Source organism: Vidua chalybeata, chromosome 3 (genome assembly GCF_026979565.1).
Source record: "Vidua chalybeata isolate OUT-0048 chromosome 3, bVidCha1 merged haplotype, whole genome shotgun sequence".
NCBI classification, from domain to species: Eukaryota; Metazoa; Chordata; class Aves; order Passeriformes; family Viduidae; genus Vidua; species Vidua chalybeata.
The window spans coordinates 108,589,635-108,656,808 of record NC_071532.1 but is presented as its reverse complement, the minus strand read 5'-3'; the positions used below and the strand labels follow the sequence as shown (position 1 = coordinate 108,656,808).

At 41.5% G+C, this 67,174-nt stretch overlaps 2 protein-coding genes across 2 annotated transcripts; both read left to right on the top strand.

Moving 5' to 3' along the window:
* Positions 1-8,009: 8,009 nt before the first annotated feature.
* LOC128785240 (zinc finger protein 845-like) lies at positions 8,010-23,719 on the top strand. Its single transcript, XM_053937542.1, has 4 exons — positions 8,010-8,068; positions 16,336-16,514; positions 16,741-17,343; positions 17,997-23,719. Exons 1-4 carry the CDS (start codon positions 8,010-8,012, stop codon positions 20,645-20,647), a joined length of 3,492 nt encoding a protein of 1,163 aa, XP_053793517.1. The 3' UTR covers positions 20,648-23,719.
* A 1,292-nt stretch (positions 23,720-25,011) lies between these two features.
* Positions 25,012-55,579, top strand: CDC5L (cell division cycle 5 like). The gene is made up of 16 exons (XM_053937232.1): positions 25,012-25,530; positions 28,517-28,620; positions 29,450-29,611; positions 30,430-30,557; positions 31,380-31,479; positions 31,563-31,781; positions 32,916-33,060; positions 33,184-33,372; positions 34,729-34,877; positions 36,500-36,662; positions 37,744-37,908; positions 39,583-39,663; positions 39,993-40,238; positions 43,001-43,198; positions 53,800-54,012; positions 55,114-55,579. Exons 1-16 carry the CDS (start codon positions 25,486-25,488, stop codon positions 55,216-55,218), a joined length of 2,412 nt encoding a protein of 803 aa, XP_053793207.1. The 5' UTR covers positions 25,012-25,485; the 3' UTR covers positions 55,219-55,579.
* The last annotated feature ends 11,595 nt before the right edge of the window (positions 55,580-67,174 follow it).

Genomic DNA, 67,174 nt, shown 5'->3' with positions numbered 1-67,174 from the left:
TGCAGTACACTGATGTAGATTTCAAGAATTGAAAATAGGAGGAGATTTACAGAGAATTATTGATGAATATGTATTAGCATACAGTATATCAGTTTTGTTTGGATTCCTTTGTCTTTTGTATGTGAGGTAGGGTGAGAAGCCCTCCCTGTACCCTGGTCAGTTTCACTCATGCTTTATCCGAACCACTGCCAAATTTCATTTGTATGTGCTTGATTATATCTGATTGTATTATTTTATATAAAATTACTGCTCAATTAAAATTTCTACTAAATTCAATTTTATTGTTTATTAAATTAGACATGTAGAACTTAATTCATAACGCTACCAAGTGAGAATGTCCTGCAACTTTATTTTTACCTTCCACAGGGAAAAACATAAAGAGTATTCTGAATCTGTAGGAACAAGAGAATTGGTCTGAATTATCAGTTTGCCACTATGTAGTGGTTCATTTTGAGAGATAAAATGTCTCAATGTGTGGAGCTGTTTGGGACATGAATACTGGGTTGTGTTTGGTACTATATATTAAAATCACTGATATTTCCTGATATGTGGGGAGGGCTATGAATCTGGGTCCCTATCAGAAATGTCAATCAAAAATAGTCATGTATCATTTAGAGGAGGACATGACTTTGTTATTCCTGTTTATCTGTGGCTGCTGTGTCCAAATCTTCTCTTTGCAAAGACTCTGAGATCTCAAGTGAGAAGAGTGTGTGCAAACAGTCTGTGGGGACAGGCCCTTTTGAGTGCCCTCTCCTTGCTGCAAAACACATCAGCCATGATGCACAGGTCAAGCTTTTTGATTAAAAACTGCCACCTTTTCCAAACTCCTTGGAGAAGACGACTTCACTGTATTCTCCAGGAATTCCTACAACTTCCTTCCTTTTAAATATTCGTTTATTTCTGCTGTTTTACTTTTGAAGCTCATCTTTGAGCTGAGACCTCTAGCTGAGCTTCTCCAGCTTTCACCCCTATTTATGAAAATCAGAACCAGCATTTAAGTGGAATTCTCAGTCTCCTCATGGAATTGTATGTTTTCAACAACTAAATCTTGTTTAAGCTGGTATTTGCAACCTCAAGCATAGTAATTTTTAAATTGTTTTCTTCTGGCTGCCTGCACTGATTTGCATGTTACTGCCAGAGGGATTATTTACAAAGTCTAAATTCAGTCTAGGGACACTAAACTCCCTAACTTCCCTTGGCAGGGACTGAAGAATCCACTTTGATTGATACGTTTTGCTCTTTCACTACAACCAGTTTAATACATAATACTTGTGTGTTGGTAAACCCAGTCCAAGTGAGTAACTTGGGTCACAACAACCCCTTCAGTGCTGCAGACTGGGGAAAGAGTGTCTGGAAAGCTGTAAAAGGACTTGGGCGTGCTGGGGACAGCAGCTGAACATGAGCCAGGTGTGCCCAGGTGGGCAAGAAGGCCAAAGGCAGCTGGGCTGTACCAGCCATGGTGTGGCAGCAGGACCAGGGCAGTGACTGTCCCCTGTGCTGGGCACTGCTGAGGCCACACCTCAAGTGTTGTGTTCAGTTTTAGTCCCCTCAGGATAAAAAAGACATCGAGGGGCTGGAGTGTGTCCAGGGAAGAGCAGCAGAGTGGGGGGAAAGGTGGTAGAGTTGAAGCCAGAAGCTCACATTTATTAAACAAAGTCATTATTTGTTGTAACCATGATATTCATGCTGCACTGGTGAAAAAAATATCAGGTATGCAGTGAGGAAAGTCACACAGGGAGTAAAGACATCTCTGACATGAAAAACCAGCTCTTTCCAACTGGGCAATAGGCTGCCCTCTCAGGGACAACTTTTTTTTTTTCCCCAGCATTCTCAAATTTGCAATGAAATGTTCTAATTTGAATAAACAAGGCAAAGGAGAAAAAGACCAGGAGGTGGGAAAGGAGAGATTGGAGGTTAATTCACCATTCAAATATGAAGCATACTACAGCTGTTTCAGGGGTGTGAGAAGACAGACACTAATACACTAAGAGAGGAAAGGAAATGGCATCATAGGTGCTGAAATAAAATGAAAGCTACTATTCTGTCAAAAAAAGAGAAGAATAAAATATTTTGTCCATGGTATGGAATTTGACATTGCCAACATGCTCATATTTAATATGATGACCATTTTCCCAGACCTCAGTTTAACAGTAGTATGAACAGCAATAACTCTTATTTTCAAGGGCTCAAAGACAAAACCATGCTCTGTTATGCTGGATATTGCACAAATAATCACACAGGGACACTTTCTTACAGGTTTTTTTTCAACCATTTATTGACATGTAGATTTTGGTAGCAAACTTCACTGACTTTTCCTTTGCATTTTGGTCCTGCACTCCATTTTTTGATGATTCCTTTGTGTCATTCAAACAATGGGGAAAAAAATCCAATTTGTAGAATGGAGCACACTCTACCCTCTAAAAAGCCAGATTCAACAGATTGGATCATTTAAGACTCTCCAGTTTTGTTTTACTGTAAAATGATGGCAACAAGGACTTGATTGTCTGTGATCCTAAGATCAGAAGTGTTCTGGAAGCAACAAAACAGCAAATAGGACTGGGAGACAAGGGATCACAGTGTGTAGGGCTGGGACCAAACCTGCCCAGATTCTTCAAGCAGCTTCTTCCTGGGAGCAGCAAGGGCAGCTCTGCAGGAGTCTGCCCTGCTTCAGGACTAGGCCTAGCTCTGCTCCTTTGTATCTTTTTCATTTGATCTAGTGCTGATTTGGGATCACCCCTTCCTCTTTTGAATAATAAAACTCAATCCTCTCCTTTTTGCTAGGAAATCCAGAACCATGCTGAGAGGGACCATCCCTCTAGCAGCACAGGTGAAACTGGTCCTTCTCTTTGTTCCTTAACTTTGATAGTAGGACTAGGATCTGGCAGAACAGGGGCAAGACAAAGCTGTGGTGGCATGTTTGGGATGCAGGGTCATATGGGACAGCAAACACTGCAGGGCCCTCCTGGACACTGGCATGAGGAGAGTGAAATCCTCCCAGTGCTTCCTCTAAAAGAGTTGACTGGTTGCAACTGGTGGTGTTGTTCCTTGCTTCGCTGAAGAGGGGAAAGGGGATTTGTTTTGAGGGAATGTTTTTACATTTATTTAAAGGTAGTCAGAGAGAAGGTTACCAGAGTGGAAGACAAGATCAGGTTGTATAAATACAACCTTTGGGGACAGAGCTGATTTTATACTGATAATCTTTACCCATATGGTGTAACCCAGTTGTGTTGACGCCATGGGCTCTCTGAACACTGTTGGGGTGCACTCACCTCTGTTCCCTTTTCCAGTTTCTCCACCAAGGCTGGCATAGAACAGCCCAGGGATGTGATCCCAGAGCAGGCATGGCTGTGTATCCCACACAGAGAGTGGGGCAGAGTTCAAGGGTGCAACCCTATGGCACTAGAGATGAACTCGATGGCACTGCCCTGGCTCTGATGCTGCCTACTGTGTGACACTCCTCAAATCACTTCCTTCCTCTTGCTTCCTCTGACTGACCTGCTGAAATTGTACATTTTCCAAGGACTGACTGATCTCCAGCTATTTCCGCCCAGTGTCTGGTAACCAAAGCAATGCCGTTGCTGGTTTGTGCCTCTCAGCACCATTGTGACACAACAATAGCTTAAAAAGGCCAATTTTCTTTCATATTGGAATTACTCTTTCAAATTTCTAAATAGACCCATGCTGGGAATTCAAAAATGCCAGGATTACAACTTATTATTTAGAGAAAAGAAAAATAGCTGAGACTGAACCCTGTAAAAATATAGAGGTAGATAAGAGTGGAAATTCAAGGAGATGCTTCTCTTGGACGGAAAAGAGCAGGTTTCCTTGTTCAATCTGGTACACAAAGTTTCATGGAGAAAGAAAAAAGATTGGGAAACAAGGGCACTACAGAGGCTTGGTGATAACAAATCTGTTATTAGGTAGAATGGGGAAGACAAAACTTCTGCTCTGCAATAAACTGTGGTGGCATCAGCAGCTCTTTGACAATGACCCTCTGCACTGAGCAGAGCTGCCTGAGTGACAACTATCACAGCAAACGACTGCTAAGGCAACTTCCCTGGATTTTAACTTCCAGTGAAAGACATTGCTTGGCATTTAAGGGTCCCCAGCAGCAGGGAGAGTACCAGAAGGCTCATGTCAAGACTCTGTCATTTTCTTCATCAAATCATGTTCAGGTCTCTTTTCCAGCTTTCAGGTTATAATCATATGAGTGAGAGAAGTCACAGCTATTCTGTCTTGACTTCCTTTCTGAGGTCTTTTGACCCTTTAAGCCAAGTAGAGGTTAATTCCCCCTGTACAAAACTGCCAGCTCAACATGGCTGTAAATATGGCACAGAGTAGGACTGTGAGTGAAAGAAGAAAAACTACTTTCACAAAATTATTATTTCTTTGTCACTATCATTTTAATTGCTTGAGTTTTCAAGGTTAACTGAACTGCAGCAACATGTTGCTTTCAGAAAGCATTTTCCACACCTTGTAACGTGCTTTAGGTTTTACTTCTTTGCACTTCACTCCTTTGCAGTGGTGTGACATGCCCTTTGCAAGGATATAGAGATCATTAAACTTGCAAAAAATTAATCCCACAAGTGTTACTGACTTGCAGCCAGGTCCTCTGCTCATTGCTCTTGATACCTGACAGGAAACAAAAGTGGGAGTAAGTTACATGTTTAGTGGATATTCCCTGCATTCACACAGAAAAACTTCCAGTTCTTTCCCCCATGTTTACACAGTGCTCAGTTTTTTTTTGATAATATTGGGTTATCCCTCTGCTTGCCTTCCCAGGGCTGCTGTACAGTGAAAAACTCATAAGACAAGGAAGGGCCTCAGAAAAGCATGACTGCAGCCTCCTTCATCTCAGGTAGGTATGACATCAATTCCTTTGCTGCTCATGTTATGTTCTGTACATCAGAAAAGTATTGTCTTGTTTCTAAGAGGCTGGTTCAGATTATTCTCTAATAGACTGTGCTCAAAAACAGCAGCAACAACTGTTAATACTTCCTGCACTCAATTACACTGAAAGAACGGAGATGAATGTACCCTCAGAAAAAAAAGGCTTGTGGTGAGGGCCCTGGGGCATTCTGGGTTCAGATCCTTGCCTTGCCACAGTCTTCCTGTCACTGCTTTTTGACCAGGGATTAAATCTTTCTGTGCTTTAATACGCCAGAAATTAACTATGGATGCAAATAAAAGTTTTCTTCTTATATCCTCTAAATCACTGTCACAAATTTATGGGAACAGAATGATTTGAGTTGGATGGAAATTTGAAGCTCATCTCATTTCAGCCCCTGCCATGGACAGGGACACCTTCCACTACCCCAGTTTGCTCCAAGCCCCATCCAACCTGGCCTTGGACACTTCCAGGGATGGGGAAGCCACAGCATCTCTGGGAAACCTGTGCTAGGGCCTCACCACTCTCACAGGGAAGAATTTCTTCCTCATATGTACCCCAAATATAAACCCTGTCAGTTTGAAGCCATTGTCCCCTGTCCTGTCACTAAATACCCTTGTAAAAAAATCACTTTCTGGCTTTCTTGGAAGCCCCCTTTAGGCACTGGAAGGGCCTCTGAGATCTCCCTGAATCCTTCTCTTCAGGTGAACATCCCCAGCTCTCCCAGCCTGGCTCCAGAGCAGAGGGGCCCCAGCCTGTGGAGCACCTTTTTGTCCTCCTATGGACCTGCTCCAACATGTCCCTGTCTTTTCTGTGTTGCTGCTCCCAGGGCTGGAGGCAGCACTCCAGGTGAAATATCACAAGAGCAAAGCAGAGAGAAAGAGAATCACCTCCATTTACCCACTGTCCAGGCTGGTTTTGATGCAGCCCAGGACACAGCTGGCTTTTTGGGCTGCAAGTGCAAGAAATGACCAGTCATTGCTGAGTCATGCCCAGCTTTTCATTGACCAGCACCCCCAAGTCCTCCTCGGCAGGGCTGCTCGCAGTCCATTCTCTGGGTTGATACCAGGGGTTTTCCTGACCCAGGTGCAGCATCTTGCACTTGAATTTCATGGGATTTGCTGCTGGGGGCTTATTGACCCCAGGATATGATCAGGACATGGGGGAAAAGGTCCCCATGGCTCACTTGGGTTTATCTGGAAGTAGAGCTGCATTTTCAATTCAGTCTGCATTGCAAGCATTGTTTGTTTGTGTGTTTGTTTGTTTGTTTGTAGACTCCATATCCTCATCAGGAGAGAAACTCTGTATTCATTCAGAAGGGGAAATTCTAGGCCATCTCTATCCATTATGGTTGTTTAGAAACACTCTGACAGCATGAATACAACAGGCACAAAAACCATGAGGTAAATAAAGAACCATAATTATGACACTTTTTTCACTCATCATTGCTGTCATATTGACTTGTGACCTTTTAATGCGTGGAGTTGACAGAGTAATACCAATTTATTTTTGCCTGTAACTGAATATATTAAAATAGTTTCCTGTCACACATGTTGAACTGGTTTTTATAACCCAAACATTTGAAACAAACATTTATTGGCTTGTAACTGATTATATTAAAATATGTCACATGTAGTTAAATAGATTTTATAGCCCTAACTTCACTAGAGTATGAATTTCAGCTAAATAAAACCATTTGAAAGTTTCAGATCTGGTTGAAACTAGTCATTCAGATTTCCCCTGGAGTCAATAATGAAAGATCATTGAAGTGAAAGACACTCTTGGTGGAGAAATACACACCTTCTCTGAATGAGATCAGTTGTTACTTGGAAGTGCCTATCGACATTAAATTTAATAGCAATAATAGCAATAATAATGATGATTATAATAATAATACCATCATTATTCACTGTGAGGGTGGTGAAGCCCTGGAACAGTTTCCCAGGAAAGCTGTGGCTGCCCTGGAAGTGTCCAAGGCCAGGTTGGAGCAGCCTGGGATATTGGAAGGTGTGTGCCCATGGTAGGGGGTGGCACAAGATGATCTTTATGGTCCCATCCAATGCAAACCATTCTGGGATTACAGAGAGCCCAGAGAGGTGTCTTAGATAAGCCACCCAATTTGAGGTGGCTAAATTTGGTTGATTTGAATCCTGCCCTGACAGACATTCTAAGAAACACAAGAAACCTGCAATAAGGGATGAACTAGAACATATGGTCTCAAATCTTGAGTTAAGGCTTTCAACTGTATTATATTCCCCTTGTTCCATTACTGCCAAAACTGAAATTCCTCAGGGGATGCAGTGGTCATGAAGCCTGCTTGCTATTTAAAACAAAACAAAGTATTTTAGCTGTCCAATTTTAATATTATTTTCCCAAAGGTTTTTAATTACTAGTTCCTTCCTGTAGAAACATGACCAGGACAATGATGTTATTAGTTTTTGGATGATCTGGGTTTGACTGTGAAAGTCACATCACACTGACCTGGACAACACAGTGAACATGAGTTTGCCCCTCTTTTGATGGAGAATATTGTAGGTACCTGTAGGGATTTTCTGTGTTCTCTGAAGCACTCTGTGGACTCTAAAAGAATATTTTTTCCCAAATGCTGAAAAGGATGTCTGGGGCAGTGGGGTGAGTAAAAGTATAAGTATTGCAAAAGCACTCACAATGCCACAAAAATAAGACAAATACTTAAACTCTTCTGTTTTCTCTCCCAAGTCTTCACTCACCCCAAAAGCTATAATATCTTTTCAAGTTACTTAATTATTAATTAATGAAGTTTCAATCTTCAGTTATACAACTCAATACTGAATTTTCTCTTTATAGTTTTCCTTCAAATAAGCAACATCTCTGCCTGCCTGGCAGAAAGGAAGAACATCCAGTTTTTACCCCAATTTTTTTTGTCTACCTTGAATTCTTATCAAAGGTGCTTTCAGCCCCCTCTTTATCAAAGATGATTTGGTTAATCCACCAGACTTGCTACTGAGATGCAGCTTCAAGGTGGTCAAAGGCTGAAAGGACAGAGATCACATGTCAGGGAGTGGGGATTAGATGGGGAGGCTGTTCTTTGTAAACCACAGACCACTGGCTGCCTTAGAGGAGATGGACAAAGGGATTAAATATGGATTTCTATGATGATGAAGACTATGGACTAGATAAACCAAAGCAGAGGAGACTCAGGTACCAAGGGAAGGAATATTCTGTTAGGAGTAGCACATGCACAGTCTTTAAGACCAAGTGAACTGCTGTATTAGTCTGTGGCTAACTTTGGTCTGCCAGCTCTGCTGTGAGAGTGCTGACTTTTGGCAAAACATTGATAATAAAACCCAGGAGGAATGACATTATCTTAAATTGTGGCACCCAGCTGCTAAATTAATGCATGCTGAAACTGGGGTTTGCAAAGCCCATTGAAGCCAGTGGAAAGATTCCCATTGACCTCAGTGAATCATTCTCAAATGGAGATGGAGCTCCAGTTCCAGTGGCTGGTCTCATCTCCATGCAGACTTGTCCTGAGAGAGATCCCATGTCAGTCATGGCATTTGCTGGGTGATAAAGCTATTGCTGATAAGGCCAAACATTCTACCCCAAAGTAAGAATGGGATGAGTTCCTCCAATCCCATCAGTCACCTGCATCTAAACTAATCCCCCTCTGGCCCTCTAGTACTCAATGGAGAGAAATCAGCATTTCATCTGCAACTCATCACTCCAAAATGGATATCTAAAATAGGTCAGATGACTCACACTCTAAATTACTGCTTCTTCCCATCAATAAAGGGAATAAAGCCTGAAGTAATTTTCTCAGATTCAAACATGTGGTTGAAAGAATATCACTCTAAGTATCTTAATTAGACTGCCTTTGAAAATGTTGTCTTTTAAGCTGATTGCTAAATCTAACAACAAAGCCAACAAAAGATCCTAATGGAGACAGGTTCAGATGAACCCAGTTGGTTTTGAGTTGTCTTGCATGAACTACAGAGCTTTGCCTCAATAGGATTTTATATTATCAACTGAAAAATATTCCAGTGACAAGACAGACTTTGATGTAGACTGTTCTGATTACATGTTCTGGATCACAAACCAAAAATGGTCTTATGCATATTATAAAGATAAAAACAATAAATGGACAATTGGCTTCAAGTTAGTGCCACTTATTAGTTCTCAGAAGGCCCTCATCCCACTGGTGAACAGAACAGGGGGAAATTCAGTACCAACTTCAAACCTAAATGGACATGGCTACAACAGTCTAGACTCCCATTATGCTTAGTGAAGAATGACTCAATATAGGCAATGGAGACATGAAATCACTTGTCTAAGTAGAGGTATCTAATTTAACACTGACTTGGACTGCACATTTTTGGCTGTAGAAAATCCCTCTCCAAATCAGGAATTTGGCCACCAAGCTCCTATGTAGTCATGACACAAAAAACCACCTAAAATTAGGTAATTGCTGATGAATCTCATCCACTAGAAACTGCCCACGTGGTTGCCCAGTAATAGCATCCTTACGTGGTTCTTATCCTGATAGGATACAGTGTGATGAGCTGGGCCATGTCCTGAGCCATTAAAACTGTTGTGTCAGGAGAGAATCATTGAATCACAGAAATGTTTAGGGTAGAAAAAACCTCTAAGATCATTAAATGCAGTCATTAACCCAGCACGGCCAAGCCTGTCACGAAACCATGTCCCCACATGCCACAGTTACATGTTTTTTAAATTCCTCCAGGGATGGTGACTTTACCACTGTCCTGGGCAGCCCATTACAATATTCTCCAGGCTGAGCCCTCTCAGCTCCCTCAGCTGCTCCTCTTCAGATCCATGCTCCAGACCCTTCCCCAGCTCTGTTGTCCTTCTTCGGACATGCACCAACACCTCATCCTAAGATTAGGAAAAAAAATAGGCTTTGAACTAGTAATTTAATTTTAAAGTGAAGTTTTTCTATATATATTTAGTGTTTAAAACAACACTTTTCTAAATGGACAGGAAAGGTTTTATACTTGTGGGTATGTTCACACTGAGAATAAAAACATACTGTGAAACTTTGACATTTGCCATGAAATGTAAATGCTGAGTTTCAGACAGCTCAAGAAAATTCAGTAAAGCCCTGAAAAGTGTTCAAAATCTTTAGCACAACCAAACCCATAAAGTGGCTCCACAAGAGGACATGTGAGTACAACTGCCAGTCTTTGTTGTGCCAGTCTGATCCCCTTCCACCAGATGTTTCTGAGATGACAGTCCAGACAAATTACCTCAAACATAACAGACCCCTTGAGTATTTGAAAAACTCTATTCAGAACCACAGCTTCTAACTTGGCACTTACCTCAAAATATTTCTGACTGTCAGCAGCTATTAAAAACAAGAATAACAATGTCCATTTCCATAATAGCTGTATTTTGAAATCTCTGAGAACTTTGTGAACTTAACAGACATATCTGAGATGTATGGATTCATAGCATCTACCAGGGAATGCAGACCTGTTTGGGCAAGATCTGGATTTCTATTTTTTAAATATTCCATAAAGAAATACAGATAAGGAATGAATACAGATAAGGAATGAGATTCCTGAAAGTAGGAATGCCTTCCACTAGATCAGGTTGCTCCAAGCCCCATCCAACCTGGCCTTGAACACTTCCAGGGATAGGGCAGCCACAGCTTCTCTGGCAACCTGTGCCAGGGCCTCACCACCCTCACCAGGACAAATATAAATATAATGCCTTTAGACTGCTCAGTCACCCCAGTAATGATCTGACTTTAATGAGAAATCCATACTGCTTGGTGAATGTCTCAATCACTTCCAATGTGCTGTGTAACTTCCACTTACGCAAGGCAAAATTACTGGAAAAAACCCAATGTCTTGCACTTGCTAAAAGTGCAAAAAATACCTAAAATATTTTAAAATGGAATAATCTAAGCTGGAAGGAAAATACAAAAATAAGCTAGGAGGGACCTGACTTGTTTAGCTGAGGAAAAGGTTGCAAACACAAAAAGCTTTGGCTTCTCCTTTTCCATAATTTTTCATCATTTTCAATCTTGTCAGCATGAATAATATTGTTGATTTTTGCAGTGATTTAGAAGCAGCTGCAGAATAAAAAACAAAGTTGAAAATCAGTTGAAAGACCATGCATCTATTTTGCTTTTAGCAGAAAGACTCCTTCCAGCTGCAGACAAGTAACCACGCTGACTATAATTCCATAAACTACATCTGATCACCATATAGTTCAGGTTTGGGGGGACTTTTTAAGAAATCATTTGAAACACACAAACAAAAAGTTACTTGCATGTTATAGCAAGCATCTTTCTAGATGGCATCATGGGTGCCAGAGGTTCTCATCTGATTTTGTACAGGCATTAAGCTTCTCTGATCATTCCTTCTGTTTATTTCTGTTCTGAGAAATTAGCCCTGGCCCATGCTAACTCCTAAACTCAAGCTGGAAATTTTGTTTGCCTGGATCCACGTCAGAGTCACCTGGCAAGTGGAAGGTGTCCCTAATCACCCATTTTGGGAGGGTAACAGGAATTCACAATAGGGCATGACCAGATCACACCAAAAGGCCTCCAACCTGCAGAAAAGCGGTGCAACACAAAATCATAGAGTCATAAATTGTTTGGGTTGAAGGGACTTGAAAGCTCATCTCGTTTCAGCCCCTGCCATGGGCAGGGACACCCTCCACTATCCCAGGTTTCTTCAAGCCCCGTCCAACCTGGCCTTGAACACTTCCAGGGATGGGGCAAGCCACAGCTTCTTTAGGCAATCTGTGCCAGGGCCTCACCACCCTCATAGAGAAGAATTTAATGCAAAAACCATGTGAAAAAACAGGTAAACAATCAATTGACATCTAGTTAAAAGTAAATAGAATGTTCTCTCTTTGAATGAGGCACGTTTGCTTTGCTCTATTAAAAAAAAAAATCATGTTTTATTAAAAAAAAAAACATGTTATCATGTTTTCAGGTTGGTCTCAAACCTTGTGCCTAAGAAGCACTTTTCCCACAAACTAACTATGCTATTTCATCTTATCTGGTGTGGATGTGTTATTTTAAGTTAATTTAAGTCCATTAGGGATACAGAAAAACTAGTAAGAGAACTTTTATTGTTATTCATATTCAGACAACTGAATTAAGCTTTCAGCCAATATTATCAGTGGAGTCTAGAGACAGATTAGCTGGTCAAATGGAGCAGGTAGCGATGCATTGTCTAAATAAAAATCTTACATGCGTCACTGAAGAAAACTTCACCCAGATGGTGAATCATTAAATTCCTGCCACTAAGCAAATGCCCTTCCCTTCATCTGTGGGTCACCCACCAACTGGCAATTTGGCAGCAATACACTTATTTTTATGATTAACCTTGTCAATCCAGAGGCACTCACTTTCTCAAAGAGCTGACCTTTTCCTACATATTATTTTTGACAAGCAATGGCTCATTACCCTCTGTTACTGTCAGTATTTTAATGTTCAGTTTTCAAATTATTATAGAAGGCAGAGGCACTAACACCTTCTATTAAGATTTCCTCACACTTTCCACAACAAGGTCTTGCTATGCTGGAACTTCCAAGCTGAAATTTCCTTTGCCACATTTGTTTCTCTCTCAAAAGACAACAAACTCCATAACTCAGTTTTGGGCTAACTTTGTTCAGATCAATGTGGCCTCATAAAAAACAATCATTTTTGATTCAGAAGTTCTCTGTCTTTCACATCAGAAAGGCACAAGAGAACTGCCCCATCCCTGGAAGTGTTCAAGGCCCAGGATGGAAAGCACTTGGAGCAACCTGATCTAGTGGAAAGTGTCCCTGTCCACGGCAGTGGAGTTGAATTCAATGACCTTTAAAAAGTCCTTCCATCTTAAACTATTCCATGATTCTATGAAAAGAAAAAGAGCAAAATCAGTGGAATGGACCTTGCTCAATTTGCCAGAGAAAAGACTCTGTACTTCCAGGTTTTCCTGAGTTCTACCTTGGATATATTTGTCTCCATATTAAGGGAAATGCTGCGTATGGCAATAAATCAAACTCAGCTTCTAACACTGAGAGCTGAAAACATATAAGAGCACTGCTCTGTTCTCTTATAGCAATGTGAAGAGCTTGAAACACTCTGCAAACAATAGGGATTTTCACAAACCTGCAGAAAAAAACGGTAATGGAAATAAACTTCCTGGCTCCTGTGCCCTAACCACAAGACTGAATTTTTTTCCTAGTCTTGCAGGTTCCACAAGTTCAAGGTGAACTTAGTGATAAGGAGATCTGCTTGGGGCAGAAGGTATTGGAAAGCAGAGTGTGGTGGGATTTTGTGAGACTGTCAATCCTCAGCTGCAGCTCTCTGTGGGCATTTGGTGTGAGAAGGCTCTGTGCCTAAGTGCTGTTCAGCTCTTTGTCCTCACTGATGTGTTTTCTTCTCTTCCCTCTGGAACAGACTTCAGTGGAGCTGTTTTCAAAAAGGGACAAAAAAAAAAAAAAAAAGTCAATGGCAGGGTGAGAAAGAGCAAAACAAACCAGCAGGTTTTACAGTAAAAGAATCCATTTAGTTACTAAGCCTTGATTTGTTACCGCAACATCTGGGCTGTTAAAAAGCTCCCAGTCCCTGTAGTTCACAGTCCTAATACAGCTGAAACTGGCCTGAGCAATCCTTCTGGAGATACTTCCCTCTTTATATTAGCTGATATTGATCAATAACTTCATTTGCAACTTATCCAGACCCTTTTCTATGCTTTTCCAGCTGGATTTGTATACACCTACCACTTATCTTATTGCCAGACCATATGCACTTACATTATGCACCTACACAATTTAAGTTTCCCAGGAACAATTCTCTGACTCTTCCTGGTCTAAAAGTTACATTATCTTTTATCCCTCAGTTTTCAGGCTTTTTGTTCAATGTTTCCAGCTTGACTTTTTGTTATGTGCCCTGGCTCGTAAAGTGAAGGATACTGATTTAAGACCTTACAAAATTACTGGCACAGGCCCTTCCAACCTACAGGATTAAATGCAAGAGGATAAAACCTACTTTCAGACTAAGGTGACTACAGTCTCAAGTTACACTTTTTCAGTCAATATCTTATGTTAGTTGAGGTAATTCTGTGCCACCATTCTGGCCATAAAGATGTCAAAAATCCACACTTCAAATAATCACAATTTATTGGGGTTGCTTCAATTTCTCATAGTATCTAATATTTAACATAATCACAGAATGTTTGGGGTTGGAAGAAACCTTAAGTACTATCTCGTTCCCATGGGCAGGGACACCTTCCACTAGACCAGGTTGCTCCAAGCCCTGTCCAACCTGGTCTGGAACACTTCCAGGGATGGAACTTCTCTGGGCAACCTCTGCCAGGGCCTCATCACCATTAGAGGGAAGAATTTATTTCCCTAATACCCATCTAAAGCCACCCTCTTTCATCTTAAAGCCATTTTCCCCCGTCCTATTCCTTACAAGCTACTTTCCACAACTTTTTCATGCTGGAGTGTGGGCACAAGCACAGTTGCAAGCAGGTTCAGATCACTCCATTGCAAGCTGAATTTGCAAAACGTAGTTTTGTGCAAAGGGCTTGTAATGAAGAAGATGAAGCCCAGACTGACCAGATTAATTCCTCAGCCATTTCATGGTCACTTTGTTCACTGCATGATGGCATCATGAAGCACTAGGCTGAGAGCAATGGTCTCTTCCTTTAAGAAAAAGAGTAGGAAGAGCCACTTTTGAGGAAAAAGACTTGGATTAACATCTTTGTAAAGTTTTCCCAGAATTCTGCAGCTTTTCAAGTGAGGGAGGTATCTTTCAAAGGAGATTATTTTAAAGTTAATGCTTTAAAAAAAGAGAAATAACCAGTATTTCCAGGTTCTTGCCTTGCAGAGCCTATGGCTGCAGAGCCATCTTGTGGAGGAGACTCAGACGGTTCTACCAGGAGAAGACTTTTTTACTTTTGTTTTTTCATGTGCTGTGGCTTGCTCAGGCAGCCAAAAGTCCATGCAAGACATGCTGCTCACCCCAGCATCTGTTTCACTCACCTTGGAGTATCAACAAGTCTTCTCACTCTAGAGATTCCCAAACTCTCTCAGAGCTGAAACACAGAAGCCAATATTCCTCTCACCTATTCCTAATTTAATACTCCCAGTTAGGAGGATTTTGGAAATGCTCCTCCCTCGAGGTTTCATCAGTTCTACTTGAAAATAACAAGATGCCACCTAAATTTCACAAACTGAACAAATGTTCCTACAAATGGGTGCAGCTCCATATACAAGAAGTGCAAGACTCTGAAATTAAGGCAGATAATTGGTTCCATGATTTTTACTGGGGGAAGAAGAGAGGGAATAGGGAAAATCCCTCTCATTGGAGTGGCTGAACATTCCACTCTCTTCTGGAGACACCATTACAGAGTGCTGAGCCTGGAAAATGAGAACTGGGAATCCACTAGCAGTGCAAAATGTGGGATCACAGCTGGGGGTGGGGATAAAATAATGCCAGGGTGCTGGGAGCTGGGGAGATCCCTGGGATGGCAGGACAAGGAGCTACTGCAGAGGCCACAAAGATGATGAGGCCTCTGGAGCATCTCTCATGAGGAGAGACTGCAGGATCTGGGCCTGGTTAGTCTGGTGAAGAGAAGATTGAGAGGGAATCTCAACAATCTGTGAAAGTATCTCCAAGACGGGTGCCAGGAGGATGATGCCAGGCTCTTTACAGTGGTGCCCAGCAACAGGACGAGGAGAAGTGGCCATAAAATTAAACAAAAGTTCCACCTAGACATGAGGAAGAGCTTCTTTACGTTGAGGGTGACAGAGCACCGGAGCAGGCTGCCCAGGGATTTTGTGGATTGTCCTTCTCTGGAGATATTCCAAACCCACCTGGACACATTCCTGTGCCAGCTGCTCCAGGTGACCCTGCCTTGCCAGCGGGCTTGGACTTGGTCTGGATGATGTCCAGATCTCCCTTCCAGCCCCAGCTCACAGAATTACAGAATGTTTTTTGTTGGAAGGGACCTTATAGACCATCTCATTCCAACCACCCTGTCACAGGCAGCGACAACCTGCATGTATATAAATTTATGTATGTATATAAAGACCTACATCTCTATAATGTAAATATGTATGCACACAGGTTCATATATTTTCCACTTTCAGCCTGAACAGCCAAGGAGAACAGGATGAAACCAAAGGTGCTGTTTTGCGTTTCCATGAACTTTGTGACTCCTGCCTGCGATTATTTTGTGATTCCTTCTGTACCCAGCAAGGGAGCGCCTTCTTGTTGGCACAATTCCGATCTAATTTTACAGGAAAAGAAGTAACAACCGATCAAAATTGCTTAAACTGGGAATAGGTTTCGCGGAGCATTCGAATAATTCTGCCCAGCACTGGGGGCTCCCTGGCCCAGGTGGGCGATTAAACGGAGTCTTTAAACCACTTATGACCACATTAAAACTGAATTTTAACGCATACTGAAAACCTAGAATCCCACACTCCCTCAGGCCGCGCCCCCGCCTCTCTCAGAAACCAGGAAGCGCCAGCGGCACCGCCCCCGCCCCCCTGCGCAGGCGCGCCCAGCCTCTGGTTCGAGTCCCGTGGCGCGGCGGCCCGGAGATGCCGACGGAGCCGGCAGTGGCGCGGGCGGGCGCGGAGGGAATCCCGCAGCCGGCCGCAGACAGCGGTAAGTGCCTGCTGGCCCGGGCCGGGACCCAGCGCGGCCCCGCGGGAGCGGCGGTGCCCGAGGGACCGCGGAAAGGGGGGATGGTGGGAGTAAGGCGAATCGGCGGGCCCGCCGGGGCGCGGGCATGCGCACTGGGCATGCGTGTGGATTATGGAGGCCGCGGAGCCGTCAGGTGTTTCGGGGTATTTTGGGAAATTGCCATATTCGTGTCTGTTTCTCCTCGCAGAGCCCGAGGTGTTTGAGACTGTGCTGCCAATCACTGTCCTGGTGCTGAGCGATGAGGATTTTCTCCAGGACGATGATAAGGATCAGGAAGTGTCAATTCCCGAGGTGGAGCAGGAGTTTAAATTAAACAACAGCCTTTGCCTAAAAAATGAAGTGGAGCCTTCAAACGACAGCAGCAGTGTAGGCAATTGGGATGCAAACAAGACTGTTTCAAATGAAGATAATTGTATTAAGTACTCTGAGGAGAAATGGTTTGCTGAGAGTGTGTGTAACACATCAAAATTATCTTTAAGTGATGGGTGTGATGCAGACACGGATAAATATGGTCAAAATTGCATGTTACCTACATTGTCTTGCAAAACAGAGCTTCCAGAGATAGTGAAATACAGTGATGGAGAAGATTGTGGTGATAATGATGGCTTTCAGAAGATTCCTCCTCTCCTCTCCTCTGCTGACAGTGACAGAGTTGACACTTTGGAGACATTGGTGGTGCAACCCAAACATGAAGAAGAACCTGTCAGTATTGCAAGTGTTGTTTTTGATGGCAGTCCACAGAAACAACCAGAAATCCACAAGGAATTTCATATAATTGTTAAAATGGAAGGTAATATATTAATTAAATTATTGCAAGAGTTTAAGAAATACAGTAAACCTTAAGCTTTTGAAATAAAAAAATGTATAGAAATCATATGAAACCAATTTTTTTTAGAGTAAGCATTTCAAATTTGATTCATAAATGCAACAGAAGGAAAATATTGCCTGGAGTATGCTCAGTTCTTTAACAGACTCCTGAGAAAGGCAGTGAAACTACAAAAAGTTGGTACTTTGTCATTCTCCTCCAATGATAAAAAGGGTGGCCTTTCATCAGGGAAATGTTCTCAAAATAAAAACGCAGAAGAAGCGTGATATTTGTGAGAATGGTGCATTAGAAAAGTTTGGTGTTAGTACTTTGATAGGCATTCTGGCATAAAGGTGTTCTGTTAAAAACTGGATGTGGTGTTGCCGTGTGAAATTTAGAGTCGAGTGAAAATAAAATTTAGGAGAGAAGGTGGCTTCTAACTAGGAACAACATCTCAACGTTGGGGGCAGAGGGGAGCATGAAGAGAGGCAATAGGGAAAAAATGGAGAGAGGGAAATAATAAGGAAACAGAAGTAATGAAGAGCAAGCAAGTCATTAGGCAATTTGGGTTTATTACTATGAATTAATCATAAATATTTGTGATTGTATGAAATGTGACTTTTTATATCTCCTTGTAGATCCTGATTCCTCAAAGAATGGAGATAATGAAATTGATTACAGGAAAATAAGCAAATTTGAAGATGAAACTCTGAGTTCTCTTTTGGAACATGGCTTGAAAGAAGAAGAGGAATTTACCTATAATTGTTCTGATCCATTTCTTAATGGATGTTCTCCTACTTTTAAGGAACATCTAGAAGATGTAGGGAAACCTGACAGGAATGCTTCTACTTCTGCTGAATCAAATACTACTGGAGAGCATATTTACAAGATGTTAACACCATTCTCTAAGAAAAGATACCAGCAACAAAAAGTTGTTTCTTCTCATGCAAGCCCAAAAGAGTTCCAGAGCCAGCAAGAAGATTTAACATGGCTGAATGATAGTGTGACCATCACACCTCTTCCTAAAACATCTTGTTTTACAAAGGAGAATGAAAGATCGAGTTTCAAGTGCAGGTTTTGTAGTTCTGTGTTTAAATGCAGCGCACACCTAAAGAAACATATTTATTCAGCTCATAAAGATAAGAAAATGCATAAATGCTGCTTTTGTAAAAAAACTTTTTTCTTTTCTTTCAATCTTAAGAATCACCTTAAATTTCATAAGAAGATTGCTAGGTTGCAAAAGGCAAGAAAAAATAGAATAAGTGCAAGAAAAGGGAGGCAGAAACGATCTGAAGGAGAATCTGAGACCAAGAAAAAAGAAAGTAAATACAAGAAATTTTTCATTAAAATTGAAAGGGACTTTACACCTCTGGATGTGCCAGTTAGCTTTTCCTGCAGAATTTGTTTCTTTGTTTCATCCAGTCCTAGGAGTTTTATTCATCACATGAAGGGACACAAGGAGAGACCACCTTACCAGTGCCCTCAGTGTGATTACTCCTGCAGCAGCTTGTCCTACCTGTTAAATCACATGTACTGGCATGCTGGCTATAAGCTCTACCAGTGCAGGTTCTGCACCTTTTTTTCATTGTATTTTGCAAGCATGGTGAGGCACAGCCAAGTCCACACAGGGGATAAACCATATTGCTGTGAGCTCTGCCAGGTGGCATTCACCAGCACCTCAGGGTTGGAGAGACACAGGAGGACACATGCAGGCGCAGAAATGTGCCAAGCACAGCAACCCAACTGCCTGAGTGGGAGAAAGAGAACTGAAAGTCCTCCAAAGACTTACACATGTGATGAATGTAACCTGGTGTTCTACACTAAAGGACATCTCAGCTTTCACAAGAAATTTCATGAACAGTTTAAGGCTAATGGTTACACGAGTCAGAGCAATAAGTACTGTGAAAGCAAAACAGGCAAAGCTGATGGTGAGTCTCAGGGTCATGCTTCTCACTCTCTTTTTGGTACAGAAAATGATTGTCTGGGTGGGGGAATCCTGGCTTCAGAAGTGGAGTTTGAGCAAGCAGATGATGTGTGGGACAATAAGAAAATATATATTGGAAAGAAATTCCTTGAAAACAGCCAAGGAAGCAACAGCCTGGCTGTTACTGGAAATAGATCAGAAGTTCCTCGGACCTCTTACCAAATCGACACCATCACTTACAAAGAGGAGCCTTTCTTCAAATCAGAGACCTCTCATTCACAAGTGCAAGATGCTGCTTCATTTCATAACTTTGTGGAAAACTTGGAGGAGACATATCCTTCTAATTTAAATACATTCCAAACATACAGATGCCAGCACTGCAGTTACACTACTGCTGTTCCTAACAACTTCAGGCTGCACCTGAAGATACATACGGATGAAAGACCATTTGTGTGTAAAGAGTGCAATGAGACATTTAAAACATCAAACCATTTGCAGAAACACAGCCTTCTTCATGTGAAAAATGAACAGGAGTTTGGAAGTTGCCTCTTTGTAGAGAGGTGTTTAGAGGATCTTGAATTGCATCGTGAAATCCAGAGAGGCACATATCCAGGAAGGGATTTTGATTCCTGCAAAGGCTCAGACAGCTCCTTGCTTGGTTCAAAAGTTTGCGGAGTTCAGCAAGGTGTTCAGAGGGGCACAGCAAATGACGTGCGAGCACAAAGTCAGCCACTATTGTATCAGTGTGCAGAGTGCAGCTACGCTACTGGCATTTTAGGCAACCTGGAACTCCACATCAGAATTCACACAGGTGAGAAGCCCTACAGCTGCCCTGTTTGTCAGAAGAAGTTCCGTACTTCCAGTCACCTCAAAAGGCACAGACTCACACATTTGAACTTGGGGCATTTCAAGTGCGTGAGCTGTGACTACTCAACCAACAAATGGCTGTCCTTAAAGCGGCACCTGGCTTTGCACACCGGGGAGGAAACTTCCTCTCCTGGCTGCTGCTATGAGCACAAGGAGCTGCCTGTCAAGACATATAGGTGTGAGGAGTGTGGCTATTGCACAACCCACAATGGGAACCTGAAGCTCCACCTGAGGATCCACACGGGGGAGAAGCCGTTCCAGTGTGGGCAGTGCTCCCTGGCTTTCCGCACCTCCAGCCACCTCAAGCGCCACTGCCTGACTCACCTCAAGCTGCACTGCAGGAGGTGCAGGTATTCCACGGTGGATAAACATGCTTTCCAAAAGCACATAAAAACACACACAAAGAAGTACAAATGTGCAAAGTGTAATGTGGTGCTGCCCACCAAAAAGCTGCTGGAGAAGCATAAGCAGCAGCACAAGGTTGGAATGTCAGGTTAAGAATTGGAAGTTGGTGCTTGGTTTTGGGCAGGTTTGCATGTCCTGAATTTCTTCATGGCTTTATGTTCCTTTGCTGTGCCCAGAACAGTATTTGGTAATGGATGCATCCAGCATTTTGGTCGAGAGAGTGAAGCTTGGGGTACTGGTTTGCTGCAGGTGTTTGTGGGAACATCGATTCTAGCACAGGCTGTGCTGAAGATCTTGGAGACACTTTTTCATCCCTGAGTAACTGCTTCCGTAGAGGTCAGTTATTTTAGTCAGTGTTCATCTGTGTTTAAGTAGTTATTCTGCACCATTTATTTTCTTGTAAAAATTTAATAAGAAAAAAATCTCTTTTCTAACTGAAAGAATGTGTAACAGGAGGGAAGGAAAAGCGTGTTACATTTTGTAGTAATAACTTTTCATGTAAAAATTATCAGTGTATATGGAGGCTAAATGCTACCTCCCATCTGCTGGAAGTTGCCTCCTTTACTCCCAGGTGCTTTGCAATACTTATAAGAGGAAAAAAATAGTATCTCACCAAATCACAGAAATAAAATATGCATGTCATCACTGGGTAATTGTCACATTAAAATGTTTTACATGTGTCTGGATGTATAAGATGTTTATTAAGCTGTTACCTTGTCTGTAATTTTGATAATTTTTTGAGTAGTCTGACAGAAATGGTAATGTCCAGAAACATCTATTTTATGATACTGGGAATCTTTAAATCTTTGATTTTATGTGAGTGTCCAATGTTAATCTAGTATGAAATGCCTTACCTTTTCTCAGGTTGGTAGTTACTGTGTTGGTTGTTATTGTTAAATTATACACTTTTCAAATAAATTCTGTTAATATGAGCAGTTGCTGATAATTGTGAATGCTATTTAGTTTCACTGAAAACCTTAGCAGTATCTGAAACTAAAATTATTTTAAGAACTTTACTCTTAGTCTAAAATATCACATATAAGAACCACTGTACTGTGCAGCAGTTGATGCAGGGTATGGTGAACCCAGATGGATGCTGCTTCCAATTTATATTCAAATCTAGACAAATCTTTGTTTTGGAGTTATGCAGTGCTAGGAACTCTTGAGTGTGATAAGTGGTTTTAATTACAGTGTGTTATCCCCTTGTGTGAGGAAAAACAACAACAAAGGCCTGGTGCAAACTGTCCCAATGCTACAGTTCAGTCCATGGAGCAGCAGACCAAACCTGTGGTTTAATTTAGAGAATGTAAATGTGGAACTCAGTGCTTTTTTTTTCTGCTTCTGGATGTGTGTCTTTCTGTAGAAATACAGATAATGTCTTGTAGAGGCTTTCTGGTATCATAGGAGACAGGTTAGGAAGGGCTGCCCAGAGTTGTAGTGGAGTTCCCTTCTTTTCAGATATTGAAAATCCATCTGGATGTAATCCTGGACAGCCAGCTCTAGGTGTCCAGGATTACAGGATTCTCTAGTAGAATGTGTGTATATTTCCATGCATGTCTATACATATATTGATAAACTTATGAATTGCGGATAAAAGCCCAAACTTCACACCTTGTAAAGGCTGTAAAGTCAGTGGTATGTTTATTGCAGCTGGTATGTGTGGATATTCTCAGCTCAATCAGAAAGAGAAAGGTTTTCTAACCAGGCAAGAGCCTGGGAAACAGTTGAGAAAGAATGTAAATAATTCTCTAATCTATCTTGTTATTCATATTGTTTATAGATATGTTCTGCCTCTGTGTGTCATCACTGCCCACCAATGGTGTGGGATGTTTTTACTCTAAAACCAATGAGAATAGTCCGCACGATGTTCACTATATATAGAGCAGTACATTTGAAATAAAAGAAGAGTTCATTTCCTTAACCTTCTGATTTGGAGTTCTGTCTTCCCATCCTGCTCAACAGCGTCAGGTATGTTTATTGCAGCGATGGACGCATGTGGGGATCTTTCCCCTTCAAAGGACATGCCTTGAGACCTCTTGATCCCTTTTTATTCTTCTTTACTAGTTTACATCTGCATAGAGTTTCACAATAGGTTCATGTATATTCATTCTAATGATTTTCCATTACTCTTGCAGCTAGTTACCCTTGTAGCTATTTTTTTTTTCCAAAAAGTACAGAAAAAACTCTTGGGTCACGCTGCCCTGTTTCAAAGTTTGAGGAGCCTGTCTTATCTCTTCAGCATGGAAATTGCATTCTTTCTCCTCAGCTGGGGCAGTTTTTACTACTGCTGCAGAGCTACCAGACTAAACAGCATATTTTACCTATGCTACCAAGCTACTAATAATTTAAAGCAGCACATTTTACCTAAATCCAAATGGATTTCTAACCTGTTAATTTTTTTCTGTTTCACTTATATACTCTGAATTGCAAATATCTGTCAAGTATACTAAATATTGTAAATGAGAACAGCTACAGCATTCTTCCCAAATACATGAATAGCCCTTGCAGAATAATATATATGAATCTTGCCTGTGTGTTTAGGCTTCTCCTGTAGATTAATTTCCTGAATAGGGCATCTTCCAGGGTCTTGTCTTCCAGAACCCCTGTAGCCAGTCTGCGATTTGGAAGACAATTCTCCAATAATGGACTGAAACTCATGGACAGATGAATGTATTTAAGGCCAGATCTGCAAAGATACTCAAGTGATCCAGTTCTTTGCAGCTTCAGTGAAGTCAGACAAGTATCTGTGCCTGAACCATGGTGGTTACAGATAAGTGATTTAGACCTTGGAGCCACCTAATCCAGTTGTGAGAAAGAAGAATGTTACCCTGTAGGAAGAAAGAAAAGCATTTCTGGGAAATATTAATGCTTACTCAAGCTTGGAGGCGTTTTTACCTGCGTTACATTATTGTAACCCTCTATATCAGATGAGACTAGAAAGGCTAAATCTGATAGAGCACTGTTGTTTAAAAGCATGGTGTACAACGATGATGAGAAGAGCCTAATTTAGGGGGATAAATTAACTGCAGTAAATTTTTGAAAGAGTTTGTAAATGTTTCTTCAAGTTTTAAGTAAGAACAAGAAGGTATTTTCAGTTAAAGCTTGATTTTATAAAAATAATTATTCCTAGTCACTGCCTCTAATAAAAATAAGCAGTTCAATGACTCCTGATGTTGCTTTCTGTTCCTTATGCACTGCACTGGATTTTTGGGGTTTCAAAGGTATTCTCAGTGTGCTAAGGCAGTGGAATTTACAGGTTGAGTCATATTCAGTTTCAAAGAAGACATGGGCTGTTGTTGGTGGACTTTTTTTGGGTTTTATTTTTTTTTTTTTTTTGGTAGCTAGAAGTGTAGTATTATTTATTCCTGCAGTTTAAACAAAAATCAAAGCCTTTCCTAAATCATACTATGAAGTTCCCTATTTAAACAAGAAAAGTTTCATAATTTTCTCCATGAACATATCCTGAATTTGGACAAAACAGGGAAATGTAACAAGACAAATTGAGTAAAAGGCTGTCATTTTACCTGCTGTGCATCTGCTAATTAAATGAATACAAGTTAAACTGGAGGTGATGTAAATGAACAATAGTGAATCAGACCTGTATGGTGTGGTGGTGCATCCTCCTGTTTGGGCCACACTGTGGTCTCAGAAATGCTTGTTAGGGCTTGGCCTTGACAAGCTGAGCCAAGCTCCTCTTGAGCTTATCCAAAACACTGCTCCCAGGAAATCCTGCTGGCTAAGGTGCTTGCTGGGTTTTAAGACCCTTTGGGAACTTACTTTTCTTACCCGAATAACCACGCAGGTGGAACAACATTTTTGAACTTTCAGAGAAAGTTACCAACCTGAATTGCAGCCAGGGTGGAAAATTGCTATGAGCAAAGCCAAGTCTGTTGTGACTCTCTAAGCAGTGATATTTGAGAGCCTCTGAGCTCTCCAGACTGCAGCAGGCTGAGAGCAGCGCTTCCCATTGAGTGGGGCCTCTCTGAGCCACACAGCTCCCAGGCTTGAGATACCTGGGGGACCACAGCTGAGGGACAGTGACAGATCCTGAGCTGAGATCCCCACTCCTTGAGACTCAACCCTTCACCTGTTGAGAGTAACATGAGTACCTAGCTATGAAAATTTCCCAAATTCAGGTATGTACCTTGTATACATTCCATTAGTGTGTATGTGAGTGTTAACATGCAAAAGCACTATCAATGCTGCTCTCTTGTAGAATCATAGAATAGTTTTGCATTGACACCTTAAAGATTATCTTGTTCCATCCCTTGCCACGGGCAGGGACACCTTCCACTATCCCAGGCTGCTCCAAGCCCTGTCCAGCCTGGCCTTGGACACCACCAGGGATGGGGCAGCCCCAGCTTCTCTGGGCAACCGAGGCCTCACCACTCTCACAGCCAAGAATTTATTCCACACATAAACGCATGGGGCTTCTTCCTGAAATTAACAAAATACCTTGGGAACTCTGGGGAGATGTGATTTCCTTCCGCTGTCCCTTTCCTCCCTCATTTGCGTCCCTTGCAGAGGGAATTTGAAGAGTTTAATGAACGCTCAGTTCCTCCTTTCAGCACCGGCCGGGCCCCTCCGCCGTGTGCTCCTCCGGCCGGCAGGCGGCGCTAGCGCGGAGCGCCGCCTCAGGACACGCGGAGGGGCTGCGCATGCGCAAAGCGGCCGGACCCGCTTCCCTGGAGGAGCAGCGGCCTCACTTCCCTTGGAAAAGCTGCCAGTCCCGCTTCCCTGGGAAAGCCGCCGGACCCACTTGCCATTTTTCTGACAAAGCAGCCGGCCTCGCTTCCCTCGCCCTCGGCACCCGCCGCCGCTGAGGGCGACCGTGCGCCGTCTCGGCCGGCCCCGCTGACGCCAGTGGCGCTCCCGCCCCCTCTCCATTCTCTCGCTCCAGGGGTTCGTCCCCGCCTTCCTTCGCCGCCAAGATGCCGCGCATTATGATTAAAGGCGGCGTGTGGCGGAACACCGAGGTAAGACTCGGCGGGGTTCGAGCACTCGTCCCCCCTCAGGGCCGGGCAGGTGCGGGGGGAGCCCTCGCTGGTGCGCAGGCGCGGGAGGGGGGCGGATGTCGTGGTGCGCCTGCGCGGGGGACTCAGGTGCTGGGGGAGCCCGGGGCAGGTTCGGGTCTGCTGGAGCCGCTGTGCCGGGACATCAGGGGGTTTGGGCTCTGCAGGAGCGAGTGCAGGGAAGGGAACGGAGCTGGGGAAGGGTCTGGAGCACAGGTCTGATGGGGAACAGCTGAGGGAGCTGGAGGGGCTCAGCCTGGAGAAAAGGAGGCTCAGGGGTGGATCTTCTGGCTCTCCACAACTCCCCGACAGGAGGGGACAGCCAGGTGGGGGTCAGGCTCTGCTCCCAGGTAACAAGCAACAGGACAAGAGGACATGCCCTCAAAAGTGCACCAGAAGAGGTTTAAGTTGGACGTTAGGAAGAATTTTTTCACTGGAAAGGATGATTAAATATTGGATTGAGCTGCCCAGGGAGGTGGTGGAGTCACTGTCTCTGAAGGTTAAGTCCTTCCAGTTTAAGGAAAGATGTGGCACTGAGTGGTGTGATCTCATTGACATGGTGGTGATCAGATGTAGATTAAACTCACTCATCTGAGAGGTCTTTTCCAACCTAACTGATTCTGTGATTCCTTGGCTCTCTGTTGGACTGCATTCCCCAGTAACCTGTGCCTTCTTCCTGCTGCCTCAGTGGACAAAGGTCACAAGGTCACATTGGTGTTTTTTTTCCCTCGGGCTGCAGATTGGGAAGCTCAGCTATGTATGTGTTGTGTCCTTCTGCCCCAGAGAAACTGTTCCCACTGCCACTGGAGTGGAAGCAGGGGTTGTGCTGTGCTTGGAGATGTCCCTCTTGCAGGCTAGAATGTGACTTGTGCTGCATAGGCAGGTTTCTTATGCTGTATGGGAATGAGGCAGCAGGAATCTCTTGCCCTTAAAGATATTTCCAAATGTGAAAATGGCAAAGGCAGAGTCATACAATTTTTAGGATTGGAAAAGTCTTAAGATCACCAAGTGTCCACCATCAACCCAGCACCACGTACATGTACCATGTACACCATTTAACCTGTACTTAAGTGCTACATCCATATGGTTTTTCAATCACTTCCAGGAATGGTAACTCCAGTACCGCCCTGAGCAGCCTGTTCCAATGCTTTACCACCCTTTGCATAGAAAAAGAAAAAAATCCTAATTACTAATCTAAACCCCTGGTGCAACTTCAGTCTGTTCCTTTCAATGTGTGTGAGCTCTTCATCTGCAGCCCCAAGAATCCTGTACACAGAAATTACTGTTCCAAAAAAGAACAATCCCCTCCAATTTTGCTATCACAAGCTTCAGAACCACAAGTGGTCATGAAAAAGAAATAACATGAGAAATCAAGGATGTCCATTTTATTAGATGCATGTTTAAAGCACAAGGATGTACCTGGCACTGTAAAATACAGAACTCTGTCACTGCATAGTGTGAACACCAGGCATGTATGTGGTTCCAGGAAGCAGTGGGTGAAAAGTAATAGAAAATAAAATGTGCTGTGTGTGCTTTTAAGCACTTGTGCTGTATCAGTGATGTGCCAGGAAGCAGCTAAATTTGGGGTCAGCAGAGGACAGGAAAACTCACGTTGTCTTCACCCCATTCTTAGGATCTTCCATACTTCATACATTTTGGTGAAGAGAAAGAGCAGGGCATTAAATGGAATCACAGAATATCCTGGATGGGAAGGGACCCACAAGGACCATCAAGTCCAGCTCCTGCACAGAACATCCCCAGCAGTCCCACCCTGTGCCTAAGAGCATTGTCCAAATGCTGCTTGAACTCTGGCAGGCTTAGGGCTGTGGCCACTGCTCTGAGGAGCCTGTTCCAGTAGCCAAGTAGATCCTTAGTTCACCAGGTTTTGTGTACCAGAGATAAAAGAGGTGTTGGATTTTTTTTTTAACATTTTGATTATACGTACAGCATTAAAGACAGAGAAAGGGGAATCAGGTGATACCAGGTCATTCATAAAATGACCCATTACACACAAAAAAAGCCTGTTAATGTCACCAGTACAGCTCCTGTGTGCCATAGAGCACCAAGTAAGTTAAAAAAAAAACCACACAGGGGAGGATTTTTTATTTATTTCAGAACAGTAATCACATGAATTGTTGCCTGTAGCAGCTCAGGCCAGATCAAGAGCTGATCATAAACTCACAATTAAAGCTGTTGTTCTCTGGGAGATGTCAGTGGAGACAGTGTGAGACTCACTGAACATTCACTGGGTACGGGAGAGGGACATCTATGGTGGACAGGGCTGTAAGAATAGCTTTAATGCATTTAAAATACCATTTCCTCTGAATAAACCAGAAATAATGAACCCATCTATTGAGGAAGGGAGAGAAGGATTGATGGATGGATTGACAGAGAATTGGCACTTCTGGCTTTTGATCAAACTCAGTGCACACTTTGTTGTATGTAAACAACCTGGCTCCCAAGCTAAATCTATTACATTTTTATTCCAGTTGCATTAAAATGTGAAAAATAGATAATTTTATGGTAGTATTTAAAACAAAGCAGCTAGAGATATCTGCCAATTCTACTTTTTTTTTTCCTATTGTGATGTCATTACCAGACAAACACTTCCTTACCTCTGTTGCAGTCCTTCAGGGAAGACATACACAGCCTTCAAACACTAGTGCATTAGAGAGCATTGAAAATAATCATTTGGGAAGTTCTGTTAGTTATATGAAGTTTGAAACAATAATCATGTGTCTGTTTCATTTAATCTTTATTGATTTCATTGACCTTTGAAATACAAATCCTCATTTTTCTTGAGAATCAAGTGGAACAGAAGTAGCAGTGTTATGCTGTCTTATGCTGTTTTCTCTGGGACAGCCCATGAAATTTACCATGTTCTCCTTTGCTTGAGCTCAGACTTTCTGTTTTGCAGTCCATAAAGGTATTTATTTATGGTTTTTTCAAGGATGAAATTCTGAAAGCAGCTGTTATGAAATATGGCAAAAACCAGTGGTCTCGAATTGCCTCATTATTGCACAGGAAATCAGCAAAGCAGTGCAAAGCCAGATGGTAAGTGAGAGGTGCTGTGCCTGGGAATATGACCTTCATAATTAGTGGAAATTTAGGAAAAAATGTTACCACAGACTAACTTACATCCACAGACCAACAACAGTTTAAACACTGTTTGATTTTATCATGGAAACTTCAAATTCTTACTGCTTGAAAGTAGTTGAACAAAAGTAGCCAGATGTTCTGTTTGACAGCGACTGCAGTGTTAGCAAATGCAGGATTACTTTAAATTATAAAGATTAGTTTTTCCCTTTATCTAACATGTTTTAATCAGTGGATATTGCCAAGGAAGAAAAATTGTAAGATACTAATCTCTTACATATAATTTTTTGATTTCATGTAATGGGAGTTTGGCTTGAGAATAAATGTTAAGAAATTTCACTGTGAAATATAATATTTTATAAAAAACAGGAGCTTTAAATTGATGCAAATACTGATGCAGCATAAATGTATCTGAGAATCAGACTTAGTTTCTCGAGTACTGAACTGCACATATTTAATAGAATACTTCTTGTAGAGATAACAGTACTGGCACAGTTGAGGATTAGTAAGATGATTGTTGAAGGCTCCAGACCAAACAATTCTACCATTTCTGTATCTTTGATAGTTGCAATTTTTACTTCTCTTTTTCAGGATTAATTCTGTGACTCTTTATTTTGCCAGAATAGAGATGGGAAAAGGAAGAGGCAGTATCTGTATGAAAAGTGCTGGATAAATAATACATTTTAAAGCTCAAATACTTACTGAGCTTTATGTCATGAAAACACTCTTGAAGACAAATCAAGGGATAACTTGGATCTATCATCCTTAATTGTTTCCCTTACTACAGGTACGAATGGCTGGACCCGAGCATCAAAAAGACAGAGTGGTCTCGGGAGGAGGAGGAGAAACTGTTGCACCTGGCCAAGCTGATGCCAACCCAGTGGAGAACCATTGCCCCCATCATTGGGAGAACTGCTGCACAGTGCTTGGAACACTATGAATTTCTGCTGTGAGTTTCTGCTTGTCTAGAGAAAAATCTAGCCAGGAATACTCAAAAGATCTGTGGAGTCCTAGCAGTGTGTCATTCCCTTCTCCCATGGTAAATTAGGGTGGTTTCAAGTTGACTGAGTCCTTTTGTAAGCAAATCTTTAAAGATTGTTTTCAGTCACTTCACTAGCTTGAAAGAAGCTCCTGGAACCTGGAGAGCATCTTGGATAGAGATAGGTGTATCTCTGCTGCTCCTAGTCATTCTGGCTAAGGGATCGTCAAGATTTATGCTTTTATTAGGCTGTTTGGGAATTTTTTGACTGGCTGATCAGCAGGAGTGGGTATGTGAGAAAGAAAAGAGACATAAACGTGTTGAAATGGCTGAATGTGCAGATACCATCTCTACTACAAGGAGTTTCTTTTGGCCACGAGAAGAGAAAGAATGTGCTGTTTTCCCTTGTGAGCTTTCTTAATTCTGGTGCAATTGGTTGAGTAGAAAAAACATAAAACTTGATTTTTTAATTTTGTTACACTGCTTGAATTCTTGTTTTTATTGTTAAAGATTACCTGAGGGGATTTCTTTACTACTAGCTGTATCAGAATTGTATTTCATATAATATTTTATTGTTGTAATGTAATACTGTGTTGGTTTCTTTCTCTTGTCTTGTTTAAGATTATGGAACTGTACCACACTTGTGAATTGTATAACAGATTTACTGTATTGTACAGAGCATAAGGTTACTGCTGATGATCCGTCTTTGGAGACATTTAAGGGGTGGTTTTTATGAGTCTGGGGGAAAACAAAGAGCTGGAAAACAAACAGCTACAATGTGTTTTTAGGGACAAAGCTGCTCAAAGAGACAATGAGGAAGAAACTGCTGATGATCCTCGGAAACTGAAACCTGGAGAAATCGATCCAAATCCAGAAACCAAACCTGCCAGGCCAGATCCCATTGACATGGATGAAGGTGAGTTAGGAGTGTGTTTATCATTTTTGACAGAAATCTGATCTGTTTGATTTTTCTGTTTACACAGCCATTGTACCTTGGTTTCTTTTTTTCCCACCACTGCCTGGTCATTAATTTACTTGCAAATTTTGTCTTATTTCTGTATCTGGCCAGTCAGTTATACTTTTCCAGTTTTTCTTTTCTTGATGTGTTTTTTGCCTCCTTATCTGTCACCTTCATCTGTTACCATGACTGGCTGTTCTTTACTTTGACAACTGCTCTGCTCATTTGCATTCTGGATCTTCACCATCTTCCATCAGCTCACACCTCTCAGATGAATCCATGCTGAAGCACAGAAGGACTGCCTGACTTCCTTTTTTTTTTCCTGGCACAAAGCAGTGTTATAAACTGAAAAATGAACATTGTTAAAATTCCATGAATGGACCATTGGTAGTTTTGAACAGTCACAGGTTCACAAAAACAGAGCTCTCAGCTCTGGAAGTAAATGCAATTAACAAGTTCTCAAGATAATACTCTCAGATAAAGATGCAAATGAAGTTTTACTTTCCTTAACGTGGTCTGGCTGCTCTATGTAAATATTTTGGTGTTGATACTTATTGATACTATTTCCAAAAGTAGTCTTTTTTTCTAAAAGTCTTCATTTCACCTGGCCAGTGATTCAGTAAATACATTGGGACAACTTGGAAATTAGTTATGACGCAGAATGCCTGTGACTGATTGATTCAGCTTTTAAAGATGGTTTTCTGATCTTAATGTCACCTTTTCCCTGACTGTCATCTTTTAAGTGCAGATTCACTGCTGTATTTATCTGTACTATTGTAGATGAGCTTGAAATGCTGTCTGAGGCTCGAGCACGTCTGGCGAATACACAAGGCAAGAAGGCCAAGAGGAAAGCCAGGGAGAAGCAGCTGGAGGAAGCTCGGTAAACTTGCATTTGGTTTCATATCCTGGGACTGCTTTTCTTTACTCTACATTTTAAATCATGTGGTGTTACTGTTTCTTTAGACGTCTTGCTGCTCTCCAGAAAAGACGAGAACTTCGTGCTGCTGGAATTGAGATCCAGAAGAAAAGAAAAAAGAAGAGAGGTGTGGATTACAATGCAGAAATTCCATTTGAAAAGAAGCCTGCCCCTGGTTTTTATGATACATCAGAAGAAAATTATCAGTCCCTGGATGCAGATTTCAGGAGACTGCGTCAGCAAGACCTGGATGGAGAATTAAGATCGTAAGTGTGTGTTGTAATAAAGAGGGAACAGTGTATTTGAAAAAAAAGCAGCCCATATTTATGTGTGTTAAGTCCTGGAAGCATAATGTGGGTGGGAAATGTATTTTCCATGGGACAGAAACAAGTGCAGGTGGCCTCTGCCTTTTCAGTTTTCTGTGTTTTATTTTTCCAAAAGGTCTAGTTCACCTGTTGTCTATGGTCACCTTTTTTCTTTCCTCTAGTTCACCTTTTGTCTATCAGAATAATGTTTCTCACGTGTACTCTTGGTCTTTAACTTGAAATGTTATTTTTTGAGAGGTTTTTTTAGCAGTTTATTTGCTTGTGTATTTAGTGTCCTTTAAATAATAACCTTATAACAACTGCTTATAGGAGTAGATTTGTAGTATTACTTTTGATGGAGTTGTTCTTAAGTTGATGTCCTTAAATGCTTTATTTCTTCCCATCCCCCCCAAAAATCCCCAAAAGTGTAGTTGAGAAGTTAAATGAGACTCTTGGGTACATATTTAATTGTACAGTTGCATTTCCCACTACTTCTGCCAAAACTGCTTTTTACTGAGAGAGTTCAGTGTCATGTACAATTTGGTTTATTAACTCATGTGGTTACTAACTGATTTTTCTGCATGGCTCTTTGTTCAGAGAATCAGGCAGGAGTTTCAGACTGAAGGTTATGATTTCACGGACTGCTTTCATGGCTGTTTGAAGGAAATGCCATTTTTATTAAAGACTGAAGAGAAATTGATTCCCACTTTCCACAAAAGAAAATATTCACTTTCCTTTAGCAGCTGCTGGAGAAAAAGGACTCTTCACATTCCCTTATTTTTACTATCTAAATTCTTGGCCTGACATTTTTTTTATTGATCCAGTGACCCAGTTGATTGTAGTTATTCAGCCTAAAAGCTAAATCTGTTGGCTGGTTCCAGAATTTAAAAGCATTATGCTGCCCTGTAGTAGGTTTTGCTGCAAGATCTGCAGATCACATCTAATCACCCACAGGGTGCTCCACTCTTCCTGCAGTGTTTTATTTCAGCATATCCAGTGTTTGAAAAGGGTGCAGCCTTTTTGCTCTTGGCTTGTTTGCTTTGCTTTGTAGCTGCTCTGTGTGTTCTGAAATGATCCTGTTTTCCATAATAACAGTGAGAGGGAGGGAAGAGAGCGCAAAAAGGACAAGCAGCACATGAAACGGAAGAAAGAGTCAGACTTGCCCTCAGCTATTCTGCAGACCAGTGGAGTGTCAGAATTTACCAAGAAAAGGAGTAAACTGGTGCTTCCAGCTCCTCAGGTGAGGTGTTTACTGATTATAAACAACTTATAACACCAATACCAAACAGTGCTTTTTGTTTTATTTAGTGGATCTCATAACTGCATTGTATCTTACTGTGGCTTGGGATTTTCTCTTGCAAAGATATCTGATACAGAACTTGAAGAAGTTGTAAAAGTTGGCCAAGCAAGTGAGATTGCACGGCAGACTGCTGAGGAATCTGGAATCACAAACTCGGCTTCCAGCACTCTTCTCTCTGAATATAATGTAACCAACAACAGCATAGCTCTGAGGACTCCTAAAACTCCAGCAGCCCAGGACAGGATCCTGCAGGTAGAGTATAAATGTACAGGATGAATTTTAAGTTTTGGAGCAGGAGTCAACTGAATAGAAGGTGTAGAAACACTCCTTAGATTATGTGCAATGTGGGGATTTGAAGCAATCCCAATCTTCAGGACACACTGAAGGGCATAGAAGCAGATCTGCTTGCATTTGATCAATTGTCACTGTGTTTCAAAACGTTCTGATACTTTTTTCTTTTAGTCGTATACTGTGTGAAGCTTTTAACCATTCTCCTGGAGTCTCGCATAATTTTCCCTTCTCTTGTGTGTTTCTCAGTGCTGAAGATGTATGAGCTCATTTCCATAAAACAGTGTATTTTACGTTGTCCAACTTTTATTTCACATAACAAGTAGTAATTAACTGCAACAATGCAAAAACATTTTCATAGCACTTTATTGGCTTAAAATTTAGGTTAGCCAAAACCTGCCTTTGCAACCTCTGATTGCCTGGATTTTTCAAAAACTGGTTATGTTGAGTAACATTTTGTTGAGTGTGTGGAAATGGATAAATGAAATCAGTGCAGCTAGTGTGTAGGACAAAACAAGACCCCAGAAATTGCACTCCAGAACAAAAAACCCAAAAACCATCTGAGTTGACAATGAGCTGTATGTCAGCAGTTCCATGATAGGAGAAAAGAGAAAGTTCCTGGCTCTGCAGATCATAACCTAAGTCTGTACAATATTTGTAGGAATGGTCAGTCTCACCTTCAAATTGAGTTTATCACAAATGTCACAGTATTATGCATATACATAGGTGGATTAGTGGTCTTCTGGGAATATATTTGCTATTTGCATTCGTATAATTAGCTCATTTTCGGAAAGACTTAATTCTTCACTGTAATAAGGAAAAATGAAATAAAGAAGGGGGCTATTCATAAAAACCTCAGTTGAGTCACGGACCAAAAATCTGAATAGTGGCCATCTCTTTTGGAACATTGTCTTTGAAGTGCAGTTTGGATAAAGTTGATTGAATTCAGGTTTCAGAGTTCAAGTGTGCTCTTCCCTTTTAAAATCAGGATTATTAGGATTACTTGAGTGTTCAGTCACTAACAAATCCTGGAGATTTATGGAGTCTGGCAAACAGAAGGAAGCTGAAACAATAAGTAACACACTAATTTTTGCAGCTCCAGTTTATAACATATTTTACTGGAAATGAAGTTTAAATGCCTCTCAGTGGAACAGTAGGGTTTATAAATACCAGTGTATGGGTGTTAAAGCTAAGAAATTTTAAACATTTTCCACAAACTGATATTCAAATAACTCTTCAGCTGTTCTTCCTGCTACTGAATCTGTTAAACGTGACTGTGAATGTCTTGATGAAGCACTGCTTGTGTTGTCTGTTACACAGGAGGCCCAGAATCTGATGGCTCTCACAAATGTGGATACTCCCCTGAAAGGAGGTCTTAATACTCCCTTGCATGAAAGTGACTTTTCAGGGGTAACACCACAGAAACAGGTTGTTCAGACTCCAAATACTGTGCTTTCCACACCTTTCAGGTAAACAGACTCCTTTTGTGATGGGTGCCTGGGTGGGCATGGGTCTGTTTGGAGGTGGGTGAACAGAGCAGATTTTGATATGTAAAATACTATCATGATTAGAGCTTCGGAAGAAACTTACTTTTATTTAAAGCCCTTGATGTACAAGTTTCTCCTTCTCTGCATCTTTAGAAAGCTCAGCCCTCTTCATACAGCTCACTGGAGTTTTGATCCAAAATGTGGCCTTCTGTGGTCTGGAGCAGTGTAAATTCTTCTGGGGTAATGCAGGAGTATAAATAGTAAGCTGGAGTGTCATTCTGTATGTGGATCCTGGCCTTTCCAAAGTATTACCTTGGAGTCAAAGATGTGGGAGGTCCCTTAGCCAAACCCACACTGAATTTTTGAAAAGCTGGAGTAAATATTTTATAAGCCATATATATCCAAAATAAAATATTTCTTGTATTGCCAATCTAAATAGTACAGAATTGCTGGTTTAACTCTTACAGTGATCAAATATATATCCCACAAATGTCAAATACCATACAGCTAAAACATGTTACAATTGGTACATTTTGTGTGTCAGGTTTTTCCACTTAGGTTCTAATTTTACTTGTATCATGTTAGTAGGAAAAGCAGAGAATGAAATAAAAAGGACCTTTATGGCAGCTTTTCAAAAGCAGCTTTATTTTGTTTAGGAGCTGTGTGCAAAGTCCCTGATCTTTTAATTAAAAGAGCAGCTCCAGCAGTGAGTGCTTTTTTTGAAGATCTGTTGGTGTCAGTGTGGTGCAAAATGAATGTAGAATTTGACCTGGAGTGATCTGAGTGTTGATTTGCATTATTTTATATTTTAAAAAGTAGAGATACTCTAATTTTGTTGTTTGGGATTTTTTGTGGTGTTTTTTTAGCTTCTGAAGTTAAGATTTGCACATGTAAATATGATACCTGTGGGTCAACTTGGCTTGTTTGTAGAGAGGCTCTGTCAGTGGGAAAATCCAATCCTAGAGCAGAGGGAAAAATCAATCCATGAAGTAGCCCCTCGTTCATATAGTAGGTCACTGGGATAGAGAACAGTATTCCTTCCCAGTCTAGAGGAGAAGCAACTGGGGCCAAGAAAATCTAAGTCTTAATCCATGTTGCCTAACCATAGATGCTGTAATTATTATAATGTAATTACTTCTTCAATAGTCAGTGAAAGCAAAGAGGCATTTTAGGATTATCCATTCAATTGCAAGGTGGGACAGCTGTTGGGACAGATGATTTTGGAGCAAATGACTTGCCTAGGTGGTGGAGAAATCAGAGCTTGCAATTCAATCCCGATTACTGTATCCCAGAATAATGCCTGGTGACTGGATAAACTTTTCTCTAAAAAGCAGCAGTGGGAGTTTGTGTTGGTGGAGTTTCTGAAGCTTCTCTTAAAATGATGATGTGCCTAGATTTCGGCTTGACAGGACCTTGGTTACCTTGACAGGCTTAAACAATTTATTTTTAGTATTCTTGTCGTTGCACTTTTGAGTTTCACTGCCTCCCAAGAAAAAACTCTAGATTGAATGTATAGACTGTGTTTATGTAACTTTTCCCAACATTCAGACTTCTGTAGGTAGAGCTCTTTAGTAAAAAACTAATGACTAATTGCACTTCACTAGAACACCCTCTCAGGGGTCAGAGAGCTTAACTCCTCGAGGAGGACTGACTCCCAAACCTGCACTTGGCACAACTCCTGGGAGAACTCCCCTGAGGGATAAACTGAACATCAACCCAGAAGAGGGAATGGCAGATTACAGTGACCCATCCTATGCAAAACAAATGGTAAGTAGTATTTAAGACGTGGAAATCAGTGTTTTATTAATTTTCAGGTTTTTAGTTCTCATCTGCTGAAAATAATTTTATTTTATAATAAATAACTGTTACTTATAATAAATAACTGTTACTTCTTCCACCTGTCTATGGGTCTGTCCTCATCCGATAATAAAATGCAGTCTTTATTTAAAAGAGCAGAAGTCTTGCTGCTTAGAATGGCTTTCAGTATGCTCAGTAAACACACTCTAAAACTGTTTGTTGGGGAAGACATAGTTAAGTTTCTACCCTATTTCTGTCTTTGAAGCTGAACAGGAAATGCATCTTGAGCAAAGATTCATTTTCCTTGCAATCCTCCACAATCCTCAAATTCCTCATTATCTTGACTTCCTGATTTACCTACAGGACCTTTTCATCAGTCTGTTGTGTTGACAACACTGAGCTAAAGGAGTTTAATTTTTGCCATTAGGAGCACTGGGGTTTGAGATGTTCAGAAATCTGAGTCCCGTCCAGACTCTTTCATTACCTTTGGCAACAGATGTTTCCATTCTTGGAGATTCAGCCAGATGGGCCCTGCCAATTAGACATGGTATAAAAGGGCATATACCTAATAGGTAGCACCTTGGGAACTCCTTTTATGTGGCTGATTCTGCAGCCTCGACTGTGACTTTGAATATCTCCCACCTGAGCTATCAGCAGTTTTCTTTTTGGCCTAGCTGAGCTATCCACTCCAAGTGTTTGGCATGTTCTCACAGAAATAACTCTTCAAGTTCACAATTCCAGAGCTCCTCTTAGCTTAAAGGAGAAGGTTTATTTGATGTACTTATACTTTGGTTCTCTCTTAGCCTTTTTATAGTAAAAGGACTTTTTACTGCTAGAAGGGAAACTGAGGCTTCAAATCCCTGGTGGACTCCCCTGGCTTCTAGGTCTGGTGCTTTCTGGCTTTGCAGCAGACTGAGGTGGCCAGGGAATAATTAGTGTGTTGTTCCTGTCTGTTAATGCAGATGAATGGAGTCTGATGTTGCACTCAGGGTATTGCACTGCATTCAGGGTATGAATCCAGAAGCATCACATCTCCCTGCTCTTCCCACAGGAGAGGGAGTCTCGGGAGCACCTGCGCCTGGGGCTCATGGCCCTCCCTGCTCCAAAGAATGACTTTGAGATTGTTCTACCTGAAAATGCAGAAAAGGAACTTGAAGAACATGAAGTAGATGAAACCTTTGTAGAAGATGCTGCTGATATAGAAGCCCGCAAGCAGGTCAGTGTGTGAGATGTGGATGGTGCTTTTTGTGTAAATTAAAATATGTTCCTTTTATGGTTCCCATCATTTCACACCTGTTCAATGGAAGAGGTACAGCTTCTTCTACAGGATAGCAAAGTAAAATTTACCTGTTTTCTTTACTGCTGTCAGAATATACACACACAGAGGCCAAATCAGTTTTCTCTCTAAATAATTTTCTTAATTTCTTAATGTTATGCATCACATCATTTTCTACCATGAAGTCCCTAAGAGTGCCTGTGTCCTACCTGCTGTGTTTGTCCCCCAGAAGATAAAAAATTAATTAAAAGCTTTCTTCTATAGTGGCACTTGCTTAATTTTAAGCACATAAGAATTGTGCTTTTTTTTCAGTTTCAGGTTACTCTCTCAAGGTTAAAAGTTGCTGTTTGTGAAAGGTTAGACAGGTGTATGCAAACTCAGGCAGGCTGATAGCACACAGATAAAAATCTGGCATGCAGGGAATTGGCACCCTTGGCCACTACCAGAGGATTACCCAGGCAGCCAAGTTGTGAATGGGTCCCTGTTCTGTTTTGGTTTAGAATCAAAGAAGGCTGATTAAAGTACAAGCCTAAATTCTGCCAGTTAAATGGCTGTACTGGCCAGTAACCAGAGGCACTTGAAATCTTTCTAAAAACAGTTCCTTTTCTATTTATTGCTAAGCCTAAATTTTGTGTTGCAAATCTCTTTCTATTATATACTTTATATAATATAAAAATAAATATAATTTATATTAAATATATAAAATATATAAATATAAATATAAATTTTTTATAACAATAAATGGGATTTTTGAATCCAGAGAATTTTTTAACAATGGCTGTGCCTTGACAAGTGAACAAAATATTTTTAAAAATCCTATGCTTTGGCTTTGATCTTTAAATGGGATACCCATTTCCCAGAATTTGATTCCTGATTTAATAGTGTGTCCTGTTTGGGGAGGAACATGTTTTATGCATGTATTTGTATGTCTTGTGCATACATACCATAATAAAAACTCTGAATAAATACAAGTAATGTATGTGTTTAGAATAGAGGAAAGCATCTGAGTTGTACCATCATATAAGAGAAGAGCATCCTGCTTTCAAGTGAAGATGTGACATGCTGGGATTAGAACATGGAAAATGTTGGTCATTGTTCCTATAGTTCCTGACAACACTGGCTTTTCATGTTATTTATTGCTTGAAAGTGTATTGTAAAGAGAACTCTCATGTTTTTCCACTTTCATAAGTAATGTTTTAGTGAAATATCTACTTTAAGTCATTGAAGATGACAGAGTCATGGCTGCTAATTTAAGAGTCTTTCTTTTCCTGGTGAATTTAATGTCTAAAGAATTAGAGCAGCTGTCACACGTAGAGAAATGGGTAAAGAACAAAATCTTGCTGGAGTTGAGATTGAAGGAGAATTTGATGCCTGAAAATGACTTTTGATGGTCTCTTTTCTCTTGGAGTTAATCTGCTGTACTCTTCCCATTCACTTCAGAGGCAGTGAATTATGTTGTTGTCACATTATTTAGCTCTGGCTTAGTAACATGAAGTCTGTATGCTGGAAGGAATCTTTGCTGCAGTGCTCAATTAGTTTTTGTATCACATACATTCCTAAGCAGCATCTGATTGAGTTACAGTGGCTGCAGTAACACTTGGCTTGTTTGTTTAGGCTCTCCGGGAAGCAGAGCGTGCCAAGGAACTGAAGAGAATGCACAAAGCTGTGCAGAAGAATCTACCACGGCCCTCAGAAGTAAGTGGAAACAAAATTCACTGTTAAAGAACAAAAATTAAAAATAAGGGCTTTAACCATTATAGGAGGAAATACAGTCTAAGGAAATCATGAGAGAGTGAAATCTTTGACTGTGCTGATTTTCAGGAAACTTCCCCAGCAGAGTTGTCATGCGGTATTTTGTCTGCACAGATGTTGAGATTGCTGCATTTGTTCCGCCACGAGGGATTTTGGCACCTGCTCTGTGGGGTTTAGTTGATACATAAAATTCATACTTGAGTGGAGATACATGAATTTAATATTATATTTGGTGTATATTATATTTACAAACTTTTTTTATTCCTGTGCAGGTTAATGAAACAATACTGAGGCCCTTAAATGTGGAACCACCTCTAACAGACTTGCAGAAAAGTGAAGAACTCATAAAGAAAGAGATGATTACCATGCTTCATTTTGATCTTTTACATCATCCATTTGGAGAACAGTTTACTGGTAAGAAAGGCAAAGGCCCAGGATTTGGAAGCAACAATGCAGAACACATGGCTTACTTGGAACAAAATCCTTATGAGAAGTTCTCCAAAGAGGATCTCAAGAAGGTGAGAATTGTGTGACCTAAGAAGACCTAAAGTCTCCTTAGGACATAGTCTCCTTAGGTCATAGTAATACTGGGGAAAAAAAGCCTGCACAAAATTCAGTTGGGAGGTCTCCAGAGGATTGTATGAAGGGCTGTAATCATAGAGTTGTTGGGGTTGGAAAAGACCTCTAAGGTAATCAGGTTTGATCATTAACCCAGCACTGTCAAGCATTAAGTAAGGATAAGTTAATAAGTAAGGATGATTTAAGTGCACGTTCTGCTTTCTCTGAGCTGATGTTAATCTGGGCTTTTAGCAGAATGATGAGGATGCTGTATTTGCCCATAGACATTGTCACTGAAATACAAATTTGAATGTGTTGTGGTTGCTTATCGTTTTGAATAAGAGTAAGAGCAATAATACCCCAACAGTTACCAAATTGTACTTTGCTGTTTCTGTAAATTGCTGTTAAATCATTGAGGCATTAACCAGGTGTGATACCCACCTTCTGCTTCCTCTGAATTTCATTAATCTACAATTACAAAGCATTTTCTTCAAAACAGTGCGGACTGCATAGAACAGTCGTAGTCAGCTTGTATCTTGGAGTAGCAAATCAAGTTGTTTAATTATGTTTGTCAAGCTCAATCCAGGCAAGCTGTGCTGGTGCAGAGCCTGCTGGGCTGTGGCAGCTGATCTTACAGCCGTACCTGGTCCAGAAGTGCTGAACAGGCAGATTGGGCTGTGGCTGGCTGCAGTGAGTGGGCGGCCTGGGCATTGTGTCCTGTTTTGCATTGTAATCCCAAGTTAAACAGCAGCTCTGGACCAGGGTTCCAGTTTAGGGTGTTCATTTATTTAAGCAGCTTCAGATGTTGCCTTTTGCTGCCAAGTGACAGATAGGCAATTCTGTGGTTTAGCTCTTTCAAAGAGCTTCACCTGTGAAGCTGTGCCAGTAACCTTTGACCAAATGCCTACAGAAATAAAAATGAGTGAAAGAGCAAAATCACGTGCCACCAAGTTGTCTGTCTCTTTAGACGTGTCCTCTGACAATACCTGTTGTATCTTTGCACCTAAATCCCCTGTTCCTTTAAGGTGACTCTAAAGATACACAAGCAGATTTTAAATCCATGTCCTTGACCATATCTGACCAATGAATGTAGAGCCTAAAAGGAGAAACGCTGAACAGTATGTACTTCCAATTTGCTGTGAAATGAAAAATTATACTTCAAGATCTCTTACCAGGAGATGTTAAAGATGGAAAATACAGTTAGATCATGAATTTCACTGCCTTGCCAGTGTCAGATTGTTCCCTTAGGAATGTTCTCTGAGTGCTTTCTCTGGTTGTTTTGAAGTGCAGTGAGAATCAGGTTTGCTATCACTTCCCTTAGAGACTATTACACAGTTCAGTAGTTTTTGTCTGGAAACTTTTCTTCAAAGTCCCTGGAAGTTTTGTCTCCTGACTGATGGGCAGAAGGTTTTTGCATCTCTGCTCCTGCTTGCGCTCTGACATTCAGCACAATATTCCCCCTTGTCTAAAATCCAGTTCAAACCAGAAAATTTTCCTATCTCTGTGATCTCATCTGGGGCTTGTTTATTTTGCTTTACTTAATTTGTTTTTAGAACATCTTCATCCTAAAACTCTTTCATAAAATACTCCTTTCTTTTCCTGATGTGCAGTTCCCTTTTGGGAAGGCTTAGAGGTGGTGCTGGGAAGGGTGTGCTGAGCTCCTGGAGCTGGGAAACACTTCTGGTGCCACAAGCAAATACCCTCAAGTAGTTCCTCCCATTGTACTAACCTTGGCTAATTTAAATTTATAGCATTTAGCTTTGTCAGCTGTGGTTGTGTTACTCCTATTTTATCTGTCTTGACCATCAAGAACAAGTAATTAATTTTCTTTTCCCCAGTATCTGTGGAATCATCTAATCTGATGATACCTGAATTTCTACCTGGTCAGTGTGCAGTTACAAAACATAACATCTGTTTGCAGTAAGATACCTATTGCTGATAGGAAAATATGGGCTGCACCTGTAAATGCTGTTGAGAGAGAGGACATGGACATGCCCTTATAACCAATGAAGTCTAGATTGGCAAAGATACTTTAGTCTTTTAGTTATTAATAAAGACAGAAGGACCTGGGTGCCTGTGTAGTTTTGCAGGCCAGGCTCTTTGTCAGAAATATTAAGAGTAGTAAGACCAACAAGAACCTTTTCAGTTAATTGTAAACTTTGTAAACTAAACTGGAAGAAGCAGAGTGCTTGTATCTCACCAGTTCTTCAGCCACAGAATGTGTTAGTTACAGCCAGGGTTGTATTTCCTGCAGCAGAGCTTACGCAGCTCACCCGGGAATGTTTAGACTTGACTTTCCGGGTTGTGTGGAGAAGGGCAAGCAAAAGGAAATGAAAAGTGATTTTTGTTTCGTAGGACAGCTGCTTCTGTCTGTACAGTTCTCCCGCCCCTCAAGGTCCCTGCTTTTATCTCTGCTCTTTTGCAGCAAGATGAAGTATCTCACTGTGCCACAGCTTTCATTAGCCACGCCAGAGTGATGTCAAGTTTGGCCAAATTATATAAAATGAGGGATAGTTGTGCTGTGAGGAGCCTTCTAGCCTGGGTTTCATTTGTAATCCACAGCATCTGTGTTCGATTTCATAGTTAGCTTAACCTGATGGTGAGCTTTGACTGTGAAAAGAAAAGCTGCCCCCATGAATTGCACACTGAAGGTTTGAAAAGAAGAGAAATTTCTTTGTATCCTGTGTATTGTAACTGCAATTTCTCTCATCCTTTCCAACAGGCACAGGATCTACTGGCACAAGAGATGGAGGTGGTAAAGCAAGGAATGGGGCATGGAGAGCTATCAAGTGAAGCCTATAACCAGGTGTGGGAAGAATGTTACAGCCAAGTGTTGTACCTGCCTGGACAGAGCCGCTACACAAGGGCTAACTTGGCCAGTAAAAAAGACAGGATAGAGTCACTTGAAAAGAGACTTGAGGTCAGTGTCACTTTTTCTGCCTTTTGTACCTCCTTTTTTTTTTGAGTTTCCTTGTGGTTTTTTGGTTTTTTTTTCCTTTGTAGGAGTTCAGTCAGGAATTTTGAAGGGATTCATTTGAAAAGGTTGGTTATTGAGGAATTTTCCTAGGGAGCTTATAGATGTTCTTGAGGTGCTTAAATCACCTTCTTTCATCTTCCTCCTTACAATATCCCCACACAGAGTATTCCCACACAAAGTTTCTCTCTGCACTATTAGCTGTAACACAGCTCATCCACTCCATTCTCTACTGGAGAGAAGGTCAGGTTCTGCTGTCTCTTAATTACATGTGGATTTTTTTTATGTTTTCTTAATCTCTGCTGTGAGTGGATCCCATCTTTCTCAGTTTGCACTTGACTGTGGCAAGCATGAGGAGAAACCTCAGAGAAAGATGCTTAAGAAAAACCATCTCTGTTGCAAAGTTCCTGTCAAGTTCTTTTTCCAACTTAACATTTGTTTCTGACTTCTACGTACGTGAAGGTTAGATAGTCCTGAATTCTTGCCAGGCTGGCATCTTTTTCCAGTTCCAGAGATTCATCCAAAAAAGAGAACAATGGATGTTTGTGATCCCATTTCACTTTCTTTATCAGACCCTTTGACACTGATTTCCCGTGCCCAGTCCTCTCTAGATTTTCACCCAAACACTCCATATAAAAAAAAACAAAAACAGACAATGTTCATGATAACAAGTAAGCTGGTCTGAAACAGTTTCTTCCCACAGAACATGTTTGTTCTGACTTGCAGTAAGTCATTAAATGTTTTCTAAAATACATTTTAGCCTAAAAGTGTCTCTAAATTATGCAGGCATCAGATTATTTTCTTCCCATGGTAAAAGGAAACTTTGAAAAAAAAGTTTTTCTGTATTTAACATAGCTACTGTTGCTAGAAGTAAACCTCCCCAAACAGCTGCTACCCCACAAATAACTATAGAGGCCAGAAAGGCTGAATTTTCACTTGATTCATGCATATGAAATACAACGTGAGTGTGTGTTCTGTGAAGTCTGTCAGTCAAGAGCGTTGTCCAGGTGCAGATCCCGCAGTTGTTAGCCCAGCACCAGGAGCAGTTCACCTGCGGGTAGCCTGGCAGTAGGGGTTAAGTATGAACTCCAGAGCCCCTGTCGTGCTGCTGCTCACCCAGCAGAGAGCACCATTGCCCTGCCCAGCGCTGCCTGACAGACTCACTTGCTCTGCTTTCCCAAACCCGTGCGGCAGCTCAGCAGCAGCCTGGCCCTTCATGGCAGCAGGGCCTGGCAGGCAGCATGCCAGAAGTCAGAGGGCTGCACCTAATTTGTGTACAAATCCTTTTGAAATTTAAATATCTTAGGTCCAAAACGACATTAGAAGGGCATTATTAAAGTTGCAAAGTCAAACAGTCCAAGTTAGGGAATGCACGAACAGCCTTAATTTGCCTATGCATATGCTTTTTGAGACAGTCTTTAATTTCATGATTGCAGCCTAGTTTTTCCACAGACTCATTTACTGCACAGCGTGGATGGTACTTGTTTAATGAGTAGCTCTTGAATATTTTGTTTTCTCCTAATTGTTTGGTGTGTGGCCCTGTGCCTTTATCCTGTGCACTGTTTCTGGAGTCTAAATTGGTTACTTCTGTGTGGGCTTTCTTGTGTTGTTGATTTCTGTCCTTCCCAATATTTGAATGAGTAGTTGGTGGTGGAATGCATATTAAGGATACTGAAGCAAAGTAAGGTCACATTTATCATTTACCAAACTCGTGTATGTTTGTTCTAAATGGTCTTTGCAGTCACAAGACAGTCACCCAGGAAGCAAAATACAAATCAGAATTCTTGCCAAAAAAAAAAAAAGGTTTTATTTTCTGCCAACATTGCATAGGATTCTGTAAAAGACACTTAACAAAATCCTGTTAGCTGAGTCCCATCAGACTAAGGAAGGTGATCCTGCCCCTCTGCTCTGCCCTGCTGAGTCACATCTAGGGTGCTGTGTCCAGTTCTGGGCTCCTCAGGACAAGAGAGACATGGAGCTCCAGTGCTGGCTGGCAAAGGTGATGGAGGGACTGGAACATCTCCCTGCCCAGGAAAGGCTGAGGGAGCTGGGGCTGTTCAGCCTCCAGAGGAGACAGAGCTGAGAGGGGCCCTCAGGCCTGGGTGTCCCTGTGAGCAGGGAGGGTCAGAGCAGGGCCCAGGCTCTGCTCCAGGGACCCAGCAATGGCACCAGAGGAACGGGCAGGAACTGATCCCAGTGAGTTCCACCTGGACAGGAGGAAGAACTTCTTTCCTGTGCAGTGACCAAGCACTGAACAGATTGTCCAGAGAGGCTGTGGAGTTTCCCTCACTGGAGATATCCCAGAACTGTCTGGACACAATCCTGTGCCCTGTGCTCTGGGATGACCTTGCTTGAGCAGGGAGGAGGGACCAGATGAGCCACTGTGGTCCCTTCCAACCTCACCCATTCTGTGTCTGTTATCAGTCACTGCAGTCATGAGACTCTGGCTAATGTAGCTACATCCCCTGGGAGCTCAGAGTGCTGCTGGATGAGACTGATGGCTTGGTGCAATTCCACACACAATCCTGCTCTCCCATTGTGCTGTGTTCCAAAATACCACCCCAGAGGGGCCAGCAGAGCACTGGGGTCAGCAGAGCCCTGTGCCTGCAGGTGCAGTGAGCACTGTGCTCCCTCTCACAACTCACTGTTGTTGAGTGCAGGTGGACTCTGTGCAAAGTTAAATTTGACCTGAAAATCTCTCCCAAGTGTGTGCAAAATGCAGTTTAGTGCAGTTCTGTGGCTTGACCCTAAAAGGCCCTTCCTAAAAGGAAGATATACAGTTTTTTTAAGCATAGCTCACCTGCTGAATCGTTTTTTAAACAATAAATAAAAAGCATAGCAGTTTAATGAACAAGTGAATATGCAATAAAAAAGCACAGTTTTTTTTTTCCTACCCCATTCTCAGCAATGACAAAACCTACCTTTATTTTAATGTTTTTCCAATTAAAATAGTCTGAAAGCTGTATCAGTTGAAATAGATATTTTAATGGGAAGTATCAGATAAGCTTAATGAAAAGCAGGGATATTAGCTCAGCTTTCAGTGCCCCAAGACACTTGCTTGTACTCTTTGCTGTCTTTACAGTAGAAACTGTAAAACAGAGTTTACCAGCAGCAGCAACTGATGTTGGTCAGTTTTGGGGGCTGCTTCTTCCCATTTATAATGCACTTATATTTTTAGGGGGAACAAACCACGAGAGTGTAGTGATATTTGGCACAGCTGCACATGGGGAAGTCACTGTCTAATACTTCCATATGGGGCTGCTGACACCCTGCAGATCCTGTGCAAAAAAACCAATCTGTTTCTGGGTCTGTCTTCGTCTCTCAGAGATTCCTGGCTGGATTGATGGTGTGGACACACACTCATCTTCCTCTAATTGTCCTGTTCTCACTGCCTGAGTGGTTTAGTCATGGCAGCCTATGTTGACATGACATTTATCTTTCTCAAATGGATGCTGGTATCACAAACAGATTTGTGCTGTTATTGATGAATTTGAGGAGGCAAAGTGGAGCCGTTGTGGAGAGCTTCTGTTTGGCTGGGTATCCTGTCCAGGCATCATCAGTAATGCACAGCTCATCAGTAGTTCTGATGTTGGAGTGTACTGCTGTGTTTTAGTAATACTTTTCATTGCTTTGTTTTGAGGGTTTTGGGCTCCTTGAATGTGTTACTTAATGTGGGTTAAGAGTGTTAGAGGATTAGTATGTGAACTTTCTTGCATTACAGATGGGGAGTTTCTACGCAAGTGAATCCCTGTAACCTCAGTATGTGTCTCTGGTACCTTAGATTTGTGGAATTTTCTGATCTTTCCATTAGCTTTAGAAATCCAGAGTATTTTTCCAAGGCTAGACTACACTGCAGAGCAAGTGATTTCAGAAGTTGAAGTTTTCTGATGCTTGCAGTTGTGTTGAGTAACGGCTTCAGTTCTCTGCAATACCTTTTGATCCCTTCTCTTCCAAACAATACATTTATAAAGAAAAGCATTCCTACTAACATGTTAAACTGGGAACGTTATAAGATGAAATGAGATGGTAAAGGCATCTATTTAACAACCTAGTTACTTCCCTTTGTAGTTCACAACACAGAAACTTCCTGCCATCTTTACTTTTCCTTTGAAGACAGTTAATAAAGTTGGCTTGCAAAATACAAATACTTTAATTAAAATCGTGGTGTTAACATTATCATTTCAGTTGATTACTAAATTATAAATGCTATTGGAAGCCTACAGAGGAAAAGTTCAAGATACACTGTATATGCAAAATCTAGTAAATTAACTATTCTTCGCAGTATCCAAGGTACATCAAGGTGATGATTTATCAAAGTGTTGATGTTTGCTTTTAATTGCAGCCCAAGTCCTCTGAATTAATTCAGATTAAAAACAGCTTGCTTAGGTGGAGTTTTATAGGATACATGGTACACTCTGCTGCAGGATGTATCACTTTATTTTATTGGAAATTGTCTTTTAATTTCTCTCTAGTTTATATGCTAAAGTTTGCAGTTTCTTTTGCATTTTCAGGTGTGCTGGTACCCATAGAAAAGAAGAGATTTTTTAGGACTACAAACAGAGAAATTACTCACAAAACTAAAATATAGTGAAAATCCTGAGTAGCATTGCTTTTATAGTCACATATTTTATTTTGTCCTAATGTCTTGCATTTGTGGAATACACTTCTTTTAATAAGGTCTGTTGGGAATGTAATTGGCACCAGAGGATCACAGTAGAGAGGTATCACGAGTCTTCGCTGTCAGAGTGTTCAGAATCTGGTAACTTAGCATGCTTAGAAATAAATTCAGCATTGACAAAACTCTCATTGCAAAGGCCTTTGCACACCTTCACTGTCCAGAACTGAGTGCTGCAGTGACTCAACAGTCACACTGACTCATGGTGTTTGAAGACAAGTCATTATAATTTCTGGAACATACTTCAGGGGGAGCATGCTCTTGGGTCATTAGATTTGGCTGTGAGTAGAGAGAATAGTGTTCTGCAGGTATCAGTAAGTCATTATGGTACATGATCTACGTGACAAAGTGCAATATAGGAGTTTCTCTGGGGCTCCCCTATTAAACTGGGAAAAGGCAGCTTTATATTGCTATGCAAGTTCTGAAAATCTGGTCTACTTTCAGTTGGGAAGCTGTAGTTGCTTACCAGCAATGCCTTAAATTGAGGATTTTTTAAAGAGAATCTTTCCATAAAAACCTTACTGTAATCCCAGTCAATTAGAATTAATTTCTTCTTTTTCATGTCTTACCAGCTACAAGCTCAGTCCCTCTTTGACTGCTCTGATCCTGATCAGCACCTTTACTTCATGATGCTCATTCTCCCTCATACATTAAGTAGAGCACCTGACTGGAGGTGAGGTGTTCAAGGCCACGTTGGGTTTGGACTTGGGCTTAGAGCAGCCTTGTCTAGTGGAAGGTGTTCCTGCCCATGGCTGGGAGGTTGGAATGATTTGATCTTTCAGGTCCCTTCCAGCCCAACCTATTCTCTGATTCTGTGATCTTTAGTGTCACAGCAGAAATGTGAAATTGTTTCATGGTCGTGGAGTGGTTTCAGTCGATGAGCTGAGCTAATGTTGTATAATAGATTGAGGCCATATTGTTCTACACTGGACATGCAGTTTTGGTTTGATACTAACTCCAAGCCTCAGTTTCCAGCAGAGTTGACTTACCTTTCACTAACCTGGGGGTAACTCAGGCAGGGCTCTTCAGAGAGTTTTGCCTGGTCAAACTCGAGACAGGTATAACAGTGTTTCAGGCCAAAAATGGGGAATTCTGTCCAAGAGCTTGGAACTGAAAAAGCATTTTGAAGTAGAGAAATTAATTATTTTTTTTTTAAACATGCTATCGTTGAGTGCACCATAAGCTTGTAAAGGCAGATGACCCCAGTGTGGCCAGAGGATTCTCTAGTGTGGGGATCCTTTTTGTCCCTGGAGTGATTGAAAATGCCTGGCCTGGAGCACAAGCTGATGTCGAGCTGAGCACTCTTGCCCCAGACACTGCGGCTGAGCCAGCACGAGCCAAGCTCACAAACCTGCCATTCCAATTAAGTCAATCCATCTCCTGCCAGCAGAACTGAATTTGGGAGGGCCACGTGTGCGTCTGAGGTGAGGAAGGAAGTTACAGTAACATTTAGAGTAGTCCTATGTGTGTTCCAGGAGTACTGTGCTCAGCTGCCGTAGCTGAAGCTGGCAGAGGATTTCTCTGCACAAGCGAGGCAGCTTTGTGATGATGTTGATTCTCCAAGGTCATGGAACAGGTTGGTTTACTTTGACTGTGGCTCTGCTCTGAACATGCAGCAGTTTTTCTTCCATGTTTGTTTAATCCATCCAGCATGATTAGGAAGATCAATTAAAAGACAAGAGAGCTTAATGTCGTTCAGGGATTACCAGAAACTCCACATTAAAGGGAAGGAAAACAAACCAGTCAGTACAGCAAAAAAACCCTCAGAACTGAGGAGGGCTGTCCTCAGTAGACCTGGTGAGATGAGAATTCTGAAAATGCAGTTTTTAAGGCAATTGAGCTCTTCCTTCCTCAGGGTCAGTTTTTCTTAAATCTTTCCCAGTCAATGTTTGTTCTTATAAGGAATCCTTCTCTGCCCTTTGTTGTCCTTAGTTAAACCTTACAACTAACATCTAAAATTTCCTTCCCAAATTTAAGTCCCTCTTCCTTTCTCAGTAGCAGTAAGAACAGATTAATTTTTCACAATTAATTTCACAATTCCAGATATTTAAAGCAGTGTTGTGTCTTTCTTCTTTTTCTCTTTTTTTTGTTAGGCAGAGGAAAAACAAGTCAAACAAACCCTGGTTTTCCAGTCAGTCTCCCTTTTCTAGATGATGTTTTATAAACCTCTGGTTATATCTGTTGCTCTTTCGGCTCTTTTGTCTGCTGCTTGTTTTGGTTTCTCTTCCTTGGTTCTGTAGTGCAGTACTGAAAACTGAACACCACTTTACGAGTCATGAGGGAACCTTTTACATCAGAGATTTGGGATGGGATGAGGCTCTCACACTTGCCTTAACATCATATATCATCTTACCCCATGTCTATACATGCTGTTCTCATTTTGCTGTTACTGGTATAAAAGTCAGCAGAACCAAAGCTGGCCAAGGAGCAGTACAAAATAAATAAGTGGAGAAATCTTTCAAATGTCTATATTCTTTCTGTTAGGTTCAGGGGGAAATGGTTGTCAGATTTTACTCAAATCTATTCCTTTACTTTAAGCAAATAATGTAGACTACTGTTTAAACACACCTCTTCATAACTGCTTGGAATTTTTAGCTTGGTATCTGAGCCTTAAAATTTTATGAAGCTTGAACTGAAATTATATGCAGTTGTTGGCACTAATGCAGCAGTCAGCAATTTTTAATAAATAGTATTTGTTACAAAAGCTGAGACCTCCTTTTGACCTTTTCATAGTAGGTCCTAAAATGTTGTATTTGGGAGGGAGGGGAAAAGGTGGTGAATGTTCACATTTCTCCCTAAGCAGAGAAGGAAGAAAGGGCTGTTATTTCTGGTTTTAGAAACTTGGGAGACTTTTTTCTTTTCTTTTTCTTGTTTTTGTCTTTTCACAGCAGTGAGGCCTATGATAGTCCAAGATGGAAAAAGGAAGTGAGTAGAAAAGCAATATAGGAACATATAACCTAAGGAGCTGTAGTAGTTAAGAGCCCAGTATCCAGACCAACTCAGAAATATTAAGTCCAATTCTCTTAACATTTCAAGAGTGCTTAAATAATCTGATACTGTAATAAGTATTAGACTTGAACTGGCTATGAACTGGCTTTGTTAGAAGCTTTAAATTTCAAAAAGCTTTATTATATCTAACACTCTAAGATAGTACACACTTGGGGTGGGATTGATCTACCTGGTCTTGGATTAGAGTGTCTAAACAAACAGTTTGTGCTCCCATCACCATCAATGACGAGCCCTTCACTGAGGTGTTTAATCTTTTCCCAAGGCCCTGGATAAGATGAGCCATGGAGTTGCCAGTTTCTCTCCTGATGACAGATCTCCTGTGGCAAACTCAGATATTGATGTCTAAAGCCAAGCAAAGTGAATCCCAACTGAAGAGTGTGAGAGTGTGAGACCAAGCCAGTACTGCCACTGCTGCTGGTGCTACTTGGAACATGGGGATAATTCAAGGCTTGTGACCACAGTGCCCTGATCCAGTCTCTTTTCTGTATGGTGGGGATAGTGCTGATAACTGTATTTATGCCCTTAGGTACTCAGTATTTAACATTTTATTAGAAATTCAGGTTGTTGAGAGATCGTGGAATCACAGAATAGTTTGGCTTGAAGAGATCTTCAAGGTCAGCTCATTCCAACCGCCTGCCATGGACAGGGACACTTTCCACCAGACCAGGTTGCCCAGAGCTCCATCCAGCCTGGCCTTGGACACTTCCAGGGATGGGATAGCCACATCTCTGGGCAACCTGTGCCAGGGCCTCACCACCCTCACAGTAGAGAATGAGATCTTCACTCAGGATGGCAGAACAGTGGAACTTCTCTAAACGGTCTTTTTTAGCCTGCTCTGAAGAGTGACATTGCAATGGGAGTTTCATTTCACAGCAGCCATACTCTACATTGTCTGTAATGCTGGGAGCAACATGGACAAGTTGATCTTTGTTATATTAGGCCTCTGTTACAAACAAAATTCTGTTTGCCTGTGCATCCATCTATTCCATGATCTCTAAATGTCAGTGGTGCTCAGCACACATTTTTCATCCAAGAAACAGTAATTGGAAAATAGTTCATTGACCGCACAGCTGTATTTGTTGTTGCAGTAATAGCATATTATTTACCAATGCAGACATTTAAAGCTTTCATACTTTTCCATCAGAGAGTATCCTCACAAATCCCTAATCTATTTATTTAATTTTCTCTAAATTTATATAAATATTGAAAAAGAGGCGCCTTTCTGTATGCTTAAAGCACCTTGGGCATACCTTAAGTCTACATTGCCAGCAGAGTTTGAAAAGCATAGCAGTCTGCATCACTCTCCCCAGGAGCAAACTAGACAGCTCAAAAAGTCAAATTTCTCTTTCACTCACCCATTAACAGTTTGCTCCCTTGACCATTCACTTTGTTTATCTCTGCACCACCAACCAAAACTGTTCTAAATGAGTGAATAAATTGTTAAGGAGTAGGAGGGCACGTTACAGAAACCTGCAGCTGTGTAACAGAGGGTACTTCAGTACAGTTGGAGGGCTGGAAGGCTGATGAAATGCACTTTGCAGGAGCTTGGTGTGTAAGACTGATGGCTGACTCTGATTATCGCTGTGAAGGGCAGATCCCTCTTCATGTGTTCCTTCCCAAAGGAGTTCTGTTTCATCGGTAGTAAATTATATATTGGGTAATTGTAGCAATGAAAAGGTGCTGCATTTTGGTTGATTATTGGTAACTTCTTTGTTTGTGAGAACATTCACAGCAAAGCTTTGATTTTTAAAGAAACAAGGCAAGGATTGGTGACTCAGACACTGGGGTTCTGAATTAGTCTTTTATATTTTAATACTTGAGAAACTTTCATATCATATTTCATTTCATATTTCATACTTCATATCATATGTCCTGCACTAATATATCATTAAGTGTTGCAAAAATCAAAATATGAGACATTCGATTTTTTTCCTTGAGCTTGGCATTCTTCACACAGTCCTTTCTTAAAAAAAAAAAAAAAAGTTTTTGTTTTGTTGGGTTATTTTTTTAAGGAAGTAGCATTAAAAAAGCCTCAACAAGGAACCTTATGTCCCTGTTCAGAGATGTGAGCTGTTGTACCTCTCCACAGCTGTGCTCAGTGGTAGATGCCAGTGTTCTTTCTTGGTTTCATAGGATCATAGAATGGCCTGGGCTGGAAGGGACTGTAAAAATCATCTCATTCCACTGCCTGCCATGGCAGGGACACCTTCCACTATGCCAGGTTGCTCCAAGCCCTGTCCAACCTAAACTTGGACACTTCCAGGGATGGGGCAGCCACAGCTTCTCTGAGCAACCTGTGCCAGGGCCTCCCCATCCTCACAGGGAACAATTTCTTCCAAATATTTAATGTAATCTAATCTTCATCTTTAGGCCATTTGTGATTGGGATTCAGTGTTAAAGATTTCTTTGATGTCTTTAAAAATTCTGATGGCTATTTCATTCTTTTAGTGCTCATTTCATTTTACCCCAGGTGGAAAAATACACAAAGACTTCTGTTACCTTTGCCATTTATAAATGTTTTATACAACATTTATAGCATATTAACACAAATATGTTCAGTTATTGGTGTTGGGTCCCAGTTTACAGAATTTTGTAATTTGTATCGCTTGTCTGTTCATGGATTTATCTTGATTACAATTTTAGAGATTATTATTATAATTATAATTTTTAGAGTATTATGTCTATTATAACAATTTTAATCCAAAAGTCTAGGTTGTTGTAAAATGTGCAGTATGTATATTTTAATAGAAATCAAATAACATGATCCACTCAACACAATTCCACAGATATATTTTTACTTTTTTTTTCCTCTTGACTTTTGAGTTCTGGGTAACTAAAACAACTCTTGGGTTCCTTCTGGCAGATCAACAGAGGCCACATGACCACTGAAGCCAAGAGGGCTGCCAAGATGGAGAAGAAGCTGAAGATCCTTCTTGGTGGTTACCAGTCTCGAGCAATGGGGCTCATCAAGCAGCTCAATGATCTGTGGGACCAGATCGAGCAGGCCCACCTGGAGCTGCGGACCTTTGAGGAGCTGAAGAAACACGAGGATGCTGCCATCCCTCGGAGACTGGAGGTGAGATTCCAAAATCCAATACCTGAGGTCAGACACAGGCACCTCATGGAAAAGGTGTTATTACAAGGCACGAGCTCTGACCTTTACAACCTGAGTTGGTATCAAGTTTCTAATGCTCTCTCAAAATCATACTTTTGGCTGTTACCAGATTCATCTGTCTTTTACTTTGGTATCAAAGATTTTGTGATACACATATTAGAGGCTGGGACTAATCTGGCAGTGTGTTCTTTAACTTTGGGGTTTTTTTATTTCCTTGTGTGGTTTATTTTATAAGTCTTCTGCAATGCGTATCAGCACAAGTTCCATCTCTCTCTTGATTTGGTTTGTTTCGATTTTAATTACTATTAGAGCTTCGGGTAAATGTAAAACTTGTCTAAAATCTCCTTCTTCCTTAAAAGCCAGCAGACTAAATGCTTGTATATACCTGAAATCACTACCTTGGAGCAACTTTTCTTATTTTAAGGATCTCCAGGATATTCTCCTTTTATTCAGCTAATGAGACAATCCTTAATCAAGACTCAATCCTAGGTTTAAGAACCAGTACCAGCCTTTCTTTCCAAGGAATAAGTGTTCACCTGAGCACAGTTTTTATTGTAATGTGGTTTTCTGCCAGAACAGAGGCTTCCATTGAGGCTTAGATATTCTTAACCACTTGCTATAAAAAAGATAAAACGCATCAGTTCTTAAAACTGATTTTGTGAAGATGATTTAGAAATGGTGATAGATGTATCTACAAACTCAGAAGTGATTAATTGAAAGATAACAGTTAAAACATATTAAATAACTTGACAGCTGCTAATAGTACCTGTTTTTAGTAAATGGCAAGGTTCCAATTTGAAATATCTCCTTTTGAAGCATTTGATCTTAGCTGCTGTCAAAAACAGGAGCTACCTGACATTTGAAGTAAGATAACTGTGATTCTTGATACTTTACACCACTGCTCTGTTTTACATTTATATTTAAAGTAAGTAATTTCAGCAATCTTCTGTCTTAATTCTGAGCTCTTCCTCTGGAGGAACTAAAATACAGCCTTTGGTAATGATCTTCATGGGTGTGACTGGTGGAAAACTGACTGGTTGTTTAATGATGTTTTCCTTACAGTGTCTCAAGGAAGATGTGCAGCGACAGCAGGAGAGAGAAAAGGAGCTCCAGCAGAGATTTGCTGACTTCATGTTGGATAAAGAGACTTTTCAAGCAAAGTATTAAAGCACAAAATTCCATCTGTCACTGACATAACATTTCTAAACTGTGCAGATACTTCTCCAGCAGCTTTTGCCAGCAGTTGCAGAAATCAAGTGTAGTCTGCTGTTTCCATCTTGTCAAGTTTTGTTCCTTCAGTGGACTATTCCAAACGCTGTAGGTATGAATAGCTCTGGCCAGTGTTAAAAATGGGATTAAAATGTCCAAAATATTATTGAAAGAAAAGAAAAATCTCTCTGGTATGATTTTAGCCATGTCTTCATTTGCTAGGGTTATCACGTTATTCCTAGTGTTCTACCAGTCTTAAGACTTGTAAGATACATGCAGAATAATGTCTTTTGAATAAATCTGGAATGATAAAAATCAATGAAGTAATATTGTCTGTCTTTTAACTAAAATTGAATCTTCACATATCCTAGCCCTCCTTTGTGTTTCTGGTCTTCCCTCTGCTGCTGCCTTTATTTTCCATGACTAATTTGTAATAGGAATTACCTATGCAGAATAGTTGTCGTCCAGATAATAAATACCATGTTCCCAACTCTTCTCTGTGCCTGTGAAACACTCCCAACTTTATCTAGATGCTCTCATGGTCATAGTGGCATAATCTCCCCATCCTGGAACCATGGCAGGGATAAATTTTATAAAGACACCCAGCGTGGCCTAGTGCTTAATGGAACCATAGATTTCAGCAGAAAATGTACTGTTAAATTTTCTAAGTATTAATTTTTATAAATCATCTGCTTTGTTGCCCATGGTATGGGATAAGAAAGAAGCTCTGTGTTTTCTCCTTTCACCACATCCCTACAGGATTTCATTGTCTCATTGCTTTGTCTTGAAGGGTAAAGATAGAATGAGGGAAAGGTGGGAATGTGCCTACACTTTGGGTTTTTTGAGCTGTGGCTTGTGGAAAGGCACAGGGAAAAAGGCAAAACTGTTGTTAACAGCACAAAATCCAGCAATTAAATACATCCAGTAACATGCATCGTGCAATTTTGCTTGGATATATTTGAAATTTAAATAGGGATTTTGCTGTCTGGATTTTTACCAGATTACAGTGTCACTTTGCTTAGGCCTTGGAAATATTACTGGGGAATACTGTCAGGGTTGTGCCTGTGTAGCTCTGTCAATACCATCCATGGAGATTAATGATTATCAGATTTTTTTAAATGTAACCTGGGTGAGTCTTGCTGTCACTGACAGGAGTAGGGACACAGCCAGCCTTGGAATATCTTTCTCCTTACTCACCAGGACATCATTCTTCTGAAGTATTAATGCAATTATAGACTACTTTCTTCTAGAAATGTGTTAAATATTTAACTAAGCCAGAACACATCTGGAATGAAGTATTAAGCATCAATCTTGTAGCATATGGGGTATTTTAGCTTGGATGGTTATACCCAAAAGGAAACATCATGGCATATCATGTCAGTTCTTGTGGTTGTGCGGTAGCTGGAGATATTAACAGAGAAACCCTTGTAGGTTTACCAATACCACAACTACAATAGTTTCTTTTCTTTTTAGGGCTGCAGCAGAGCCTCTTTGATGTGCCCTGTATTTTTGACAGCTTTGCAGCTAGACAGATATTCAAACATTGCCTTAAATTGTTTAAATGAAAAATTCAGAAGGACTGATCAGTCACAAAAGACTTTTCTTTCTTGAAATGTCTGCAATTAACCAGTCATTAATTCAGCAGGCATGAGGTGGTTCTATTTGATAAGTACCTGCAGGAGTTTTGCTCAGTGTTTCTGAAGTACAGTTTGTTCACACAACACTTAAGCAAGCTCACAGTTTCCCCTGTCTTTAGTCAGAGTTTTTGTCCTGAAATTTCTATCTCAGTAATGAAAGAAAACTAATAAAGTCTCTTTCCTTACTTAGAGCTTGGCTGTGCCCTGCTTTAGATCTTTGCCTGCCCTCAGCTGTCTGCTCTAGGGCAGCCAGTCATAGATCTGCTGAAATTACCCCAAAACCTTCACACAGGATACTCTGTGCATTTGTTGGTTCCAGAATGGTGTGAATGGAGCAGCAGAGCCTGGATAAAACATCCTGAGATCATTCAGGTGTGGGATCTTAAACTGGAGTGCTCAGGAAATCTGTCCAAGCAAATTTGGATGCTGGTAGATGTCAGTGCTTCCAGCTGCAGGTGATGATGGAGCTTGGGCTTGCCAGATCTATTCCTTGGGCTTTGGCCCAGTTTATGTGCTGAACAGCACACCCTCTCTTCTAAATATTTGTAGCTAAATGCAGATGTTTGGTGGATGCAAGAGTGACCAGTACACCTTGACAGCAAATTTTTATTTTAAAATTCTGAAGCCGGCCACTGATTTAATCTTTCTTTCCAAGAACAATAGTAAGTGTAACCATAAACAGTGCAAACTTGTGAACATCTCACTACAGTGGGGAAGCTGTAACCTGTGTGACAGAGGTGGGATGGGGGTTGTGCTGTGTGTGTTAACAATTATTTTGAGAATTATTTAACATTCTCCCCTAGAAATTCCTCCATTTCCATTCAGCATGCCAAGATATATCTGCAAACCTTTAAATAATTTCAACTGATGATTTTCCTCCCTTCCTGGAATCAGACTTGGCATTTGTGTATTGGATCAATCCCATAGCTGGAGCCTGCTTCAAAGTCCATGGAGTTGATAAGGCTGTCATTTACTTCAATTGAGTTGGATTCCAGTATCTGGGAAAGCCAAGGGGACTAAATTATAACAGCTGGGTGTCTCGTCCATACCGGACAGATAACAGAGATCGCGAGCTCGAGGTAAGGGGGAGACTCCTCGGAGGCACAGGAGGTTCCCTGTGAGAAATCCAACAGAGCTGAAGTCAGCTCTTCCAAGCCTGGCAAATTTCCAGAGAAAAAAGCACTGTAATTAGTCACAGCAGCTAGCAGTGGCCAAGACACACCAGAGCTCTCTGGCTGCCTTAAAAAGACACTTCCAGTGCCAACAGGAGCATCTTGTCTTTGCCTGTTGCTGCTTGTTTGCCTTTTGTGCCCTTGTTTGCTGGGACAAGCAAGCATTGGGGCAGCACATTTGGGTTAAAATATGTTAATCCATCATGATTGTTCAATCCCCTGAACAGGGCAGACATGAGTTTGGCCAAATTACTAGGTAGGAAGGGCAAGTGAGGGTGGAAGTGGGGCAGAAGAGTGTCCAAAGAGGGGCAGTGGAGCTGGAGAAGGGTCTGGAGCACAAGGGAGCAGCTAAGAGTGCTGAGGGGTCTCAGCCTGGAGAAAAGGGGGCTCAGGGGAGACCTGGCTCTGCACAACTCCCTCATAGGAGGAGGCAGCCAGGTGGTGGTCAGGCTCTGCTCCCTGGCAACCAGTGATAGGGCAAGAGGAAATAGCTTCAAATTACACCAAGAAGGGCTGAATTGAGTATTGGAAAAAAATTCTTTATTGAAAGGGTGGTCAGGCACTGGAATGGGCTGCATAGGGGAGTGGTGCAGTGACCACCTCTGGAAGTGTTCAAAAACTATGTAGATGTGGTGCTTAGAGACATGGTTTAGCATTGGGCTTGGCAGTGCTGGGTTAATGTTTGGACTTGATGATCTTAGAGGTCTTTTCCGACCTTAATGATTCTGTGATTGCTTCTGTCAGAGGATGTCCCACTTCATTGTCTGCCTAAAGTGAGTGTGAAACATGGGCTGTGGTGCTCCAGGGCCAGTAGCTGACATGAGGTAACTACCCACAATTAGGTCCTCTGACAGACTCAGCTGGATCTGTGCCCCTGATGAAAACTCTGGAAATTCATTGTTTTTTGTCATCATGGCCTGAACATAGATTTCTAAATAAAATGCATCAAAACCCATGTTTGAACTTTTGTTTTGGCTGCAGACTTGCTAATAGTATCATAAACCAGTGTGTGAACTTTGGCTTGCCTTCAGTATCCTCGGTCAGTGATGTTGCTGGAGAAGAGAGATTATTGTGGTCTGGACTTAATCTGTCTCACATTCATCTCTGGAATCCAGCTTGCAGTTATCTTCCATAATGTGGGTTCAAAGCAACACCTGTCTCTCAAGCAGAATTTAAAAGTGGAGTATCAAATAGCATTTCCCCCATTTTCCTAGCTGAGTGAAAAAAGCACGTTGAAAAATAGCCAGATACTCATCTCAAGGCAAAGTGTCCCTGTAACTGATTCCAGACCTGTGTGCTCTGCCTTTCCAGGGCTCCAGTTTCTACCTTTCCTTAACAACAAAAAATACATGGTTCTGCTGATCTTGAAGACTTGCACTGACATTAGGAGTGAGATCAGACCCTAAAAAATACTTCAAAGACACATTTGACACATATCTAAGCCAATGAAGCCCTGTATCTCCACTAAGTACATGCAATTGTCTCACCCTTTGAAAGTTCCACACTAAGCACTTTTGAGACTTTAATAATTTTGAAGCAAAGGGGAGTAGCTGTGGATAGAAAAGAGGAGCTTCACTTTTTTGGTTGCATGTAGGCCTTTAGGTGAGTCATCTCCCCTCCAGCAAGTCTCATTACCTTTTTATGTATTTAAATGAGGTGGCTTTAACCAATTCCTGCTGAGGCAGGAATGTGATGCACACAGTAGGTGAAAAGGTAAAGAAGTGGGTATGGCAGTGTTTTACAGCATCACTTCTGCTGCTGGTGTGATTACTCATAGTGGGTTTGATTGTTTGCCAATTGTTGGGGGGTGTTTTCTGGGTTTACTGTGATTCATTGAGAGATGCCTTAGTGTCAGGGTTAGAAAAGTCTTGCTTTCAAGTCAAAAGTTTTTCACAGATCAGATTAGACAGGATCTGCCTCATTCGATGACTTTCAGGTTTCCAGGTCACAACCGTGGTGTTGATGTGTTTGGATTCCTCAAGGTTTCCTCAAAGGAACTACAAGTATGTCTTTTAGGATCATTTATGTGCATCGAAAGCATTTACGAATTGCAACACAAGGAAACAGACTATTTTGTTATTTATTCACTTCATACATCACATCTTTTGCCAAGTACATGCTACTGGTAAATGCCTCACAGGATCAGACAGATGTGCGTTAGATTCCCCTCTTCTCCTCCCTCTCCCTCTCCCCTCCCAGGACAGAAATGTGGGGTCTATTTTGTATAATTATCAGGCCAGTAGCATTTTTAAGTGTGTTATGCAGCTTAGGTGAGACTGTGGCCCCAGTGAATTCAATGGGAGGTTTGGCTTCAGCTTCAATGGAGCTGAGATGTCCTTTCCTCTCCTCTCCTGTCTGTATTTGATGAGCCTTTCTGTGAGGAAAAGAAAGAGATCCTCTTTTGAAAAATAGTAATGAATTCTTAATAAAGCTCAATGAGCCAGCCAGGATTACGTTTTTAGCTCCATAGCCAGCAAAATCTATTCCAGAACTAATTCTGATTAAAAGAATCCACTGGTTGAACCTCAGACACAAAGGCACCCCTGGAGTAATTCAACTGTATGATATATTTATTTTTTTAAAATACTAATTATTGCATTGATCTTTGTAATATCTGGCTCTTGTGTAAAACATTGATTTCAAAGCAGTCTCTCTCTTATCTATAATTGTTCATGAATTATCTTAGGGTTTGGGCAGGGCCATCACTGTAGCTGGGTCTTAAAAAAAGAAATTACTGACCACATTAATTAGGTTCCATGGCAGACCATAAAATAGCTATAAATAAAAGTTAAATTATTCCTTAGATTGTGTTCCCCCTTTTTTTTTTTTTTTTTTTTAATTCTGACTCAACCAAATCAATCTTTAGCACAGAACAGGCTTCTCCCTCCTTGATCTATGCTCCTGCCAAGCGCTTCCAAGGGTCTGGGAAGAAGTAGGGTCTTTTATTAGAAAGGTGGAGAACAGAGATATTTACAAGACCCTGAACTCTGAAATTAACCTCCTTGTTCCAGCTGGTTTATTCAAAGATATTCTCCCTTCAAACTGCTGTTTCTACAACCTTAGCTCATCTTGGCTCCAACAGTGACTTTGAGGGTTTTTGTTCCCCATTTTGCTGGTTCTTTAGTTGAAAAGAGACAGTGCTGGTGATCTTGCTTCAAGTTTAGAGGAAAACAAGTCAAAACCAGGAGCAGCAGTTTGGTGGGAACACCCATGATGTGCTTTCACCTCACATAATAAATGCTTGGTTACTGCTTTAGAGGGCCCTAAGCAGTTTTTGTCCCTGTTGCAGCAGATTTTAGTCACACAACTGTGTCATTTCGCTATGACAAAGTGCATCCCCCCCCTTTCTGGGAGAGATGCCAAACTTTCAGCCCTGTCATGGATTGGAAGATCTGGACCTTTGGTCACAGTTTTGCCAGTCCCAGAGATCAACCCCCCCAGCATCACTGTATTGCCTGGAAAACACCCACATTCTGGTGAAGGCAGAATTTTTTGTCTCTGGCTTCCTGCATAGTCTCTAGAGAGGAAGATGGGAGTATCTGACCACTTTCTACCTCATGGAAGGATTATACAGCAGGGAAAAAATATATGTTATGTATTTCGTGCTTGCTGTAGTACATCCTGTGGACTTTATAGAACCATAGAATCATTAAGGTTGGAAAAAACCTCCAAGATCATCAAGTCCAACCATCAACCCAGCACCACAATCATGTTCACCACTAAACCATGTCCCACAGTGCTACATCCACACAATTTCTGAACACTTCCAGGGATGGTAACTACTGCCCTGGGCTATGAAGAAATTTTTCCAAATGTCTACTCTAAACCTCCCCTGTGGTGCAACTTGAGGCTATTTTATGTGCCATTAATAATGGCAATATTACCAAAGTCCAGGAAAAAAAAAGGGGTCTTTGAACTTACAATCAATATAAAATATCCCACCTAAGCCTAAATCACATTAAGCTGGGGGTGAACTTAATCATGTGGGCGAGGATAGAACAGTGAATTTGATTTCCTAGCAGGTCCTGTAATGTGTTGTTAGCAGCAGAACAACCCCTCCAGCTCTGCATTTAACTTCCTTTCATTGCAGATGTCTTTTGGTTAACAGCAAGGATCTGATTTAATTTTACAGTTACCCGGTGACCACAGGACGGGGATTGTGCATCACCAGAGAATGCACAAACGTCTGCCTGCCTCCTCTTCTTCCAGCAGGAACAAGGCATGGCAGGAGCACAGCCAAGCCCATGTGGCTGTGACTGTAATTCAAAAAACTGCTGAATCAGCCAGAAGGACAAGGGTTCACAGAGGAACTTGGGCCAGGCAGATACATGGCATTGGAAGCACCCAGCAAAAAGTGACCACAAATAGTGGTGTGGCCAGGAGAGGCTGAGAGACATCAGCTCTCAGCTGGGTGGGAGGCACCTTTCTACCAATGAGGACAGTGGTTTACGTCTTCTTCAGGAGAGGAAGAGGAGGGGCAGGCACTGATTTCCTCACTGGTGACCAGTGACAGGACCCAAGGGAATGGCTTGAAGCTGTGTGAGAGGAGGTTTAGGTTGGATATTAGGACAAGGTTCGTCACTCAGAGGGTGTCTGGGCACTGAACAGGCTCCCCAGGGAAATGGTCACAGCACCAAACCTGACAGAACTCATGGAACGTTTGGACAGTGCTCTCAGGCACAGGGTGGGCTCCAAACCCAGAGTCAGGCAACTGCTTCAGAAGGCAGTCAGCAGCACGGATCAGCCTTTCCCCACCCATCCCCTTGGTTTGGGGAGCAGGAGCCCGGGAACAGCTGCACAGCGGCTCAGAGCCTGTCACAGCACACAGCTGGAAGCAGTTTTCCTGCAGAGGCTGAGCACAGCTTCCAAGCCCCAGGGTGGAAGGAGGACACTGCAGGGAAGCGGGGCAAGGCAGAGGAAGGGAGGGAGACAAGAAGCTGTAATGAAGTGCACACACGTGCATGTGTGAAGGAACGACCTGACACGCAAGACCTGTGCCAGCAAAAGTTAAAAAAAAATAATAAAAAGTGAGTCCTGATACTTCTCCGCTCATGTAACACATGCAGGGCTGACCTCAGATGCCTTCTGTCTGGCATCACCATGCTCCCAGAGATGATGGGACTCAGGTGACGTGTTTGGTCTTTGGCCATCTCTGGCTCAAGCTCCTCAACAGAGAACTTGGCCCAATAAAAAGCAAGGGAAGGGACAAGCACAGCTGGAAGAGAATCATCATCATCATAACTCTCTGCTGCTGAACAGTGCCTGGACCAGGAGCTGCCCGATTTTGCACTGTAGCAACAAGGCACTGAACTACTCTTCACCCCTTCCCAGGCCAGACAGACAAGAGCACTTCAAGGAAGAGGTTGGAAGACTTCAGTCAGATTTGTCTTTATTAAATCCAGTCATTGTTAAATGAAAAATACCTGAGCAGTCCTCGGGCCTGGGTGTGGAGTCCAGAGCTGCTCCCTGCTTGCTGGCTGTCCCTCTGAGGTCACAGGGAGCTCTGTGCAGGACATGGTTGTGTCTGGAACAGCTGAGGTCACTTGGTCTATTCAGCCCTGGGAAGAGGAGATTGAGGGGAGACCTCATTGCATGAGGGGAAGAGGAGGGGCAGGCACTGATCTCTTCTCTGTGGTGATCACTGACAAGACCCAGAGAGAATGGCCTGAAGCTAAGTTAGGGAAGGTTTAGGATGGACATTAGGTAAAGGTTCTTCATCCAGAGGGTGGCTGGGCACTGAACGGGCTCCTCAGGGAGTGGTCACAGCACCAAACCTGACATAGCTCAAGGAGCATTTCGACAATTCTCTCAGGCACAGGATGGGATTGTTGGATTTGTCTTGTGCAGGCACAAAAGCTGGACTCAAAGAACCTTGTGGGCCCCTTAGGATATTCTATAATTCTATAATTTTATAATTCTATAATTCTATGATTCTATGATTCTATGATCTGTGCCAGGAAACTAAGCCACACCTATCCCTGTCTCTTGCATGGATTATGTCCATGACCTTATTAAACTGGTTCTCCCAGGATGATAACTATGTCAGAAATTTGCCCTGGACCATGCTAATATCTGAGGAAAGCCAAGGAATCCATGCTGCAAAGGGAGCACACAACACAGACGCTGGGCCCAGCACACTGGTGACACATGTATGTCATGTTTATGTATTAAATGCTTATCATAGCACATCCTGTGGATTTTTTATAGAATCATAGAATCATTAAGGCTGGAAAACACCTCTAATATCATCAAGCCCAACCATCAACCCAGCACCACAATCATGTTCACCACTAAACCATGTCCCACAGTGCCACTTCCACACAATTTCTGAACACTTCCAGGGATGGTGGCTACACCACTGCCCTGGGCAGCCTGTTCCAATGTCTGACCACCCTTGCTATGAAGAAATTTTTCCAAAGGTCTAATCTAAACCTCCTGTGTTACAACTTGAGGCCATTTCCTGTTGTCCTGTCCTTGTTCCCTGTGAGCAGAGTCTGACTCCCACCTGTCAGCACCCTCCTGTCAGGGAGTTGTAGAGGGTGAGAAGGTCCCCCCTGAGCCTCCTTTTCTCCAGGCTGAGCCCCCCCAGCTCCCTCAGGTGCTCCTCCTCAGACCTGTGCTCCAGACCCTTCCCCAGCCCTGTTCCCTTCCCTGGACACGCTCCAGCCCCTCAATGTCTGTTTTATCATGAGGGGCCCAAAACTAGACCCTGGATTCGAGGTGTGGGCTCACTCCACAGTCTGCAGCAGGACAGCCTCCCCTGAACCACGTCTGCGTGTCCCTAAAGGCTGTACCAGGCACTGGCTTCCCTGGCTGTGCAAATGCCACAGAGGGACTGAAGATACTGTCAAGTCATTTCTCAAATCTCTTCTTGTACACTGAGGCTAGAAAATGACAAATAAGATGCAGGATTTGGCTTCACAGTGTTCACTGTTGTCATGACTCATTAGTTATTTTTATCTTTTCTGTAAGAGAACAAATGGCTGCAGTAATTAATCTCTGTCTGTTCTGACAATGGCCTGGCCAAAACACATGATGTTTTTGCAGACAGTGTAAGAAGAGAAGCACAAAACATCATGTGTGTGAGTCAGTATTTTAAATATTTTCCTTAGGTTTGCTTTTTTACATGCTTTAAAATATGCTTATGTACTGCATTCAATGTATTAAATAAAGTTAAAAGGAGCAACAAGTGCTGTTGCACAGGTTAGCTGCACAGATATAAATCTCTGTTTTGAAGCTCAACCACATGTGAAACAAGATCTAATCAAATCATGGCAACAGCAAAATTAATTTGAGTCTTTTCAAGGGGATCCAATCCCAATGGAGGATTTTACTTTGCCAAGCTCCTTCCAACTTTATTGGATGATAATTATTTCTATAGAAAGAAATTTTGCAATCAAATGCTCTTCCAACAGTACTTTTGTTTTCTGCAGAGCTGGTTGAGCAATGAAAAGATTTATTAGTGGAGAATGTATTAACAAGGAATTTGTGGAGAAACAACCAAAAACCCAGTGAGTGGAATTTCCACGAAATATCTCCAGGGTGTGAGTTTGCCAAGCACACAGTTTGCAAATGCCCAGTGCTCCCTGTGGAGTAACAATCATACCCCAATCTCTGTAAACAAGTATTTTTACCACCCAGAATGCCTAAGGGGGAATACCAGTTTACTGTAGTATCACAAAATCACAGAATGTTTTCAGCTGGAAGGGGCCTTAAAGATATCTTATCCCAACCCCTGCCATGGTTGCTCCAAGCCCTGTCCAACCTGCCCTTAAATAATCCAGATCTACAGAGCCCAATTCATCTGTGAGCCCAAAGGAGCAAGAACTTCATCTTCTGAGTGCAGGCTGCCCCTAATTGTTGGCTGAACTAAAAAACTGCTCATGCCATAGGCATAAATTATGGTTTCTTGTCCCTTCCTATGAAGCTCCACGTTCTCATGGTCAAGAGGATATGAGCCAGACAAGACTTACACAGACTTACACAAACACATATTAAAATAAGAAATATCCATTTTCCATACCCATTATTCACTTATCATGTACTATTTTTCATTGCCGTGATTCATTAAATAAGACAATAATTAGGCTTGTTCTTAATCACTCAAACCCTGTTGCCCAATAAGACATTTGTATAATACCATCATTTTTGAGATCTCAGGGAAAAAAATCCTCCAAGTCTCTTGTAGCAACAAATATGCTGCTTTTGCTTCCTTCAAACTTTGTAAAAGTGAGAGGAAAGCTTGTTTATGGCATTAATTAAGCCTTTAATTTTTGTTTATAATTTTTCCTGAAGTTTTTTTCCCCACCTATGGTAAAAAAATGCAGGCTACATATCCAAGTTCTTCCAGTGCAGGGGTATCTGTATTTGTGTTGAAGATAAACAGTGACAAATTTATTTTCTTTCTAATTTACAGAGAGTTTGGACTGATGTATTTTCTGGACTTTCATGGAACTGATGTGTTTGATAGAATTCAGGGGATATTTTTGAACCGTTAAAGGAAAATACACAAGTATTTCCTGAATTTGTTTCTTCTTATCCCAGAGTTTACATGAACTATTCAGCAAAGGGAAGCAAAAGCTGAGCTTCAACCAAACCCAGACCAAAGCAGAGCTTCTGGTAGAAACCATGTTGGGATTAAATGATTTCCTTTGGTTTCCATCCAAATCCAAGCTGAATGTGGATTTCTGGGTTGAGTTTCACTTTGAATTTTTGGTTTTATTCAGTTATGAAGAATTAAGTGAAACTTGGGAGGTTCAAACCCTCATTGAATGATCCTGAAAAACGATCTGCAAAACCCCTTGCTATGGAGTCTAATTTCATACCTTTGATCTCTGTGGATGCTGGGAGTAGCACGAGTGTCTCTTCCAACCTATGAAAGACAGACAAGTGAAGCCACTACATTTGTTTTAATGTAGAGCTGTTCAAGAGACAATATCTAATCTCAGTCATCACCCTGGGCCAGCTGGAAAGCAGGAAATCTCCGAATTTGCCCTTCTCCCAGACAAGGTCCATCAAAGCCAGGAGGTACCACCCTGAGCATGCCAAGAGCCTCCCGAGAAATACGGAGAGGAGCACAACTAGGAGTCTTACTGATTTTTTTCC

Coding starts and splice junctions, on each gene's coding strand:
- LOC128785240 (XM_053937542.1), top strand. CDS start 8,010: ATGGATTTCTATGATGATGAAGACTATGGACTAGATAAACCAAAGCAG. Junction 8,069..16,335: donor CCAAAGCAGAGGAGACTCAG/GTACCAAGGGAA, acceptor ACACTCCCTCAG/GCCGCGCCCCCGCCTCTCTC. Junction 16,515..16,740: donor GCAGCCGGCCGCAGACAGCG/GTAAGTGCCTGC, acceptor TTCTCCTCGCAG/AGCCCGAGGTGTTTGAGACT.
- CDC5L (XM_053937232.1), top strand. CDS start 25,486: ATGCCGCGCATTATGATTAAAGGCGGCGTGTGGCGGAACACCGAG. Junction 37,909..39,582: donor ATATAGAAGCCCGCAAGCAG/GTCAGTGTGTGA, acceptor TTGTTTGTTTAG/GCTCTCCGGGAAGCAGAGCG. Junction 39,664..39,992: donor ATCTACCACGGCCCTCAGAA/GTAAGTGGAAAC, acceptor ATTCCTGTGCAG/GTTAATGAAACAATACTGAG.